The sequence below is a fragment of the Mangifera indica genome, chromosome 7 (assembly GCF_011075055.1).
Source record: "Mangifera indica cultivar Alphonso chromosome 7, CATAS_Mindica_2.1, whole genome shotgun sequence".
NCBI lineage: Eukaryota > Viridiplantae > Streptophyta > Magnoliopsida > Sapindales > Anacardiaceae > Mangifera > Mangifera indica.
Window position 1 is genome coordinate 3588597 of NC_058143.1, and position 57825 is coordinate 3646421.

General features: G+C 30.3%; 2 protein-coding genes across 6 annotated transcripts; one reads left to right on the forward strand and one right to left on the reverse strand.

Moving 5' to 3' along the window:
* Positions 1 to 23047: 23047 nt before the first annotated feature.
* Positions 23048 to 24896, forward strand: LOC123219995 (NAC domain-containing protein 83-like). Its single transcript, XM_044641979.1, has 3 exons — positions 23048 to 23272; positions 23789 to 24045; positions 24397 to 24896. The coding sequence occupies exons 1-3, from the start codon at positions 23122 to 23124 to the stop codon at positions 24763 to 24765; spliced, it is 777 nt and encodes a 258-aa protein (XP_044497914.1). The 5' UTR covers positions 23048 to 23121; the 3' UTR covers positions 24766 to 24896.
* Positions 24897 to 30832: 5936 nt separating this feature from the next.
* Positions 30833 to 37015, reverse strand: LOC123221919. Of its 5 annotated transcripts, XR_006503323.1 has the most exons (7): positions 36802 to 37015; positions 36042 to 36224; positions 34618 to 35143; positions 33444 to 33594; positions 32178 to 32345; positions 31602 to 31769; positions 30833 to 31354 (listed from the first exon to the last, which is right to left on the reverse strand). XR_006503323.1 is itself a non-coding variant. In XM_044644898.1 (6 exons), the coding sequence occupies exons 2-6, from the start codon at positions 36177 to 36179 to the stop codon at positions 31757 to 31759; spliced, it is 996 nt and encodes a 331-aa protein (XP_044500833.1). In that variant the 5' UTR covers positions 36180 to 36224; positions 36860 to 37015; the 3' UTR covers positions 30833 to 31756. The 5 variants fall into 5 exon arrangements, 4 of the variants coding, with proteins under 4 accessions (XP_044500833.1, XP_044500835.1, XP_044500832.1 ...); XM_044644898.1 differs by having other exon boundaries at positions 30833 to 31769; positions 36860 to 37015; XM_044644900.1 differs by having other exon boundaries at positions 30833 to 31769; positions 32235 to 32345.
* Positions 37016 to 57825: the final 20810 nt, after the last annotated feature.

Below are 57825 nucleotides of genomic sequence, written 5' to 3' on the forward strand. Positions count from 1 at the left end.
TAGATTGGTATGAGATTCAACAGTGCTTGGCATGAGATTCAGCAATGCTACAGCAATGTGCTTTGAAGTGGAATTTTCAGTTGATGTGGGATTCAGTAGTGCTTGATAGACTCAGACTTTTTTTCTCTTTTCCTTTTTCTTCTTTTTTTCTTTTCTCCTTTTTTTTTCTTTCTTTTTTCTTTTTTTTTTTCACAATCAATCAATGGCAATAATATCAAGGATTATTCAAGTTATTTGAGATTTCAAGGAGAAACTACCTTTGCATACTTTATGATTAGTGAAGTCTCAAATTCTGCTAGTCACCATCAGCTCAATATGCCAGGATACCATAGTAACAATGATGAAAGAATATATTTGAGATTTCAAGGAGAAACTACCTTTGCATATCTTCTGATTAGTGAAGTCTCAAATTCTACCAGCCAATTCTCATACCTTCTGACTAGTAGAATTCCAAATTCGGCCAATCACTTCCTCATACTACTAGATCATCATGCAGTAGACCTTTCCTTTTTTTTTTTTTTCTCAACAAAACCACTTCTAAGAGTCAAATTTATCAACAACATGTGCAAACAAAAATGCAGGAAACCAATTTATCAACAAGTCATGCACAAACAGAATACTAATATTAGAACAGCACAGGTCAACAGTTATACACAATTCAGACACTGATATTAGGACAACACAACTCAACAAGTTATACACTATTCCTAGAATTTCCCATAGACCTCATATTGCACACATTTAAAGCATTACGAATATTCTCAAATTTAATAGCTGACAATGCTTTGGTGAAAATGTCTGCCTTTTGGTGTTCAATAGGTACATACTGAACCACAACATTTTTGGTAGTGACTTGGTCTCTTATATAGTGTGTATCAATTTCAATGTGTTTCGTGCGTGCATGAAAAACAGGATTTGCAACAAGTGCATTTGCACTTTGATTATCATACCAGATTACTGGTGGTTTGAGAAATTCTAAATGCAATTCACCAAACAAAGACTTTAACCAAGCAATTTTAGTGGTTGTGTATGTTAGTGCACGATACTCGACTTCTGTGGAGGATAAGGCAACCATCTTCTGTTTTTTTGAACTCCACTGAACTAAGTTTTTTCCTAGAAAAACACAATAACCAGTGGTAGACCTTTTATCATGTAGATTGCTAGCCCAATCAGAGTCAAAATAGCACTTTAACTATAGATTAGACACATTATGAAATAAGAGACCATAATCAAGTGTTCCTTTGATATACCTCAGTACTCGTTTACAAGCTTTCCATTGTAATTTAGTAGGAGTTTGCAGAATCTGACTGAGTTTGTTAACAACATATGTAATATCAGGTCTAGTGAAAGTTAAATACTGTAGTGCTCCTATTAGACTCCTGTACAATGATGGATGTTCAAACTTTTCACTATCTTTGAGATACAATTTGGTTTTAGTTGTAAAAGGAGTGATGCAAGGTTTTGATTCAAGTATGTTTGTTTTTGATAAAAGATCTCTTGCATACTTAGTTTGACTTAAATGCAGTCTAGTGTGATTTCGAAAAACTTCAAAACCCAAGAAAAAATGTAAAGAACCCAAATCTTTTAATGCAAATGCTTGATTTAATTGAGTAATGACTTGTGTGATCATAAAGCTATCATTTCCAGTTAACAAGATGTCATCCATATACATAAGTACATACATAATCACATGACCAGATTTATAGATAAACAAACTTGTATCAGAGATGGAAGAAACAAATCCCCATGCTATCAATGCATTTCTCAATTTCTCAAACCAAGCTCTTGGAGCTTGTTTTAGTCTATATAAGGCTTTATTTAACTTGCACACCAGCTTACCATTCTTAGCACACTCAGAAAAACCTTTTGGTTGACTCATAAAGATAGTCTCAGTAAAATCACCATTTAAGAAGGCATTATTCATATCAATTTGTTTAATTTCGCAATTGTAGCTAACAATAACACTCAAAATTATTCTAAGTGGTAGATTTTACAACAGGACTAAAAGTTTCAAAATAGTCAATCCCAGGTGTTTGCTGGAAACCCTTAGCAACCAACCTAGCTTTATACCTTTGAACAGACCCATTTGGATTGTGTTTCACTTTAAAAACCCATTTACACCCAACTACATGCATATCATCAGATATAAGAATTAAAGTCCAGTTGTTGTTAACAACTAAGGCATTATACTCATCTTGCATTGCTTGCTTCAAGTCTGAATCAAGTAAGGCTTTTGTAACTGTTTGGGGTTCAGTTTTGACAACAGATGAAGTGAGAGACATATGAGCAGGATATCTTGTAACATTAGAGGTAATGCACTGTTTTGGTTTTGGAAGTTTTCTTGTTTTTGTTCTGGTCAACATAGGATGTGTGTTGATAATAGTAGTTTCAAGTTGTTGACTTTGATTGAAGACATTAATGCCTAGTGGATTGGATTGAGTATCACTTGAGAATGGAGACTGAGGTTAGGTAGAATTAGATTGGCTTGGTTGTGACTTGGAAACAGTAGGCTCAGGTTGACCTTGAAGGGATATTGGTGCATCAGGAGATAGAATATAGTTCTCAGAGATTTGTTGAACATTATCAGGTGCATGAGCAGATAATTCAACATTAGACATACTGGAATTTGACCTGTTTATCTCTGGAGAACAATTTACTAGAGAATTAAGACCGCATGACTTACCTATTTGTGGAAGAGGGAATTTATATGTTGTAGTACCCTTATCTTCAGATTGAAGATAGATCATTTTAGAAGAGGGATGAGTTTGTTTAAACAATGGATCATACAGAAAAGGAAAAACATTTTCATTAAATGTTACACTTTGAGTGATGTAAATTTTTCCTGAAGAGGATAACCATTTATATCCTTTGTGAGATAGGCTATAACCAACAAATACACATTTTTCTATGTGAAAGGCAAATTTATGTGACTGATAAGGTCTTATATATAGAAAGGCAACACACCCAAACACTTTGAGAGCAAGATAGTTAGGATTCTTGTGAAACACCAGTTGAAAGGGTGACTGAGAATCAAGAACAAGAGAAAAAAGTCTATTACTAAGGTACACAGCTGTTTGAAAGGCTAGCCACCAGTATTTAAGTGGCATACCACTATGAGCCAGTAAAGTGAGACCAATTTCAACTATTTTCCTATGCTTTCTTTCAGCTCTTCCATTTTGCTGATGAGTGTGGGGACAAGGATGTCTAAAAACGATTCCTAGACTAACTAGATAAGGGGCTAAAGACCTATATTCTCCTCCCTAATCAGACTAAACACATATGATTCTACTGTTGAATTGTCTTTCAACTAATTTATGAAATGTCATGAATGTGGTCTTAGTTTCAGATTTAAACTTCAACGGAAAAATCCATGTGAACTTACTATAGTCATCAATAAAATGGATGTAGTATCTATATCCCTCAGATGACATGGTTAGGGAAGGTCCCCAAAGGTCAGTATGAATGAGTTCAAGAGGTTTAGAAGCTCTAGACTGAGACACAGGAAACTGGACTGCCTTAGTTTACCAAACTGACATGCATTGTAGAAGTAACTATTGCTAAGAAAATTCTCAGAGAGACACACAAGTTTGAGGATAGTAGTGACAATTTTTGAATTAGGATGACCTAATCTAGAGTGCCAGAGAGCTTGAGTTAATTTAGACTTGGAAGTCTTACTAGCAACTTGACAGTTTGTATCCTTAGTTGTCTGATTCTTAAGAGAATTGACATTAGAAGCATCAGTATCATGAATAAAATTGCAATAAACACTATTAACATTATTAGAGTAGCCATCAGTATCATGAACAAAATTGCAATGAACACTATCAACATTATTAGACAGAAATTATTTATTTTTGACAATGGTACTGTCATTATTATTACTGAAGTCATTATCCTTATGAATTACAAAGCAGAAAGATTTGTTGATATATTTATTCTGTTTGGATTGCAGACAGGGATATATGAACTCCTTTGAGCCAATATCAATGTTTGTCTTGCCTTTAGTTTGGGAACCAGATGACTTGAGCAAAGAGAGCATATAGAGGCCATCTCTAAGGGTTCCCTGCAATAAGATAGCATTACTTAGTATATCTTTAATCACACATTTGTCAGCTGAGAATTCAACAAGAACATTATTGTCTTTGGTGATTTTGGATATGCTGAGGAGATTCCTAGTGATATGAGGGACACAAAGTACATTTTTCAAGTGCACAACTTTGTTGTGAATAAAGCTAGGTAAGACTAACTGACCAGTATGGGAAATATGAAGATTCTCACCATTTCGCACTTGAAGTTAATCAGTGCCTTGATAAGTAGAGGCTGTTACAAGTTGAGAAGGATCAGTAGTTACATGATCAGTAACTCCTGAATCCATAAACCAAGTACCATCTTGAAGAGCAGTTGGACTGGCTATAGGTGTATTGGGAATCCCTAGAATAGTATTGGAAGGTGCTCTGATAGTGTTGTGAAAAGTGACACTAGGTTGAAGATAGTTTTGTGTAAGATATGCTTGATGTACGTTAAGATATGTTTGTGTAGTGCCAGGATTGTGAAACTGAGATGTGTGTGGAATTGACATTAGCTGAGATTACTCTGAATGGTGATAAGTATTATGATATAAGGACACAAGTTGAGAGTAATGAGGTTGAGTTAGTGGAACAGGACCAAGATATAATTGAGGCATGATATTTTGAGTGTTGTAGTTGGGATTATATCTATGATAACATTGAATTACAAAATGCCCAGGTTTATTGCACAGTTGATAGATAACACGACCTCTTCCTCTACCCCTAGCAAGAACATTGTAGGGCTGAAAAAGGGAAGTGTTCTAACTAGGTTGCCTAAAATTAGGAGGACCAGTAAAATGTGTCTAATTGTAGTAGATTGGTGAAGTTTTGTTATAGGTGTGTTGACCATAATTTCGAGGCCAGATGAGACACAGTTTTCAGTGTATGAATGTTTGTTAACTTCAGTAGGGATGAGAGACAGTTTATGACTGTTTATGGTAGGTGCAGGTAATTGTTCTGAAGGTTTTGTTAGATTGACAGTATGAGCCCCATGAAAGTCAAGAGACACATTAGATGTGAGGGATTGCTGAGCTTTAGCAAGTTTGAGTTCATGTTTTTGTAATAGGTATTGGGCATCTTGAAGGGTAGGTTTGTCATATTTAGACTCAATTCTAGAGTTGAGAGTAACTACGGCTGAGTCATAGTCAGAGTCTAACCCATCTAAAATGTGACTTAAAACCTCATCATCTGTAATATTATGTCCTCCAGACATAAGGACCTCAGCATATTTCTTCATCTTCTCAAAGTACTCAGTAATGCTCATATTGTTCTTTTTTGTGTTTTGCATTAGATTTTTAACATGCAAGAGTTGAGATTTAGACTCAGATAAGAATTCATTTTCTAGAGTAACCCATAGATCATGAGCATGCTGACATTTGGATATGACCCTAAACATGCATGCAGAGATAGAAGACAGAAGCCAACTCATTAACTGTTTATCAATTTTTTGCTAAAGTGAGTACTTAGGGTTTGGTTTCTTGATTATTAGTTGATCTTCAGTTTGAATTTGTATGTATGGAGGAGGACATGTTGAGAAACTTAAAAGGTGACTGTTTAGACCATGGGCACCAACAGTGAACAAGACTTGTGACCTCCAAAAATTGAAATTGGATTTATCTAGTTTGGGATTAATGGATTATAAATGAGAAGAGCAACTAGCAGTTCCTACACTAGTGGAGATTCCCTCTGTAATAGAACTGGCTGGGTTTTCCATATGAGCAGAGTTATGAATGCTTAACAAGATGAACACCAAAAAACCAGGATTACAGCTACAATGCACCAATAAATAACAAAACTTAGATTATTCAATAAACACTGCAAGTACCAACAGCATGAACAAAGATTGCAATTTTTGTAGTATTATAATCATTATTATAACCTGCATCAAAATTACAGAACTTTGTTATACAAGAGGGAACGAGGTTTTAAATAAACCTCCTCTTTCACGCCAGTAGCACTGTACCCTCGGGTTGCCAGTTTTAGTAACTAGGAAGCAGATTACACATTGATTACAATATCAAAGAAAGATTACAACATCATAACAAAAATCTAGTTTTTCTTTTGAGTAAAGCAAATTTAATAATGAACTCAGTTAACAAATGATAATGAACTAACGATCTATGAAGATATCAACATTGAGATAACATGCAAACATTTTATAGGAATCAGATCTGAAAAATAAAGGAGCAACAAATATTGTAGTTTACTAGAGTCAGACAGATCTACCGGGATACTAATCCTGAGAGAAAAAAACATGCAATCATATTATCAATGAATCAGATTTGACACTTTGCATCCTAAGAAAAAATATTCCAGTAGATTAGAGTCAAACAGATCTATAGGGATATCAAACTGAGGTAATCATGTAAACATGTTATGATGAACCAGATCTGATACGTTGTAAAAAAATTGCAGTATATTGAACTCACAACAATCTACTGAGATAACACACTGAGGAAATATGTAATCATGTTATCAATGAATTAGATCTGACATTTTTATATCCAAACAGGAAAAAAAAAAAAACACAAAAAAACACAAAAAATCCAATGCATAGAAAAATTGCGGTATATTGAACTCACAATAATCTACAGAGATAACGACTCTAAGAAACATGCAATCATGTTGTCAATGAATTAGATCTGACATTTCTTATAGCCAAGAAAAAGAAAAAAAATAAACAACGCACAAAAAATCCAGTGCCTTAGAATCACACTGATCTACAACTATATCAGAACTGAAGTAACATGCAAACATATTGTAATATCCCTGGTCCAAGAACCCGGCCCACTGTCAAGATATTGTCCACTTTGGACACACAGTCCATCATGGGTTTACTTCTGAGCTTTGCAACCCAAAACACGTCTTAATAGTTAAGAAGCTCACAGGCTATTTAACCACTCAAATTCTCCCATTACTAACCAATGTGGGATCTATAGACAGACCCAACATCTCTCCCATGCTTTGTCGATGTGGGATTCACCTAAAGGTATCACATACACCCCCCCTTATAGGACTCAGCGTCCTCGTTGAGGTTTGCCCTACCATCGTTTAAGAGGACACACAGAGTTGCTCTGATACCATTTGTAATATCCCTGATCCAATAACTCAGCCCACTATCAAGATATTGTCCACTTTGGACACATAGTCCATCATGGGTTTGCTTCTGGGCTTTGTAACTCAAAACGCGTCTTAACAGTTAAAGAGCTCACAGGCTATTTAACCACTCAAATTCTCCCATCACTAACCAATGTGGGATCTATAGACAGACCTAGCATCTCTCCCGTGCTTTGTCGATATGGGATTCGCCTAAGGGTATCACACATATTATAATGAACCAGGTCTAAAATCTTGCATACTAAACATATAAAGAAACATGCATATGTATTAGAACCATACTGATCTTAAAAAAAAACGACATCAACAAACACAAATATATAAAGAAGGGAGAATCATTGTTACAGCGATTTTGTTGATATCTCAATCTTATTTTTCTTTCTCCACAGGTCCAGCTCTGATGACATGAGTCTTTGGCTCTGATATCATGATAGGATATATGAAACGATGATAGATTTATGTAACAGAAAGCTAACCTTAGTTTTACAATGAAAAAAAAAACGAAAGAAGATGAAAGGGAGAGAGAGCGAGGAACTCTCTGGAATATGAAGGAGAGAGAGAGTAAATTTTATTAAGATGCTTCAAACCAATTACACGTGACCACCACTTTATATACGTGTGGTTGGTATGACCAATTCCGGCCTTAGTTAATGTCAAGTGGCATTGAAGCCTACTACATTTCTTGACTTACATTTCAGTCCCTCAAGGTTTAATTACCTTGTAATTACACATTTATATACTAACATCCCCCCTTATATACTAACATAGGGGTGGCCCTTGGAATGGTTTGAAATTCAGTGGCACCCCAAAGTTAGGCCTAGTTTAGTCTTCATTTTTAGCTTTGTATCCAACAGAAATGAGTAATATTACACTGATAAAATCATAGTTAATTTAGAGATGTCTAAGATTTTTTATAAACCTAGTTGAATATCAATGTGATAAAATCGTGTGGAGTCAATCAGCTCAAAGTTGGATGTTATATACAACTATGTCGATAGATAGATGTGATAATTATGGACTTTGAGGTTCATATGGTGATGTATTCTCAGTGAATCACTGATTTGCCAATGTTTGAACGGGTTCATGCCTAAATCACCAAGAAACATGGATTAGTTACGGTATTATGTTTAGAATGAGCCATTAAACTTGTCAACAATAGGTTGTTTTATCAAATTTAAGGGGTTGAAATTGTCAGATGCTAACCATTCTTGGGTTAATGCAAATATGAATATAAAGGAATGTATGGTTAAATGCTTACATAACTATTGTTGTATGATATACATAAATTCATATGTCGAGGTAGGGGTGAAATTAGGATTTTCATACAATGTGGACTTCAATCAACTCAAAGTTGGACATTGTATACAACTGTTGAAAAGATTAATATGACCATTATGGGCTTTGTGATTTATACAATTTTTGTATTTTTAGTGAATTCACCAATTTGCCAATGTTCAAAAGGGTCAATGCCTAAATTACTAATGTGGACTTGTCATTTATAACTTTAAGCAATATGATTTCCCTATCATGTGCTAGTCACGTGCTAATCATGTGCTAGTCGCGTGCTAGTTATTTAATTTCATTTTTATTCACATTTACTGTGAACAATAATATGGTTACCATTAAGTTGAATGTTTAGAAGGCCTTAATATTCACACTTGTCTTTAGTATGTTTACATTCAAAATTGTCCAAGGCTTGTTTCCTCCTTAAAAAGAGGTTTCCCAACACTCTTTTATGCCTTGAAATAATAGCATGTGACAATCTTAATGGACTGTTAAAGATCATGCAGTGTTTAAAATCTCAGCAACGAATAAAGACAACAAATTGTCCCAATTACATCATCTCCTAGAGAAGGTTTTTCTAATAATCTTACAAAACTTTCTATTTCAAATTTAAGAATTTATAAACCACTATTTGAGTGGTTTCACATCAATGGAATTGATGAAGAAATTGAGTGTTTTCTAGGAATGATTTTACCAAGTTTTCTAGGAATGATTTTACTAAGTTCTCTAAGCAAGGTCAACATTTTAAGATTTTCAAATTTGAAATACTTATCTTTTATAGGCTTTCAGAACCTTATGTCTCTAGAGGAACTTTCAATCTATTTTTTTTCTTTTTAGTGAGGATCAAGTAAATAGAATCAACCTAGAATTAGATCAAGACATTATAGTTGAGGCAGTTTTGCCATTTTAGGGTTAATTTTAAAAAAATAATCATCATCATTGGGTTGACATGGAGCTGGTTGTCCTTCTCTAGTTTTATGTAAGCATATTAACCTTTGTTTTATATCAATTTGATACATTATATTTAAAACTCATAATTGCTTTGCATTTAACATTAAATATTATTTTAGGAGCGGTTCATAGTTTATTTTTACTCTGATTTAAGAATGATTCATAATTTGTTCTTCTCTTTTATGCCTCTTACTGCTTTACACTTTCAACATTATACCTCATTCTGAATTTTAAAATCCTAAAATTTGTTAATCTTTATATAAAATAGAATATTACATTATTTTTTAGTTGAATTCGAGTTTCAACTCATAAATCATAATGTGACATTTTTGGATTTAAACCAATCTTGGGTTGTGTCTCGTTTGACCTTGGCCTAGATTAAATCTAGACCTATTATGTGAATATTCAAAACTCATACATGTATTACATTTAACATTAAATATTATTTTGGGAATGATTCATAGTTTATTTTTACTTTGATTTAGGAATTATTCATAATTTATTCCTCTTTTTTTGCCATTGGCTGCTTTACACTTTCGACATTACACCGCATTCTGGATTTTAAAATCCTAAAATTTGTTAATCTTTATATAAAAATAAAATATTACATTATTTTTTAGCATTCAAGTTTCAACTCATTAATCATAAGTTGACACTTCTAGATTTAAACTGATCTTAAATTGTGTCTCATTTGGCCTTGGGTCATTTGTTTGAATCAATAGCAAATGACCCAAATGACCTATTACATGAATCAATAGCAAAATTGTAAATCATTTGTTTGAGCTACATGTTCTTCATTTACATTGTTGTGATTTTGTCTTTCATTTTCTACAAAATTGGGTCAATATTCTAGTGTTTTCCATTTCTATAGAAATTATTTTTTTTGTTATCTATACTTTTAAATATCTTAAACACATTTATTATTTATCTTATATGATTGATGTAACATTCTGATCTAATAATTTGATCTAATATTAAGATATTGTCTACTTTAGATACATAATTTATCATGATTTTATTTTTGAGACCCAAAATACTTTTTGACAACTTAGGAGCTTATATATTAGTTAATTAATCTTATATACCTTAGTATTATCGCTAAGTGATGAGGAATACATATACATATTCAATATTTCTCTCAAATTTTATCCATGTGGAATTTGTTTAGAGGTTTTACATTTGCCCTTTATCCAATATCTCTCTAATTTAATACTTTAGTCTACAGACTAATTCAAAACTTCCTAACTTATGCAATGACTTAGATATAGATGGTTGATATATTGTGATGTCATTGGAATTGCAACTCAAATGTTTAATACGTTTTTTTACTGCATCGTAAAAATGGATTCCCTCTAAGGGCAGAACTAGTCCCTAAAGGGTAGGTTTGGGTCTACCCTTCGAACTTAAAAGCTTTGAAAAATACAGGCCAAACCCACACTTATTATAGCACGTTTCCTTAAGTATGCTTTGCTAGCTCACTTCAACTTAATTTCTTTCACCCTTTAGATACATTTGAGCGAAATCTCTAACTTTGAAATATTATTATTTTTTGGTCACTTCCATTTGTATTCAAGAATTTTATGAATCTTATTGTGAATTCTATCTTTTTGGTATAGCTTATTTGATGAGTTGCTTGATCAAAATGTTTTTTTTTTAATCAATAAATAATCACTTTTAATATTTAATCTTGTGTGTTTAAATTCTCTCTTGTTTCATTGATTGGGATTTTAGGATTTTTAAACTAATTACTGAGATTTTTCTTATCAATACTATGAGAATCTTAGTATGTTTGCATTGATCATTTTTATCAAATAGATATGTAGTTTGACTATTCTTTGTCTATATTTGAGCTATATTATAAATATGTGCGATGGAATTTCTTAATTTATAAATGTCATTAGATATGCTTATCTTTTAATTTGTTTTTATCCAACATCAGTATCTTATGAAGATAAATTTTGATAGTAAGTTTTCTTGAAATTAGTCTCTTTGTCCCTGTATACAATTCTTTTGGTTGATCTATCAATTATTAATAAAACTATATACATAAATAATGATATATTACTATATAATTGATTGTTATTTTATCTTTAATTTAAAACAACTTAATCATATGATAACATATCATTATTTGTGTATAAAATTATTTATAGTATTTATGCACAGAACACTATCTATCAATTATTCAATGCCTGTTATTTTTTCCTTTGAGTAGCTATAATCCTGCTACATATTAGTTTAGAATTTCATATATTGAGTTGATGATAGGCCAATCGCAATTCCTAGTAATGTTATTATAAAATAACATTTAATTCTATGATGTTAGATAATAATTTATATATAAATTAATACTCACATTTAATATATATAGTTTTGCTCTACTTTTGTGAAAAGTATTATATGCACAATAATATATATAATTTTGTGTACTACTAATAACATGTCATAATGTGATTAAATAATTTTAAATTAGAGACACTTTAATTATATAATAATATATAATTATTTATACACATAATTTTATTGATTTTTATTAATTATATAATCATGATCCACATGAAGCAAAATCTTCCTGAATAATATGTAATATATATAATATATAAATAAATATATATATATATATATATATATATAGCAATAAAACTATATGTATACATTATATTTTTGATATACAATTTAAATATACAGATGATATATCATCATGTAATTAAAAGATATTAAATTAAAAATAAACGTAAATCACATAATAACATATAATTTGTATATCAAAATTATATACTAAAAATATATATATACATAGAATTGTTCTTATATTATATGTAAGATTTGTCACATTATTTAAGATACTAAAACTGGTATATAAAATTTATTTAAATAACTATTGATTTTTGTGAGGCTTGCTTTCAAAATTATACTATTAATTTTCAGCTAATGTATACTTTCGGCTTGAAGGGCATTGAGTTAAAGCATGAGGCCTACAAACCCATTAGGCCTCATAAACAAACCCATTAGCCCTGTTAGTGTCCATGACCCAAATCATGCTGATTTTTTTTTTTTTAAATAATCATTTTAAATACACAAGTAAATATATATTGATATGCATTATTATATAATTGAGTATTATTTTATTCTTAATTTAAAATAATCCAATTACATAATAATATACATTATGTGTGTACTTATTTGCGCACTCAAAGTGGGTACCAAGAGTTTTATTGATTTTTTCACTATGTAGCTTTTGTTTATTGTATATCTAAATATCATTAATACCTTGAACACTAACAATAGATACAAATACGGATATAAATATTGATATGTTATCATAAATTATATGATTTTGAATTAAAAATAAAATAATATTTAATCATATGATAACACATAAATGTTTGTACTCATAATTAATGTATATATTGTTATTCATGCCGTAAATATTAAAAAAATCCTCTAAATACAATTGGTTAAATTGTATTAAATAGGCATTGTAATTCTAAAAATTAATGTAAAAATGTATAACATTTAATTTTGAATTATTTTTTTAATACTATATCAATAATTTCAAATTTTAGAAATATAACTCAATTTTTTTTACCAATTTATTTCAGTTTTTTTTTTTTTCAGAGATTTTGAGGGGCATTTCGAGCACCAAAGAGCAAAGCACCGGCAAATAAGATTAGTCCCTCCATTATTACTACTATAGATTATCTTAATTTACTCGTTGTTAAAATAAAAAAATAATTTGTGATTGACTATGAATAGAAGCAAAATCAATCATAGACTCAGCAATTATTGCAAATTATAAAATCATTGGTCTATCAATGCTACAAAGAATCTAATAAGAGCACCTTCATTAATGAAAGTGAAAATAGATCAATTTGATCCTCGTATGTTATTTTCATAGCTCTCTACTTTGGACAAACTGAAGGAATCGCGCTACTATTGAGTTAAAAAATAAGCAATATGAATTATTTATATGCATATAACTTACTTACGATTTATGATTAAATATATTTAAATGAAATAATAAGAAAAACAGATAAAAAATACTTATTATGATTAAATATATTTCTTATGCATTATTACTTTTATGGGACGTTTGATTTGGGTAATGTTTTATTACCAAAATAAAAAGATTACCTTGAAGATAAATTATTTAGAAGATTACCGAGTATAAATGATTATTATATTTAATAAAATTTAGTAGGTATAAATAATTATTGTGTTTGATTAAAGGTAATAAAAGATTAATAGTAAATTATTTACTTAATTGCCATTGAATATAATTATTTAAAAATATTTTTATATTATTTGTCATATTAATTAAAGATAAATTTATTTTTGTCTCAAAAAATTAATAAATAATAATATAATTATAATAAAATCAAAATTACCTTGATAATATTTAAATATCTAAAGTGAAGATGGTAATCAAATTATCACCTATATTATCTGCCATGTCAGCATTAATAATAGAAAATTATTGTAATATTTTATTACTGACAAGCTAAATAAGAGAATAAAAGATAGATTACCGAGGTACTCTTAAAAAACTAGAACCAAATAGCTCTTTAAAGTAACACATTGTCTTGTGATATTCAATTATAGTACAATTTGCCACCTTTCATTCTATTAAATTATTAGTGTCACGTTTACTATATTTTTTTAAATAAAATTATATGTATATAATTTTTAGTATATAAATAAATATATAGATAATATATTATTATATGATTAAACAATTTTAAATTAAAGATAAAATAATACTTAATTATATGATAATATATCATATGTATATCTATTGATAAACTCAAAAGTATGTATGTATAACATTGCTTTTCTTTTTTTTATAGAAGTGAATTCAAACCGAACCAATCCAAATTTATAATGTCGAGTTTAATCTCAAACTTGTTTGATTTGATAAATAGTATTATCGAAAAATTATTAATGAGATGAATAATATTATTGATAAAGTAAGGAACTGCACTTGAGTTAGACTTTTACACTAAAACTTTAACTCAAAATTGATTTGTTCAAACCAAACATAAATTCTATCAAACCGGCTCAACTTGGATCTCCTTCTAATTTTCTATCTATGTTCATTTTTCTCTTCCCTTGACATGTACAGAGAAATGTGTGTGTAATTCAGATTAATTCACAGTAATCCCTGAAGGAAGAAACAATTGTATATAGTTAAAACTCTAATCATTTTGTCCCTTTGACTTTGAGCACCACTTTGAGCTGTGTCCTGGATTAACAAACATTTTCTTTTCATATTAAAGTGAGTATTTTTCTTTCCGTTTCTTTTTTTTTAATTCAAACAACGTGCTTTGAAAATTTTTTGACTACTAAAGATGTTCCTTTGGGGCCTAGTCTTATGACTTAATTGAGGGTATAAATTTGTCTTTTTCCCTATACTAACTTACAAACTTATTCGGAGAAATATCATTAACATTACATATTATTACAAACTTATGTTGGTTTGCAAATGCAGATAAACATTATCACCTATCTAGGGTTGGCAATGATTCGAGTTGGTTCAAGCTTGGATTAAACAATCTATATTCAATTAGGAGTAACTCTAACTTGAGATTGATTTAAGTAAACTCTACACAATTGAGTAGTTGAAAATTTAGTCATTGACCGATTTATTTTATTTGACAATTTCATCTTGAACAATCATTCTTTTTCTTTGCAACTTCTTCAATGAACTCATTGCCCATTGAGTGAGTCAAACTCGATATTAAGTTGACAAATATTTAAACTTAACTTAACTCGAATCCATCCTTACATCTATCAAATGAATGTTTTCAGTAATTGGCAAACGCTCTTCTGTTGTAAGACTCCTCCCCAATCAACAAATTGGTGAGTATTTGTTCATTATGTCAAGTCTCAAACTAACAATTTGATAAGTCGGGCATAGGTTTTCACACATTATGAGGATTACTTAAATCGATGATGGCAAGTTGGTGAGTTAGGTTTAGGATTTCATTCATTTTCTGAACCGTCAATATTGTTTTATGGTAATCAAAAACCCTATTTGAGTTGGACCACCTTTTTGGAGCTTAATCAACCACACCAAATATGTAAAACTCTAAGTTCAGTAATTAATCTTACAACCAGTACACTAGGCCAACGAAAAGTATAATTTTAATGTGTTGTTAAGAGAGACTTGAACCCAAACTCTCATATTTGACATCATATATTTTTGTCACTCAAACTACTTTTTAGTGATTGATGACGATCAATTTTAACAATGGGGAAATTGAGCCTATGATTTCATGTGTTTCATTGGCTCCCCAAACTGTCTTGATTAACTAATGTTTCGAGCCTTCATAACACGTGACATGCACAATGATAATCATGGTTAAGAAACAACCTTATTTGCTAATTAACTTAACATGCTTATGAAGTAAGAAGCATGCATGCTGCTGAAAGAGATGAACATTAAGCTGGTAAGGGTCCCTCGGGCTTGAGCCTTCATAATTATGTGAGACAATGATCATGGTTAAGATAAAGCCTTGACCTACAAGGTTAAACTGTTGGTGAAGCTTCAATATTAATATTTAATTATTTTCTAACAAATAATGTTGTTTCAAAGCTTATTGGATCCCCAAGTGATCATTTAAGTTAATAAAAAAGAAAACTCGGGAGTTTTGAAGATTTCATCAATCAATTTTCGAGCTTGATAATATATAAATGATTACAATACAAAACATTTATATCGGGTTGTGATAGTGTGACTTAATTTTTTAGTTTTTTTTTTTGGGGTCAAACTCAAATTTCTTGTGTTCAAATTGTTCATCACTAATTCAACTGTTTATCATAGATGGATTAATAAAGATAAATGATTTGCAATAATGTCTGAATATTAAGAATTTAAGTGACAATTAAGTTACATATGGGTAGTTTTGAACACCTAAATGATATAATATCATAAGATTGAGTAATTTTAAAATAAAGATAAAATAACACCTAATTAATTGATAACTCATTATCTGGGTAAGTTACTTAAAAATGAATGTACATAGTATTGTTTATAATGTAGTGTTGAAGGATTATTTGATCAAAACATTTGGGTAAAAGCATAGTTCCTTATAACCTTTGATTTTTTAAGAAATTGTTCTTTTATCCCTAAATTAGATATTTGTTGGAGTGACTAATCTAATTGTGGTAAAAGAGAAGTTAAAGAGTTGAATTGATAAAGATGAATAATTCACAAGGAAATGTCCGAAAATTAAGAATTTTTAAGTGACATTTTCGAAGGCCCATAAGATAACATTGAAGAATTATTTGATCAATCAAAACATTAGGGATAAATTTTAAACAAAAGTAGAGTTGTTATTATTTTTAATATGGGATATCAAATATCTTACGAAACCACATTTGATAAAAATAAGCTCTAATTAATATTGTAAAAATAGTTTTTGAATACAATCCTCAATATCAAGGTAAGGGCATGGTTTTAAATTCCATAACCTTTCATTTGAAATTTTTTTTGAAAATTACGTCAAACAAATCTTTAAATATTAAAAATATTAAAATTAATATTTTTAAATTTATTTTGTGATCTTTGTTTAAATGATACCTTACTATTGTTACGGCTATACCAGTTTCACATGTCAATGGGCTAAGCTGAATTACGGCCTTGTGGGACCTTGGCCCACCAAAATCCTTTATTGAGAAACATAAATATAATATTTTACATGTAATTTGAACCCTAAAAATTCATTAAATATTGGGTTAACTATTCTTTGATTCTCCCTTATCTGCTGTCTAAATCTTCGCAATTTCGTAATTCTGCATCTGCACACGATCAGGGTCTTCCTTCATCATTATAATCTTTTATTTTACTATTATTTGAATCTAAAAGATACGAAAAATTCTTATAAATTCAATAAAAAATCCCTCTTACAGCCCATTCATCTTCTCTTTTGCACAAAAAAAATGATCCCATTATCAATCTTAGACGTTATAATTGAACCAATCTTTTCAAAATTAAATCATTTTTTCAGTGTTCTGTGTTCATCTCTCTCTCTTTTCTTCTTTATGTTTTACTTTTTAGTATTAGTTGGATTTAAAAGATTCTAATTATCTTTCTGTTGACTGAGGAAAGCTACAAAAGCTGTGTCAGGGGAGCTGGGAAAGTACAAAGGTGTACCTGGGAATTGTTTCAATTTGTAGAACTGATGATTGTGCCAACTGTGTTCATCTTCAAAATCTCTCATCGAAGTTTTAGAAAGGGAAACCTCCATCTCCTTTTAGTTTTATTGTTAATTAAAAGAAAATATACCACCATCATGACTGAACCCAGATGAGACTTTGCACGTGTGTTGAGATCTTGTAAATTTACTTTATTTGATTCTTTATCTAGTTCATTGATTGGTTTTAGGATTAGGGTTTCTAAAAAGAACAGAAAATTTAGTGTTGTAATGGAACCCTAATTAATTTATCAATTTCGGGTTTTCTATGTTTTCCCGGAAATGGAGACTCTGCAATATCATGTCTATGGAGATCAATTTGATCAAAATATGTAAATGGGAGTGATGAATAAGAAAAAAGTTGATGTTTTAATGTTATAAAAAGGACATTTAGGGTTTGTAATGGAACCCTAATTAATTTATCAATTTCGGGTTTTCTATGTTTTCCCAGAAATGGAGACTCTGCAATATCATGTCTATGGAGATCAATTTGGTCAAAATATGTAAATGGGAGTGATGAATAAGAAAAAAGTTGATGTTTTAATGTTATAAAAAGGACATTTAGGGTTTGTAATGGAACCCTAATTCATTTATTTTGGGATTTCTATATATTTTTCTAGAAATAGACTCTGTGAGATCAAATATGAAGCTTAACTTATGTAAACTGGATGTGATGGGTAAGGAAAATAACTGATAGTATTCTGGGCTTCGAATACTTAACTATTTAATTACTTAACCTTATTTAGTAATCTATGCCTCTCACTTCGAAAGAGATTTGAAATATAAGAACATTTGTAAAATATAAGAACATTTAGGGTTTGTAACGGAACGCTAATTTAGTTAGACTGTATGCGAAATTGTTTATTAATGGTACGTTTATATATATATACATATTTATTAGAAATGGAGATTGAAGACTCTCTACAAGATGTAATATGACGCTGAAGATTTAGTTTAAGAATTAATATTAATAGTTAGAGTAATATTATATGTATCCAATTTTGAGTACTTAATCAATATCAAAATGGTGTATTATTATATGAGTAAATGTTATTTTATCTTTAATTCAATATCACATAATTACTTTATTTTAAGCCTCAAATTAGGTGTTTAAAACTTTGGCACACATGCTTTTGTTGCAACTGTTATATGTTTTGTATTCAACACATGAACTATTGGTAAAACTAGGCAGCTAGCTTGCAATGATAATGTTTCTTTCTTTTGAGTTATAGGTTTAGTCTTTTGGGTTTGGGTAAGATTTATGCATCCAAACATCGTTAACTTTTTCGCTTTCAATACTTAAAAAAATGGATCACCACATGAAACAATCATATATGTAGGCTTGAGTGAAAGATAAAAGCCATGTAATTACTTAAAAATTAAAAAAAAAAAAATACGACACACGAATTAAGTTGTATTATAATTCTTAATAATTAAAAAAATATATACTCCTTTCAGTTGATTATAATTATATCGCTTTGGATCTTTTTGCAGAAGTCTAAACCATTAACAACTGTGTAAGTTTCATAAACGGGCTGATTTATGTAATCCATTGATGAACCAATGGTATGTTTTGCTCATTATAACATAATTATGATAGGGCCCTATTTTTGCCACATTATTTTTCTATATTACACAAGAAATTTGGGAAAATTTCCTATTCAGATTGCTCAAAAACATGATTTTCCAAGTTGAAGAATTGAATTCATTAGCCAATTCTTAAACTATGGTTGAGAATATTTTTTTTTATACGATTTAAATATATAGGTAATATATCATCATGTGATTAAATATCACTTTATTTTTAATTTAAAATTATCGAATTATATGATGATATATCATGTATATATATAAATTATATATTAAAAATATATTCTTATAATTTTATTGAAACAAAATTATGGGGCCAAAGGACTATTTTTCACCCAAAATTTAATACAAAGATAAATACATATTTATGGGATTTTAAAAATTTAAATATTTATTCATAGATCAGTTATTATTAAAATTTTTTATTAAAATTAAGAGTAAAATTATTATTATATTAATAATATTAAAAAATATATATATTTTTTTTTAAATTTTAAAAATTTATATTTTATCCAATCTCGTCTTTGAAAAGTTTTTTTCGCCACCAAATTCGTATGGTTTTCTTCCTTCTTTAGCGATGGCGGTGCCAAATGAAGCGTGTACGTTTGCTCAAATTGTGCCAGATGGACGATATCATTATTGTGCCACACATTCCAATAATTTTAGTGGTTGAACAATTGTTCGGTAACCATGCACGACAGTTATAGGCATTAATTTGTACTTGGGTAATATGGAGGATGAGGTCGGTTATCCATTAAAAATAAAAACAATGTATATAACTTGCTTTCAAAGATTTAAAAATAAGGCACGTGCTTAATATATAATTTTCATATTAAAATTATAAAAAATTTATAATAGTCTAAAACGTAATCTAAATAGAATTAGTTTCAAATTAAATCAAATAATTTTTATTTAAGTGAAACTCAAACCACTTTTAATTTTAATACAATGAATTTGAGTATTCGATTCGGTTTGTTTCGTTTCATATTTATCTCTATAATTAAACTAAAAACCATTTAACATAGAATTCTTAAGATAATAAAGGATTTGTCCTGTGTCAAAACTATAATTTATGCAGTAAAAAACAATGGCTTTACAATTATTACATGTAACGGTTTCAATTAAATTTTCTATAAGATAAACCTCAATTATTTATAATTAACTATATTATATTTTGCTTTTGGACATGAGTATTGAACTGTCTACTGTATCAAACATAAACTATTTTAAGGTATTACAGCAACTTAATATATATAGATATATTTTTTAATTCAGAGATGGCTATAGCCAATTTCTCACCGTGAGGCAGTGTTTGGATGGATTCATTCCAAATTGAGTTTAAGGTCAGATAAGCTCATATTGAATCTATAAAATCTACTATTAATTTAAATTCAAACTTATTGAAATTGATATACAATATCATTAAAAAATTATTGATGAGATGAATATCTATGAGTGAGATGAACAATATTATCTAATAAACAAATTAAATCGATTTGATTAGACTAAGATAGCTCGAGGGGTTAACTTCTCTCATTATCCAAATCACTGATATTAATTTTCTCCAAGGATGTCTTGAAGTTTGTGAGAATTAATCAAAACTAACAATCAATCACTGACTTTCAATAGCTAATTTTTGATTTAACAATATATTAAGATTAAACTTTTGATTTATACGTTTGTATCAAATAATTTTCTTTGTACCTAAAAAGTTAAATAGAGTATATAATTTTCAAAAAGTATAAGTGCAACACGGCAAAACTGACTTTTTATACTGCTTTTTAATCTTACTGATAATGTTTTAATCATTTAAAAATTGAATCAACATTGTTTCTAAGAATAAATAAGAAAGTATCAAACAATTCAAAAGTATGTTATATTTTTTCTTCTAACATACAGGAATGCATGCATGTATAATAATGTTCAAAATTTTAGCTTGAAAAAGCCACCTTAAATTCTTTGAATACGATCAAAATCCTGCAAGTCTTTGAAAGTAATTATATTCCTATTAAATTCTTTGAATACGATCAAAATTTTTTCTCTCTTTTTATATATTTTTCTTTTGAACTTTCAAAAAGTGTTGCTACAATATGTAACTATACATTTATACGGATATATTAACATTAAATTTGTATTGTAACCAAAATCTCCGTCAACTGATAAGACATATGAGCCTTGTATGCACTTGAAAAAGTGAAGACTAATTGAGGAGAAAATTAAAAGAAAGGTTAAAAGGAAAAAAAAAATTCCCTTTGTAAATCTTATTAAGAATATACATAGATCATGTATGTATTGACTGACATGTGTATATAATTTTTTCAATGTTTAACAATCAATGTAATATGTTGAAGAATTTGCTCAAATATATATTTACTATATAGTGCAAATATTGTCTGTTTTGGGATTCAAGTGTGTGCTATTCATACTAGTTAAATCGTATATTAAAAATCTAATTTTTTGTATTATGTATCGTGTATCATATCGCATCGCATTATATGATGATATATTGTTCAAATACCTATTTTGAGTACTCAAAATTGAATACATATAATATTACTATGAAATTAATATGTAATTCATTAATCCTTAGACTCCCTCGCTTTACAAGCTGGTTTTAAGGGTGAGTTACACTTGATGTGTTTATTATATCAAAACAAGTTCTATACAAGCTGAGGCCTTGAACCCGACTGGATGACCTGGAGAGGGCTACTCCCATGCCATATGTTAGGTCGAAAACAAACAATTATAATTTGAATTTTCTTGATTTAGGATTTTGCATTATTTTCCTTTTCCTTTTTTTGATTTTCTCATATTAATTAGAATTTATATTTGAAAGTTTAGTTGTTTTAGATTTTTTTCTTAAATTAGGAAGGTATATTTTAGTTTTTCTTTTTAATTTTAAAATTGATTATGCTAATAGAATTAGGATTTTCTTATTTCTTATTCTAATAGTACTAGGATTAGTTTAGTATAATTGTTTTGTTAGCAATAATAAAATTTTCAACCTCTCATGGGATTTCATTTTTGTGAATTCGACATAAGTAAGAATGTTGTGTTAGTTTTTATTTCATCCTCTTCATGTTTTTGCTTTGTCATGAGTGATAATTAAATCAAAGCTAGGTAATGAATATTCTTGAGCAGAATTGGAAGAAGTAACGTTATACACCACTAATTTTAAATATTTAATTGGATATTCAAATAATGTATCATCATCTAATTAAATGTTATTTTATTTAATTAAATATTTAAAATTATCAAATCATATGATAATACATCATCTAAGTGTTCAAATAAATATTTAAAATTGAATACATATAAATTTAGTAAATCGGAAGTCCGAATGATATGCAAAAGAAAATATTATCCCTTTTGACAGTTTTGCAAGTGAGAACACTTAACTCACAGAACCTACTACATATCTTGTATATTGCAAATTGTGTGGGTCATAACAGAGACAATAATTCTCTCATGTCATGATTAGGGTTTGCTATTTTAGTGTTATTTATGTCTAAAAGATATAATAATTCTCTTATACCTTCAATATACAATCAGTCCTACAAATCCCTATTACCTTTGATTTCCTTTTTCATAAAAAATAATTCATTATCTATCTTAATTACAATTGAACTACTCGTCTTTCTCGAACATCATTAAAAATGAGAACATTCAAATTATCATGTGCCTCTACCTCGTCTTTATCTTGTTATTTTACTATTATTTGGATCTAAAATATTCTTATTAGATCTTACTTAGATTTTGCTTTTCTTTGGAAACACCAAAGTTTTGTCTTTCAAGTGTCAAATTTCAATTAATTATTTGTATATCTTGCTGCTGACTGTGAATTGGATGCTCCTATAAATCAAAGTAGTTAAAGGGCTGAGCTAACATACAAATTAAGAGCATTGAAAGTAGTAGTGATGATTATACCAACTGGGTTCAGATTCAATCCCACCGACGAGGAGCTCATCGAAATATTACAAAGGAAAGTTTGTGGGAAAGAAACGCCACTCCATCACTATTTCATTGTTGAAAGAAACGTTTATGAGCATAAACCTGAAGATCTTGAATGTAAGTTTCTTCGTTAAACTCTCTCTAACTCTCTTTCTCTCTCTTTGGCTCTTAATTATTCATCTTTATCTTCATAAGTGCTTCTTCTTGCTTCATAAATTCACATAGGATTGAGGATTTTCTACTTGGCATCTTGAAGTTGTGTATTCATATAGGAAATGGAACCAACATTGCCAAACTTTATCAAACTGAAAGATTAGACTGTAAATTTGAAGAGCTGAAGCACATAATTCTCTCTCTCTTTCTGTTTTTAACAATATACCTTTATGGTAAATCCTTCATATGACTCTTCTTTCTAAGGTTCTTCAAAAATTCATATAGGGTTTTTACAAATTCTAAGGGCCATGCATGGGCTAATATGGGAAATGGAACCAACTGAACTCTATGAAATTGAAAGATTAGACTGCAATTTTTAAAAGCTCGATCACTTAATTGTTTTCTTTATCCTGAAATGTCATTGATTTTGATATTATTGTGGATATGGATGATGTTGTTATTGAAATGTATGATGAATAGGGGATCATACGGTGGCTGTACATAACAACGAGAGATATTACTATTGTATGAAGGAGAATGATTCTCGAGAAGTATCAGGTCGAGGCTGGTGGAAAGCTACAAGCCATGTCAAGAAGATTTATGCTAATAACAGACGTGTTGTAGGTTACAAAAGGCCTCTTACATTTCACATGTTTAAAGATCATGAAAGAAAGCGTAACACAGCCATCAAAACTAACTGGATTATGTATGAGTATAGCCTTGAATCCTGCACAACGGTTTGCCCTTGCTCTTGCTCTTGTTCCTTTTTCTAAGATGGGCTGTTAATAGTTATTCGAGGAATATTATGCACATCCATTTGAACACATAAATAAGTACATATTTATGTGTATCATCACATGAATGAATATTATTTTATCTTTAATTCAAAATTATTCAATGATATATTTAGATATGTATTAATTTGTACTCTAAGTAGATATATATAGTTTTAATATAGTTATTTTATATTATATTATTTATTGGGGTTTTCTTAGTAGTCAAGATTAAGTATAATGTTATTTTTTTGTCTTGCAGTATTGGGTGATTAAAATCCATTATTTTTCATTTTTGTTTTTGATATTTTTTAGGAATGGAGACTTTGCAAGATCAAATATAAGGGGAAACAAAGTGGGCAAGTGATAGAAGAAGATCATCTTGAGAATATCAGAAAAAACTACAGATTGAGTGATGAATCTGAAGCTAGCTGTTCAATTATGGACATTGTTGAAGAAGAACAAGAGAAACCAAAGTTGGTTCACCAAATAGAGAAATTATATGAGCCTGATTTTAGCCAAATCATGCAAATGGAAGTGCTCTATGCTTCATATGATCCAATCCTAACACACATTTCAAGCAGTTCCCATGATTATTACTGTGGTGAAGATGTTCATCATCAGCTGGAGCTTCCATATTCATCATCAGAAGAAGAGTTATTCCCTAGCCTTTGGTCTTGGTAATTAATTAAAACTATTATTATTATTATTATGATTCTCTAAATGGAATAATTAAATTAAGTGAGTGTGCCAATGTGAAAAATTGTTCTTAGAATTGATGATCAAGAGCACATGGAAAAGTGGAATTTGTGGAAATTGAGGAGCTTTCAGTGTTGGATTCCTGTAGAGAATTTGAATATAATGTTGCTGTAAAAGTAGTGTCGTTGTTACTAATTAAGTCGTTTGTTTATATTCAATTCTAAAAGTAGTCTACAGGGATCTTTTTTGCGAAAGATTTTCATGCAAAATGCTCAACATGCAAGTGCACTTTTCAAAGTTTGATTTAATTATTGTTAAGTTGCTATGGAAAAATGTCACCACGTGAACCCAATGATAGACTTATTTTTTATTATATTGTTAATACATATTAATGTATGGCTCTTAATGAATAAATCCTAGTCTTCATTAAAAAAAAAAAAGTGAAAGTCTCTATAACGGGAAAACAATTTATGCAATTACTAATTAGTAGAATATAAGATAATTAATAGATAATTAAAATATTAAGGGAATATAAGATAATATATTAGGGTATTTAAGTTAGATGAGTTTAAGTCATTTTAATAATTAGAGTTCAAATATATTAAAGACTATAATTAATATTGTTGAAGGACTTAAATTTTTAATATGGTATCAAAGTTGCAAATGTTTACCAATAGTTAATGATAGATTCAACTCATTTGAGCATGATGATCTTAAGCATAGAAGAGTTAGACCTTTAGGTTAAAACTCAAGTGGAGTAACTTGTTCACTCATATTGAAAAAAACTTGAATTGATTAACTTAAGATCGAGTAATGAGATCATATAAAATGAAATCTTGACTTACTCAATATAATGATTATAAGTTTGGTTAAGTTAGATTAAGTTCTTCAGTTATTAAAAAAATAAAAGTGAATCTATAGGTTAGCTTAAAAGGGTTCTACCTTATTTCAGGTTCAAAAGTTAAAACCAAGTTTAGATGAGGAATCCTATACATCATAAGTGTCAAATGGTAGCCTAGTTGCACATGAGAGGAATGTTAGAATATGAAAGTTTTATATTGGAAAGAAAAGTAAAAATAAATATATTGTGCCAAATGGTACGACATATAATATATTGTGTATCCAAGTTACATTGGTTTAAATTATTTTAATAATTGGAATCTAAATTATTTTAAAATTCATAATTAATAATTCTAAATATAATGCACTCTTCCTATTGTTTCCATCATTGAGAGATCATATATTAAATTTACATATTGTCATGAGATTGTTGATCAGTTTGTGAAGACCTTAAATTATTATTTATATAATAATTTCACCATAAAGGAAATTCTTTAATCTTAATTAAGAATGAAATTATTAATAATTAGTCCAAAAAACTTATTCTCACCTAAAGTATAGTGAAATCCTAAACTCTTATCCTCAAACTTTAAAAAACCTAAACACTCACTTATGAATTAAAATCTATTAATTTTTTTAATTAAAATTAAAAGTAAAATTGTAATTTAATAATAATATTTAAAAAATAAAAATTTATATAATTTTGTTCTCTTAATTTGAAAAACTAATAATTTTTCCTTAAAATTAAGTTTTTAAAAGTGACAATTTTCCCCTACCTAGGGTTTCAAATTTCACTGATGAATTTCAGGTAAATGATGGTCGATGTCTCTCCCTCCAAGTGTCATCTCTCCCTTCAACGCTTTCCCTCCGATTGATGATGTCTGGATTTGATAAAATCTAGATAAAAAATCCAAACTTTTTGTCTGGATCTTTATCATCCAGACAAGGAGTTGTCCTTGTCTGGATGGTTGTTGTTGTCCAGACGAAGTCAACTTCGTCTGTCTGGATGGTTGTTGTTGTCCAAATGAAGTCGATTTCGTCTAGACAACGAAGAGTTTTAACTCTTTATTTGGATTTTTTCTGGAGGGAGAGACATTAGCCATTGTTCGCTGACAAAATTTGAAACCTTAGGTAGGGGGAAAATGTTACTTTTCAGAACTTATTTTTGGGGGAAAAATTGTTAGTTTTCTAATTAAGAGGGTAATGATATAAAATTTTATTTTTTAAAATTTTATTGTTAAATAACGATTTTACCCTTAATTCTAACTGAAAATTTTAACATATTTTAGCTCATATGCAAGTGTTTATGTTTTCAAAAATTGGAGGGTGAGAGTTTGAGATTTCACTATAACTTGGGTGGGAAAAAGTCCTGTGGCTTAATAATTATTATAATTACAATGTAATAGGATTTGCAGGAACTCATACCTATGAGTTTTGAGTTTAAGTACCCAATTGAGTATTTAAATATATATGTTAGTTAATTTTGAATTAAATATAAAATAACACTTAATTACATAGTGAGATATTATTTGAATATTTAATTAAATATTCAAAATTGAATTTACGGAGATTTACTCTAAATTATTATATGTGGGTTATGATATTATCAATTTGATGATTTTTCCTTTTTCTGTAATCATGTTCATCTAACACACTACCAAAGAGAATTGTTCTCTTATATATATTATATCTTAATTAAAATTACCTTATAAATAATTCTCACTATGTAAGAGGGTAAGACTCTTTAATTTTAGGTATATCCATAGGAATAGGCAATCTCAATAGCATGAAATTAAGTGACAAAATGGAGCTGCAAAGCACCCCAGGAGAATTTTGCTAAATATTTTAAAGAGTGAATTACATTTTTTTCAAATTAAATGATGATAAAATTACTATTTTACCCCTATGATGTTAGTTTTTTGAAAAATAGAATTAGATTTTGAGTGAAAAAAATATTATTTATGTCAATTAAGAGTTAAAAAGGTGTTTTTAGGCCAAAACTTGTGTGGGAAAATGTCAAAATCCATTTTATATTTTATTTATTCTCAAATTTAGAATCATCGTCATATTGTTTCAATACTTCTAACATTTTTTCATGCATTGCATAATTATAATGAACTTGTTTATTTGTCGAAAAAAGAGAAACATTCCTTCGTATTATCAATTCATAATAAAATTCTTCTATTCACATTCATGTGAAAGAAAAGAAAAGAAAAGAAAATTCTTTGTATTAAAGGTCAAAGAAAAGAAAATTAAACGTGAAAGAAAATTATTGAATATTCAAATAGTAAAAAAGAAAAAATAATAGTCAAAGAAAAGTATGCTTTTATGGAATCTATTCACATTCTAACAACCAAGTTATGATTCATTTGCATAATTTTTCCACAATTTTCTTTGTTCAAGATGTTGAAATTAGTTTCCTTTCGGTTTATGAACATAAATAGCATGGTTCTCATTATTTAATCTTGCCAAAGCACTTCTTCAAGGAGCACTTCAAGCGCTCTTTAGACTCTAAAAAATCACTTTTGATAATTTATTTAATGGTTATTAATATCACATAATACACGATACGTATCTTATGATATCATACAATATATATAGAAAATAATATATATATTTTAAGGTATATTAAATTAGTATGATATAATATACGTATCGTATAATATTATATGTATTATACAGTATAATTGATATTGTTGATACAAATCAATACACATTTTTAGAATATGAAAATTGTTAAATATTTTGAGAATATTTGTGATATTTTCTAAGATAATAACATGTTAATTAGAAATTTTTATTATTTTATTTGAAAAAAACTTATCATAAAATATAATAAGATATATAATATATGATATAAAAAATTAGATTTTTAATATATAATATAATACGCGATTCCATCACTATGATTTGTTTCAGTCAAACACGAAAAGATAGCTTGACTAAACAATATTTCTGATATATTCTTTTCAATTTCTAAGAATGAAGTTGTTAATGGAGATTAATTTTGAACTAATGGGCGACTCTTCTAAACAATGTTAATTAGAATATATATACATATGCTTTTGAGGTATAATTAATTGACTTAATTAAGGGAAATTTAAACTAATTTTTTAAAAGTATGGTAGTCAAAGAAAGAGTTATAACGGAAAGCTCTTTTTTGACTGTTTCAAAAAGTAAATATTTTAATTTTCTCGAGAATAAAAAGCCACATTTATAGTTTTCTCTAGCGTTAGTGGGAATAATAATGCTAAAAAAGCAACCAAATTAAATTAAGCTAGCTATAATTTTTGTTTGAGAAGTTGCATATTCAATAATATTTGTCTTGCATTGACTTGGTTGATTGGTAAGAATCTACCTTAACTTTACCAAACTTTGGATATTAACGAGTAATTTAAGAAAATGATGTTTTTAAATTAGATCACACATTGATCTAATTAAAGGCCTAGCCTAAACATGTTAAAAAGGTTAGATCGACTTACGACACAGTTTAATTATTTCAATTTTGATATAGTTTACAAAAATATAAATCATGATAGGAGTTTTAAGATCTGTCACAACTTATGAAAAACCATTAAATATTAAAAAATATTAAAATTTTTTTTTTATATCCACACAGAGGTATATAATGACAAGTTGTCTCAGGAAGACATGTTTTAAAAGATTTTGTTATGTTTATAGACTAGCACAACCCGTAGGATCTACCAATTGACGAGTCATGATGTGACATGACTTATAGGCATAACAGTCCGCATCGGATTTGATGTATCATGACCTATTATCGTGTTTGGTTGATCATAATCTTGATTGATTTGATTGTCAATCGGACCAATGACATTATCAACATGTTAGCAACATAATTAAGTTTTTCCCTATTTATTTATCATTTAAACATTTATTAAAATTGTAGAACTTTCTAAAGTTACACTCAGAAATTTGGCTGACTTTCATCAACTTATCACAAAAATTTGATTTGAAAGTCTAAAAATATGTTCGGTTGGAGTCATTTATAAGTTAAAAGAGCTTAAGAAAGTTTTAACCACTTTTGACAAAGTTAAAAGAGCTTAAAGGTACGTACAGGATTTACAATAATATTAATTCTATAAAATATTATTGAATAGATTGTTGTGAAGCCGACGATCTAAAAACCTGTAAGTTGGGCCATGAAATGTTACATCAGTACGAAACAAATCTTGATATAATGATACTCTGTTTCTTGGTTTCTTTGTTTAATGAAACCAAATCTTTTTGTGATTGTCAAGTCTACCATTTTTCAAAAAGCATTACAATAGACACTAGCAGAGTTGATAATTTCAGTTTGATTTTAGAAATCCGACCTTTTCTAACTCTAATAGGGAAAAAATTATCCGATAAAAAATAGAGAAAGAGAAAGAGACAAGGATAAAAATGAAAAAAATCTCCGTAATTAAAAACAAAAATACATATGTCCCCTCTTTACCCCATCTCAATCCTCGTCCCCGTCCCCATCCTCGTTCTCATTCCTTTATATTAATATATTTACTTAAAATACTAACATATCTTTATAATTTTAAAATATTTATTTTTTTCAAATTTATTTAGATTTTTATTATGCATATTAAAGTGGTTAATATATTATATTTGTGACATTTAAAATAGTGAGTTAGTTTTAATTTTACTTAATTTTGTTATTTAATATATTTATATTATATTTAAAAGGTATAAGGAGAAATTCTTTTTTTTTGCAGGTACGGAAAGACAGTTTTTTCTCAGAGGGATGAGACGAAGAATCATTTTCATCCTCATATTGGGAAAAAGCTAAGACAAAGATTGATATCCCCTACAGATACGAGGATTAAAATCCCCTCTCCGCCCCTCCCCGTTGCAATCCCTAGGCACTAGGTAAGTATCCGATTGAATACTCAAATGATATTATATGATTAAATGTATTATTATACATCATTTGAATATTTTATAATAATTATATATAAAAATATTAAAGTAAAATAATATTTTAATATTATTTTTTTATATCTAACTAAATACAATAATTATTTATACTTATCAATTTTTATAAAACATAGAAATAATTTACACCTAATAAACTTTTTAATAATTTATTTTTGGTAATAAAAGATTTCCAAAACCAAATGCACCCTTTCGTACATGTTGATGATACACTATTGGTGATGCTAGGCTGATTCAAACGTGGATTACAGATGACAATGAGCAGTTCTCTCTCAAAACACTTGAAACGTCTGAGCTATATTTTGGGCATAGAAGTTGTTTGAGAGAATGCAGGCCTATGTCTCGGTCAAACTAAGTACAACAGAGATCTACTTAAAGAAGGCAAATCTTTCTAAAGCTAATAGCTGCCCAAGCTCTTTCCTAATAACACCCTGTAGGAAGATAGTTGAAACATTACAATATCTAAGTCTCACCCGACTAGACATAGCTTCTACTATCAATAAGCTAAATCAATACATGCAATCTGCTGCCACATTACAATGGCAAGCATGCAAAAGATTGTTCAGGTTTCTGAAAGGAACCTGATACATAAGTTGTATTTTCAAGTAAAAATTCCATTAATCCTTAAAGGATATACTTATGCTGACTGGGCAAGCAAATTGGAGGACAAAAGGTTTACAGATGAAATCAGTCTTTACCTTGGTGGGAAATTTGATACATTAGTCTTCAAAGAAACGTGTTGTAGCTAGATCTTCGGCGCAGTCAGAATATAGAGCGTTGGCTCAGGCTGCAACAGATGAAATCTGGATTTTACATCTTTTTAGAGAATTAAAACTTATGATAGAAACACCAGTACAATGGTGTGATAATGTTAGTGTAATTGCTTTAGCTTCAAATCCAGTGCAACATGCCAAAACTGATCATTTTCACAGTTTCAAAATGTTATTTTCGTTTAAATATCGCTCAATGCATTTTCATTTTTTGTAAATCAATCTATTTAAATATTTTCAAGAAGAAACACAAAACTAATTCACCAGATAATCAATCCCTGCAACTTCTATTCTTGTTTTTCAAGTGTGGTTTAGTATCAAAATTTGGGCTGCTTCCAACAAATGGATCAATGATCGTAAGAGATCCTTAGCTGCTAACATTTATGCTTTTCGATCCCGAGTTTTGATCTTGCAAATTGTTAGCAAGCATCCCTGGGGAAGACAACAACATTTTCAGTTTATCAGATCTTGTATCATCTCTAAATCAAGAAAGCCAAACTCACTTTTGAATGATATCACAATATGCTAATCAGTGGATTGAAAATTCGGAAACTCAAAACTATATGAGACCGAATCTTAAGCAGTACTCTTCATGCACACACTAAAGCATATTCGCAGTTTGTAATTTTTTGAACAATAAAATTACGTATATTAACAAATAATTACTAATTTGTATACTAACAATGATGCATCATTATATGATTGAGTGATTTTATATTAAAAATAAAATAACATTAATCACATGGTGACATTTCATTGTTAGTGCATAAATTAGTATTCATTGTTAACAAATATAGTTTAACTCTATTTTGAAAGACCAACTTGAAGAGGATTACTCACTTCATTTTATATTTTAGAACACAGGGATGGTGAAGATCTGAAAAGAGATTCACACACCTAGAAAACCAATCTGACATAATCCCAGCGTAAGGAAGCAGATGAAAGTATTTGACAACTGGGGTAACGATCCGTTGTTGCAAATTCCTTGTTACCAAAGGGCCCTGCAGACTATCAAATTGCAGGGACAAAATATTTCACTAAGAAATTTACTTAAAAAAAGCAGTGATAATTAAAAGGAAAAAAGGGAAGAAATAGCAAAGACTTTGTGTTAAGTAATTATATGACCAAAAAACTTAACATAACAACAGTCCATCTACATATCTACTAGGTCAACTTGTCTTTGACATTATTGTAAGCAACTACTTGACGCAAAGGCATAAGCTAAAAGATGATGGTCTGACAATAATACAGAAGCTTCAGTAATTTTAACCGAAAAAGGAAAAAGAAAGTAAATTAATAGTCCATAACATAACTCATTAGAAAACCGTGAAGGCGAAACAAAGAAACCACCAATCTAAGACAAAACAGCAGTCCAAATAACTAAGAAATTTAAGAAAAAAAAATATATAATTTCCTGCAACTTTTTCACCAAATAAGTCATTTATATAACAATTATACTTACCGAAAAAAAAAAAAAGCACAATTAACCATACAAAAATGCAAATAATCATTTCAAACCCAATTTAAATTAAATAATCTACAAATCAAGACAACCAAATAAGGAAAAAAAACAAACAAAGAATATATCTAAAATCATCATGCCATTCAACAATTCAAACAAATCAAAACAAACGAAAAAATCAATAACCTAAACATTTTTAATATTCAATAATGAAGGTTTTCTCCTATTATTAAAATATAGTAATAGCATTTCAGAATTATATCAATAACCTGATGGGGTTCATTTACTTCAAGGAAGCCTCAAGGGTTTACCGTAATAAACTCAATATAGCATCACTCTTGTCTCCTTTTACTTTACTCTTTTACCCCTGCTCTGTTTGAACTAACAAAAAGTGTTTCTCTAACTAACAATATGGGTGCAAAAAAATTCATAAAACTTGGGCATATTGTTTTAAGGAAAACTTGGGGGATTAATTAACCATAAAAATTGACATGTTTAACAATAAGCAAGTGATCAAACAGAAAACTTAAAAAAGAACCAGAAGTTTTTTTTGGTTAAGAATCACGGAAAATTTCCAACATGCAACCAAAGCAAAACTAGAATCTTGCTATATGACTGTTAGAAAATGTCAGACTAGACTAAACCTGTGAATAACATCTTTAATAGGATTTTTGAATTTGTCATCCTTTTTAGGTTGAGTGGATTGCATCATATAGAATCGAGCAGCTGTCTTTTCTTTACTCAGAGTGTATACAACATTACTCCCCAAAATTGTAAGATCACTTTCATTAAATCCTGTTCCATACACAAAAATCATATACAAAGATTACCAAGTCTTTCGAAATTTTAACAAATTGAAGGTGAAAAAAATAATATAGATTACTAAGAGACTATACTATAACTAGGAAGTGCTCATCATATGATAGATGGGGCAAGATATTGCGAGCATCTAGTGGTAACGAAGCCATTAAGATCATAATATTAAAAAAATGATCACTTGGTTGAATGCAAGCACACAAGAAATAAATGAAAAAATAGACATACTTTCATGTAAGATGTAGAACGGACCTATCACCGTGTAAAGCCAACCTCAAATGTTTCATTTCAGACGGTCACAAGTCATACAATATATGATTTTAGGTAACAAAAGAAATTTATGAATAAAAAATGTTAATATGTATACATCCAAGTCAGTAATTCAGTTCAGCACATTAGCATAGTTTATGCTAGAGACTTGCAACATGGATCAGATTATTAAATATTGTTTCAGCCATGCCAAATAGCCATTCTTTGCACCTTTGCTTGAAACAGCTACTACATATTCAATTTTCTATTTCATTGTAAATTGGAAAACTACTGGCTACAAGACTATTGTTGGCTTGACAGGATTACAATAATGTCTTAGGAGGTTACAAGATTAAGGCTTTTGCCAGACAAAGTTTAATCTTTAGCTCCTCTGTATGGCTAAACCATTTTAGGATATGTTTTTCTTCACCCTAGGAAATTGGGATAGAATTCTAGTCTAATTTTCTTTGGATTAGTTTCTTCTCTTTATTCTTAGTAATCAGTTCTACACAGCACAGTGCCAGGTTCATAGATTTGTCAACTATAATATCCAGAAATTTTCTTTTATTAGTAAAATAAAAAATGTTCAGTCCCCTCAAAAAAATAATGAAATTTGTTCAACATTTCTTGTAAGAAAAAAGGTTAACTTCCCAGGCATATGAACAAATATAAAAGAAATTAGGAGATCATATGGTCCCAAACCTTAATCAAAATATAAATTTAACTAGATTATCCATTGGGAAGATGGCATACCTGTTGCTTCCTTGACAGCTGAAAATGCAAGTTGCTGAAAGGAAAGTTCATCGGCACCCAAATCACCTCTCACAGGTCCTTTAGTTAATTTTATCTTCTTTGCTTTACGTTTTCCCTCTATCACAGTTTCTGAAACGCAATTAGAGTTATTAAAATCCTTTTCAATCATCGACCAAACCCCTTGAGTGATGAAATGAAATTGCAGAAAACATTTCTCCTTCTTTGTGTCAATTAGAAAAACCACTACTTTTGAAATTGGCCATCCTTCTGTAATTGGAACATCTTTTGATGCATCTAAAGTCTTGGCTATATCACACGCATCCATAACTGCCTTCTCTGTCAATGAAATCTGTTTGTCCAGGTCATCTAATTCAGAATCATCAGATCTTAGCAAGAGCTTCAAATGTGTTAGTAGAGCTGGCCGCAGAATTACAACTAACTTACAAAATGACTCAAAACCCTCAAATCTTAGATGCGGTTGTTGTTTTCTATGGTAGTAGTTGTAAAGTAACACCACAGCATGAACCTAAACAATATGAATTCACCCAAAAATAAAAAATTTAAAGAGTAAAATAAGGATCTGATAAAATATAGAGGTATAACTACAACAATCAAGTACAACTAAAGGAATATTTTCATTTTCACCAGAAAATATTATTTCAACTTATTTTACAATGTAACATGTTAACACTACATAGAAATGTAATCAAAAGAGTTGTTGATAAAGATACACGCAATCCTGTTTGTAGTTATACAGATCTCACAAGCATGTAAACGTAAAATCATAGATACAGCTAATACCATAACAGTTTCATCATACCATGTTTCTACTTTGCTCAGAGTTCCCCCAATTTGGTCTGGCTACCTCACATAAATCTTTTGAAATCCATTTATGGATTTCATAACCAAGCTGGCCAGGGTCAGGTTAACATATACCACCTTAAGCAACTTTTGATTACAGATTTCTAGGAGAAAATTTTCTTAAAGGAATATATATATATCTGCCCACTTTTTCTTTCTTTTGACATAATCAAAAGGAAGAACATGCCGCAGAATTCTCAACAAGTTAACTGATATAATAAATTTCTTTCCCATGAAAAAGCACACATAAATAAGTAATGTTTTGTGTGGAAACCAACAGAAAGGTTTTGGAGCTCTCACACCATAACAACACTTGACATACATACCAGTAAAGCCTTCTATCAAAGTTTCTATCATGCAGGTATCATATCCCTTGCCCCAAGATGACCAAACAAGATGCAGATCACATGAATTACACAAAAATGCAAATTCCACACATACACACACAACACACACAAAACAAATAAGCACATAAAACACAAAAGGTCAAGAAGAAAGTCACAGTGAAGAATTTAGAAAGGGAGAACATCAAATACACGTTCAAGAAAGTCAGAAAAGAAAACCTGTTTAGCAACTGATTTTTTTTGAGATTGTGATGAAGTATCACGCAATGAAGAATTTTCTGGTAGCAGTGGATCTACCAAGTACTCCAAAAATGCAAGAATGGCATCTTCAGTTGGACATACATCCGATACAACCATCGCTTCAATTCTTTTTGAGCACAACTTGTCCCCAAATTATTATATCTATAGAAAGAAAACACTAAGATTAAGGTTAAGACTTAATAGGTTCATTAAATAAACCTAAAACTACCAACTTGCTTGTATAAAATAGTCCAACATGAAAATTACACTAACAGCGTTATTTACATGGAGCCCAAAGTTGCAAATACCTTCCCAAATTACAACATAAATTCCTACCAGATACCATTATATAGCACCCAAAAAGAAAAAAATACTCAGCCTAGATTGAAAACCCACCAAGCTTAAATAATGATAGTTTTTGGTCTCCACGTTCTTCCTTTAAAAATCGTTATAACATCAAATATGAAATCACAAACTCCTATAAGCTACCAAGTTGAGGCCAAAACCCCATATCCATTCTCAAACCAATCCTTATTCGAAATAACGGAAACTCAAAATTGTATGATTAAATCAACACAACACTCAAGAACAAACTACAAAACTGACAGAGATCTTAATTTCCAAGCATTTACAATAATAACAATAACGTTATTTCGAAATAAACCCAGAAACCCTAGGCAAAAGAAAGCAAAAATGCCTAAAAACAAGAAGAAAATTAGTTGTAAATAAGAAGTTTCACCAGGGTTTTACAAAAATGCTGCGAAGGAATTTGAAAGAGAGTGACTCTGAACGTTTACCAGTTGACTGCTTTTCTTCAATGCTCTCTTGAGCTCAGTGTGAAAGCAAGAAGGAATATGATGCGATGCGATGCAGCGTAACTTGCGTGTTTTTGGCTTGCTAAAGGCTCTAGTATTTTGGAGCAGAGCTCGGTTCGATGCAACCTGAAACGAGCAGCCGATGGTTGGAATATGAATCCCAGCTGGACTTATAGTTTGGCCAAAGCACTATTTCCCACCCAAGGTATGCTGTATTCCCGGTTTCCTCCTTTTAATTTTGATAATACTAAAAACCCACCCATAACTAGTTAAAATTAACGGAACCCTAATATCTTAAAATTTTATCTCTTTTTGCCCCCCTAAACTTTAAAAACTAAAAGTTTTTCCCAACCTAGGTTGTAAAAAATGGTAGTTTCACCCTAGGGTTTCGTTTTGAAATCTCCAACGTCATCTCCGGCTCTATTGCTGACATCCTCTCCCTTCGACGATCTCTCTCTTCTCATTTGGACGCTTGATCAGCGTCGGAGAAGCAGTGGAAAGATGCTTCAGGAGGGAGAGGTCGTAGACAATGAAGCTGAAGATTTCAAAACGAAACCCTAGGGTGAAACTGCTATTTTTTAAAACTTAGGTTGAGGGAAACTTTTAGTTTTTAAAGTTTAGAAGGGTAAAAAGAGATTATATTTTAGTTTATTTTTAATATTATGAAGAAAATAACGATCTTACTCTTACTATAGTTAATTTTAACTGTTCATTGGTGAGTATTTAATATTATCAAAGTTAAAGGGGGAAAACTTGGGAATGTAACATACCTTGGGTGGGAAATAGTCTTTTGGCCTCATAGTTTTAAAATTTTATAAGAGACCAAATGGGTTGCTAAAATTTTTCCATATAAGATTTTTGATGAGTTACAAAAATTTCACATACAAGATATTCATTTTAATAATTTATTTCACCTATTATAAAGGGATACTAATTAAAATACATGTCAATTTTTCTGTGTAAACTTTTTTAGACAAACTTATAATGATTTTACCTTTTTAAACAAATTTAACTAATTATGTCACCTTTTCGACTAATTACACAAGATTTGGTGTAGTTTTTTTTTATAATCTTTGAGTATACTTGTTTAATAAGTCAATGATTCAAAAATTAGAAAACTTATCCGAAAATTGATTAATTTTTGTTCTAATATAGATCAAAATGAAAAGATAAATATAATTGTGAAGAATGATGCGAGTGTAAGTGGGTGTGTATAGGTGCGTACAGATACAAACAAATACATGGGAGTACATGCAAATATGTAGGAATATATAGAAGTGAGTGAGGGTGTGTGAGTGCATGCAAATGTATGCGGGTGTGCATGGATTAGTGCAGATGTGCGCAGGTGTGTGTGGATACGTGCGGGTGCATGTGGGTGTGAAGAATATATTGAAATTAAGTATCATTTTGTTTAAAAGCAAGTAACTTATATAATATATTAGTCTTATTTATTTCTTCAAAAGATCAGCTTGCTAAGAGTTTCACTAAACCTTTCGCAACATAATCTTTTATTTATCAACCAGACAAGCTTTGATTGTCTACCAAATCCCTAGCTTGTGAGGGGTTTGTAATATACTAGACAACTTCCCTATATCAGAAGATATCTACTCTGCATATAATAATTCTCCTAATTGCAACATAATTAATTTGTAAATATTCTGAAATATTTTACTTCCTTTAATTACTTTAGAATAGTTGGCTATAAGTTGTATATCTGTAAAAATATGTACTCTCTCTCTACAATGAAATATTTGTGTAATTACACAAGTAATTATATTGTTAACATAAGTAATTTGATCTTATGTTGTATACTTCATACTCAAGTTTCAATATTGAATAATAATACTATATATGTATATTTTTTATACATAATTTAGATATATAGATGATGTGTCATCATATGATTAAGTATTATTTTGTGTTTAATTTAAAATCATTCAATCATATGATAATATATTATCTATGTACTCAAATTGTATACTAAAAATATGTATAAATATTTTTTGATCATGGAAAATTAATCACAAGAAAATGCAAATTTGACACAAGCCTAAGAAAAATAATTCAAGTTTAAATTAAAGTGACATTACAACCCTTGAATATATACAACAATGAGTTGGAAAAACAATTTATCTTTGACTAAATAACATTTCACTCCAAAGGTTTTGGATTAAAAGTATTTTTTCACTCATAGTTGGTATAAATAATATTATTTTATTAAAAAATAAAAGCTAATGACATAATAGAAAATAGTAATTTTACTATATATTAATTTTAAAAAATAAAAAAATAATTTTATATCAAACATGATAGTTTTAAATATGACAATTAACCCTTAAAAAAGGTTAAAAACTTTCACATTAATCTTTGAAACTCTTATATAGCCCCAATAGTTGTAATATGACATTTACACATATAATTTGATTCATTTTGTTTAATTTTTGGGGGGTGTACTACCATTTTTGAAATTATTGGGAGTAAACTAGTATTTCAAAAAATTTCAAAATGCCCCAATCTTTTTCCAAATTTTCAATAACCCCTAAAAAATTTCAAGAAGACCCCAAATATTTTCAAAAATTATATTTACCCCTTGATATGTGATTATACAACAAAGACACTTATATCTATAAGAAGAGAGGAAGAAGGGGTGATGGCTACTATAACCATCCACACATTTTTTGATTAGGAATTGCTCAAGTACCATCAGTAGAACAATTCACCCAAACCTTGTGCTGATACCACTGATTAGGACCTTGTTCTAATACCATCGGTTTGGAAAAGCCACCCTTTTAGGATCCAACATATTTGTTAGCTTCCCTTCATCCCTTTAAACTATTGTGACCATCCACATGCTCCTGACCAGGTCTTAACATTGATTGGACAACTAACCTATTTTAGGACCTAATAGTTGGATAATTCACCCCTTTTAAAATCCCTTTAAGGTGCTAACGAACGTCATTGTTGGCATCCCTTCATCCTTTTGGACTATTATAACCATTCACACATTTCTAGTTAGGTCTGATAACTATTGGTCGGACAACTTACCCACCTTGCTTTGATACCATAGGTCCTTTTAGGATCCAACATCCTTGTTGGCATCCCTTTGGATTAGTGTGATTTGTGAGGTTAGGACCAAACTTAGATACCATTGGTTGGACAATTCACCTATGCTTATTCTGATGGAATAAATTTTATTTGCCTAGAATTGTGTTGTGTTTGCAATCTTTAGTTATTAACTTTGTTGTGTTTTCACCTTTGTTTTTGCTATTTGGACTTACAGTAATTCTCTTTAGACTTTTCTTGAATAAAATATTTTTGAAGAGACCTTTTCTAAATTGCAATGCTATACAATTTGTTTCCTTTCAGAATTGTTTTTAAAGAAGGTTCGATTTACCCTATTTCTTTTAAAGGTATTTCTTTTTATCCGACTTGTTGGTACAAATGTAAAATAGAAAGGGCAAAAACATAATTTGCTATTTATAACATGTGTATTGTAATGTGTTTAACTTTGTATATGTAAACTAAATTACCCTGTAATGAGTTAATTCAAGTAGAAAGAAAGTACAAGCTTTTCATATTAGATTTTCTCTCTTTCCTTTTTCGTTCTTTACTAATTCTTGATCTCCAAATCTTGTTCTGGTTTATTCAATTATTATTCATAGTTTTAGAGTCATCAGACAACCATCAACAATGGATAATACTTAAATACCTGGCATTGATTCTTCATTTGCTTCTGAAAGAGGTGTTGATTCATGAACATTTGTAAACCCTAATTCTCATAAAGCTTCTTTTACATTAATGAAGGTCTTATCCAATCTTCAAGTCATCTCACCAAAGTTGTCAAGTAGCAATAACTCATTTTGGAAGTCATAAATGCTATCAAATGTCGCAAATCATGATCTTGGAGACCATCTCACCGGGATATTGCCTTAACTGGTTCCCTTCACTCATGTGTGATATGAAAAACCTAGCACTTCTACTGTTATGGTAAAGATTACTAGCCTTGAGTTTTCAATTTGGAAAATGACTGACAAAATGTTGATTTGTTAGCTTTTTGTATCAATTTCAAAAGAAAATTTTCTTATTGTCTCTATATGGAATTGTTTGGAAAAAGAGTTTCTTAGTGCCTCAAAAACCTATATATTTCACTTCAAAACCTTTTACAAACCACCAAGAAGGAAAACCTCACCATTGAAAGCTAAGTGTTAAAAATGAAAGGGGTTTATAAAGACTCTAGAATTAAGAGGTCATTATGTTAGTGATATAGAATTAATCAATCACATTCTTGATGGTCTTGGCCTTGAATATGATGCAGTAATAGCAAGTTTAACTGCCAAGATTGAATCAAGTTCTGAAACCCTTAATTTGCAAGATGCCCTGTATGTTCTTCAGAAGCATGACTTAAGACTAGGAAAAATTCACATTTCTTTTAGTTTTACTGTTATCATGGATTTTCATAATGGATTTGCTAACACAACATGTCTTGTTAAGCCTCAGGCCTAAGTAAAATCATTTGATAATCATCTTGAAAATAATTTAGGTCAGTCTGTTGTGAGTTCGACTTATGGACAATACTACTATTAGTCCAAATCACCAAGGGTTCATGAACAACTAAGGGTTTCTTATCAGTTTAGACCATAACTATTTCTGAACTATTCTACTTATCAGGCTGGTCATCCATATGGCTATAATCACTTCAATAGTGGAGGATAAGGTAGAGGTAGATTTTTTGGAAAAGGAAGAATAATGTGCCAAGTGTGTAATAGGATTGGACATTCAGCTGTGTAGTGTTACTATCAGTTTAACACAAACTACAACAATTCTGCTATTATCCTACAATTCTTCACTAGTTGTGCTCCAAACCCTAGCTAACCAACCAATAACCTATCTTTTCCTTATCCAAATCCAAGATACTCATATAATTTCTAACATAATTTCTCTAGACTAACATATTTTACATAACCAATAACTGACTTATGGACAATACTACCATGAGTCCACAACCATTTTTGAACCATTCTACTTATCAGGTTGGCCATCTATATGGTTACAATTAGGGATGGCAATGGGGAGGGGCGGGGAGGGGATATCAATCCCCGTCCCCGTCCCCGTAGGGGATATCAATCCCTGTCCCCGCCCCGTCCCCGTTGCGGGGATAAAAATAAATCCCCGTCCCCTCCCCGCGAAGGAAAATCCCCTCCCCATCCCTGTCCCGTCCCCGCGGGGAAAAATCCCCTCCCCATCCCCGCCCCGTCCCTGCGGGGAAAAATCCCCTCCCCATACCCATAAATATAAATTTTAATTCTTTTATATATTTCAATAAATGAAATAAATCATATTTTCCCAAAATATCACTTGCTACAAGAGCTACAAAATATTCTTTGTTATTTTAGTTCAAATATAAAGTTTTCATAAAATCTAACAATATGCAATAATCAATCTCTTCATTAGTAGCTCTTCATGTATATGATTTAGGGTAATTTTATAATAACATTAAATTTAACACTTTTCATTCACTTCAATTGATTTTATCAAGTTTATAATTTATTATTTTTTGTGTGTAAAATCTGGTGGATTGACTAACTAAGTTTTGAAGTTGAAGTAAAATTAATTTGGTGTATTTGCATTTTATGATAAATTGATTTTAATATATTAGATTAATAATTTAAAATTAGTAAAAGCTAATAATTGATAATTCAAAAATTAGTAAAATTAAAGTTATAGTTTTAATAAATCATAATGTAAAAATTTCTAAAATTTAATAGTTTAGAAATTATTATATTAATATATTAGGTTTAGGGGGGGGTGGGGTGGGGTGGGGTGGGGTGGGGTGGGGGGGATGGGGCGGGGCGGGGAGGGGAGGGGAGGGGAGGGGCGGGGCGGGGGGGCGGGGAGGGGAGGGGAGGGGGGGGCGGGGCGGGGCGGGGCGGGGCTGGGCGGGGCGGGGCGGGGAGTGGAGGGGAGGGGAGGGGCGGGGCAGGGCGGGGACACATGTATCCCCGTCCCCGACCCGTCCCCGATTACGGGGATTTTTTTCATCCCCATCCCCGCCCCTTTCCCCGTTTTTATCGGGGAATCCCCTCCCCGTTAGGGTCGGGGCCCCTAAAATAGGGTCCAAATTGCCATCCCTAGTTACAATCACTTCAATAGTAGAGGAAAGGATAAAGGTGGATTTTTTGGAAGAGGAAGAATATTGTGCCAAACGTGTAATAAGATTGGACATTCAGTTGTGTAGTGTTACTATAGGTCCAACACAAATTACAACAATTCTGTTATTATCCCATAACTCTTCATTGGCTTTGCTCTAGACCCTAGCCAACCAACCAATAACCTATCACTTCCTCGTTCAAATCCAAGCTACTGATAATTTCTCACACAGTTTTTATAGACCAATATATTCTAGAACAACTTCACCCTTTTCTCAGCAATTACAACATATTGTTTCACCACCACCCTATCCAACTTTACCTATATCTCCTTATAGTCAACTAGTACCTCAAATCAGACTCCTTTACCTACCAATAACCCTTAAGCCTTTAATACTTAGAGCACTATATAGTCATCTCAAGCTTACATTGCACAACCATCTCAACCTCCTCAAATAGGTACTTCAGCCATTGTTTAAGACTACTCTTGATACATAGACTCAAGTGCTACTGACCATATAAGTCCTAACATTACCTAACATTACCATATAAGGGAAATGATCAGTTTCAGGTTGGAATGGTAAGTCTCTAAGCATTACTCATGTAAGTCATGTTTTAGTCCTAAGTGAATTTCATTCTAAAGCCATTTATCTTAAAAATGTGTTATGTGTTCCTCATATCACAAAGAATTTGTTGAACATTTCTAAAATTACTAAAGATAACCAAGTTGTAGTTGAGTTTCATGTTGACAAGTGCATTATTAAGGACAAACACACTCAAGTTGTGCTGCTACAAGGACATCTTAAGGATGGGCTTTACCAGCTCAGTATTCCCACTTCTACAACCTCTCAATTTCATTCAAAAGTTAATCCAACTTCTTCTATTCAAACCTGCTTAAGTGTAGATGGTCATCAATCTACTGTGCATCAAATATATAGTCACAATTCTCTTAATAATTCTGTTTTTGTTTGTGTTAATAATATTGACTTAGACTCTTCAAAGTTAAGTAATGTGCTAGTTTCTAACTTGTTTCATTTTGTTAATAAAAAATCATATATCTAATGGTTTTGTAGTTTTTAAAAATGATATCGATTTATGGCATATTAGGTTAGTTTATCCAAATAGCAGAATTTTGACTCATGTTTTGAAATCCCTGAATGGTACTTTTAACTCCAACTGTGCAGTCTCATTTTGTCATGCATGTTGATTATGAAAATTGAGTCAAGTTTCTTTTCCTCAATCTACATCTAAAACAAGTAAACCTCTAGAGTTAATCCATTTTGACTTATGGGGCCCATCACCAGTTCTTACACTTGAGGGATACAAATATTACACGTATTTTATAGATGATTTCAGTAGATTTACATGATTTTTTTCCTCAATAACTCTAAAACCAAGATAGTTTTTGAAATATTTTTTAAGTTGGTTGAAAGACAATTTGAAACTAACATTAAGTGTTTTCAATATGATTGTGGGGGAGAATATAAAAGTCTAGTTCCTATCCTTAATAGCTTAGGAATTATGTTTAGACATCCATGCTTTTATACATATTAGCAAAATGGAAAATCAGAGAGGAAACACAGACATATAATAGAAACATGTCTCACTTTATTGGCATAGGTAAGTCTTCCGCTTAAGTTTTGGTGGCATGCCTTTCAAGCTTAGGCTTTCCTAATAAATAAGCTAACTTCCTCTATTCTTAACTTTGACACACCTTTTCATAAATTATTTAACAAACACCTTGATTATTCTAGATTAAAGGTGTTTGGATGCATTATGTACCCATATCTTAAACCTCACCAAACATAAAAATTCTTTCATCATTCTATAAAATGTTTTTTTCTTGGTTATAGCTTGTTCACAAAGGTTATAAATGTCTTGCTTCTAATGGCAGGTTATACATTGTTCCAACTTTAAAATTTTTAGAAACTAATTTTCCTTTTATCAATGAACCTACTTTTCTTAAAACTTATTCATTCTTAGAAAAAGAACCTTATAATAGCTTGTAAATATGTCTACTACTAATTCAAGAAGTTGGCAAATTCCTATACATTCATCTCAGTTAACTTCTACTGACTTTTTTAATAATCCCACCAGCCCCTCTTCATCATGTCCAAGTGGAGTACCCTTAATGTTTAGTCTAGATAGTTCACATAGTCAACATGAATTATCATGTGCATCTAACTCGACTCATATTTTTTCTTCTACATTTAGCCCTTTGAGTTCACCCAGTACCATGCATATTGTAGCATCACTAGCATAACTTTTTATTAATCTAACACAACAACCTGAGTCCATCACTTTACCTATGCCTTTACCATTTAATACTTCTAATCAATATTCAATGTTGACTAGAACTAAAACTAGAACCTTTAAACCTCTCAATTATGCCTACCTTAACTCATTTAAACCTTCAATCTTCTCCTTAACAAAAACAACCAATCATGAGTCCACTATTCATATAGAGCTAGCCATTGTTCCTAAAGCTTTATCAAATTCTGAATGGAAGGCTACTATGAAGGCTAAATATGATGCATTAATATCAAACAATACAAGGTCCTTGGTTCCATACACATCTAACATGCACTTAGTAGGTTGTTTTAAGGTGAAATATAACTCTAATGGCACTATACAGAGGTATAAAGCCATGTTGGTAGCTAAAGGGTTCCAACAAACTATTGGTGTTGATTATTTTGAGACATTTAGTCTTATTGTTAAGACTACCATCATTAGAATTATTTTAAGTTTGGTTGTACATTATGGTTTGGATGTTCAACAAATCGACATAAATAATGCCTTCTTGAATGGTGAATTAAAGGAGCAAGTATACATGGCTCAACTGGGGGCTTCACTATTGCAAGACATAAGTTGCTTTGTAAGCTAAATAAGGCTTTGTATGGTAGGTCCCTCAAGCCTAGTTTGAAAAGCTGAAGTCAACCTTAGTTTCTTTGGGTTTTGTTAGTGCAGTCATAGATGGCAACTTGATTTTATACAATAAGGATGGTAAAAACATATATGTACTAGTGTATATGATGATATACTGCTTATTGGGAATGATATAGCTCTTGTGAATGATCCAGTTTAACAATTGAATAGTAAATTTCTCTAAAAGTTCTAGGATCCTTACATTATTTCTTAGGCTTTGAGGTTACAAGAACCAGTTATGATCTACACCTAAATCAGAGCAAATATGCTTCGAATTTACTAGTGAAAGCTATAATGATTAAAGCAAAGCCTTATGCAACTCCATTTACAATTGGAGCCACATTCCATCTAGATGACAACCTTGTATTTGAGAATCCTTCTCTCTACAAAAGTCTTGTGGGAGCCTTGTAGTATTTAATTGTGTCTAAGCTTGACATTGCATTTTCAGTGAACAAACTCAATTATTTTTTTACAGAAACCAACAAGTAATCATTGGTAGACTTGCAAGAGGGTGCTTAGATACATAAGGGTTTTCTGAATTTTGGCTTACACTTTTAACCTGGCAAGTTATTACAATTGAATTGTTTTTTTGGATGTGACTGGGCTAGTAGCTTGCATGATGAGATGTCAACAATTAGATACTGCCTTTTCTTTGGTCCAAACCTTATTCAATAGAGTTCTTGAAAATAAAAGGTGGTTGCCTTGTCCTCTATTGAAGCATAATACAGAACCCTTTCTTAGAAAGTAATAGAGAAAACCTAAGTGAGGAGTTTTTTTGGTGAATTAGGCTTAACATTCTTACTCTTCTAGTGATTTGGTGTGATAACTAAAGTGCAACTCTTTAACATCAAATATAATGTATTTTTCTCGAACCAGACACATAGAGACTGATGCACATTGCATTAGAGATCAAGTTGCTGACAAACAACTCACAATTAAGTATATACCAACTGAATTCTAGAAGGCAGATGTGTTGACAAAGCCTTTAGTTATTGGACAATTCACTAATTTGAGAGAAGCTCTCACCCTGTGTAGTTTTGAGGAGTTTTTATCACTCTTGACCAAGAATAAGTCTTAAGACAACTGATGAGGTATTCACAGAAAATGAAGTTTCATAAAATTAGAGTTTTAGAAAATTGGAGTTCTGGTACTAGTACTTGATGACAACATTTACTGTGACGTGATTATTTCTTTCTCTCTATTTTTTTTTTTACTTGATGAGTTGTGACTTGGTATGGAAATCTTAGATGTTAAGTGAATAGTACTGAAGGATGGGCAGTAGCTGTTGGTATTAGTCCAACATGTATGCAATAGTTTTTTCTGTTGGTGATTATGGCATCTGTGATGAGTTTCAGGTTGCAGTAGTCTTTTGTTATTGATTCTAGCATGTGTAATGTGTCTCTTGATAGTTTGGTAAATTTCTTGGTTAGTGATTAAAATAATTGATGAAAATTTTTTGATGTTTGTGTTGGTAAAAGTGAATTGGCAGTTTTGATTTTTCTTTGAATTGGATGATGGTAATAGTGCAGTGTTGCTTCTTGATAGTTTTGTAAATTTCTTGGTTAGTGATTAAAGTAATTGATGAGAATTGTTTGATTTGTTGTTGGTTAAGGTGAATTGGCAGTTTTGGTTTTTCTTTGAATTGGATGACGATAGTAGTGCAATGTTGATTCTTTGACTCTTTTGAATGGGATAGTATTCCTTTGAATTGGATGGTAGTAGTGTAGTAGCAGTATAAGTTTGGTTCTTTTGTGGTGTGTAATTTTATGGCCTTACTTCCTTTGAATTGGATGTCAGTAGTGAAATTTTAGCTTTTCCTGGTTTGCTGTGTTAGTTTCTTCTTTTTGGTAATTGCTTCATATAGTAAATGAAGAAATTGTTATGAATATTGATGGTCTGTAACTTCCATGCCTTAATGGTTTGTAACTCCCATGCCATAACTCATCCACAAAAGCTTCAGTTTTTCATCCTTTATGATAGGATGTATTTACGCTATCTTCAAGGTCCTTAGGTGAGTGATTTTTAGAAAAACATACATACACCACATTCTGTAAAAATCAAATCACCTAGAAGATAACACACAAGCATGTTCTAGTGGTATATTCTGCAACAAGTCATCTTGCAATGACGGGAGGTCAGTTTTTATATTTTGCAATTATAAATATTTTGGTTTCTATCTTGTGTGTTTGTGATTGTGCATAGATAGAAACACATATTTATGTCTTTCATTTGGTATTAGAGCCTTCTATAGCCTTTGCCTTGCTTTATTGTTGAATTGCCATAGATTTTATGTTTAATCTGAATTTGTTGTAGAGAGAGAAAATTAATTTTTGGGATTTTGGCTTTAAATATTCATTTGGTTGGATTCTACATGAAAAACTAAGAATTTTGATATATAGAACATCAAAATCGGAGTTTGTGGAGTATTTTATGATTATTTTTCGATTTGGGTTTGAATTCGGATCGATCAATCTGAATCAAGACCCAGCTAGAGGTCAGGGATGACTTCTAGCCGACATGTCATTTGAATCTTCATTTGAGGATGACATGTCATTTGGTTGTGCTGAATGAATTTACAATTTTGTTTTGTATGACATGTAGTCTGCATTTGGGAATTGTAGGAGATATGTCGTTTACTATTTTCTCTCTTTATATTTTTTTAAAAAGGAGTAATTCACAATTTGACCCTTAGATCCATGGAATCACTGACAATCGCCTAAGCATTTTACGTTTCACTGGCTCTTAATGCAACATATTTTCTTTTATACTAATCTTTTGCAAAATGCTAATTAAAATTTTTTGCGAAACTCGAAGCTGTGCCATTTCAATTGTTATCTGAACCTATAAACTAGCAAGCCATTTTAAACTTTTTGACTTATACTGGTGACCTTTATTTATTATATTATTTGACTTAGTTGAGTTTTGCAAAGATTTTACATTGATAGAATTCAAAATTTTTTCAGTTTTATCATGTAATTTGTGTTTGGTTTTCTAGTAGGCAATGGGTTATGCCTTGGACTAGCAAATATTTTAGTTTTATAAAATATGTTTCTCAATATATTTATTATGACATACAATTGCTACTTATATTTCTTTTAAAATTAGCTTTAAATCCAATTTATATTGTTAATTATTCGTGTGGATTAATTTTTATGCATAAATTAGATGTCAAGTGATTAGTTTGATTTTGATTAGTAAAAGAGTATTGAGTATCTTAGGATCACATATAGTTATATGACATCTATTATAATTCATCATTGTAAATATGATAAATCTTATCCCACAAGAATTTTTATTATATTTACATGATTAATTAAAATGAAATAACAAATTATTTTTCTTAATCTACCCACAGGAATTAAGAGAAGACTTACAATTTGGTAGTTTCATCATACGGTTTTAAATATATGTATATAAACCTATTTAAATTAAAGATTTAGCCCACAGACAGTTTTTATGTTATGTGGTTTATATATTTGTAGAATGTTTATACATTCATAGAGCATGATATAAATTTTTGTATACCTCAAATTTTATGACTTAAGTATATATGTTTATATTTTATTTGTAGCTAATCAACCTGTGAATTTCTTTGATAATATATGTGATGTTCTTATTTCGAGTGGTAATAACTATAAGATTTGGAAAGAAAGAGTTTTACTTCAATTAGGGTGCATGAACATTGATTATGCCATTAGGATGAATAAACCGCCTACACCTACAGAAACTAGCACTCAGGCTGATATTGCCCTGTATGAACGATGAGAGCGATCTAATTGTTTAAGTATAATGTTCATTAGGACACGTATATCTGCTAGTATTCGTGATTCAATCTCTGAGTGTAACAATGTCAGACAATTACTGAAGGCTATTGATGAACAGTTTGAGTCTTCAGATAAAACTCTTGCCATCACTTTTATGACAAAGTTATCATCGATGAAACTTACCAATGTTAAAGGTGTGCATGAGCATATCATGCAAATGAGGCATATAGAGGCTCAGCTTAAGGCTTTTGAGATTGAGATGTCTAAATCTTTCCTTGTGCACTTCATTTTGAATTTGCTTCCATAATAATACGGACCTTTCAAAATCTCTTATAACACAAATAAAGAAAAATGGTTAATCACTTTTATGACAAAGTTATCATCGATGAAACTTACTAGTGTTAGAGGTGTGCATGAGCACATCATGCAAATGAGGCATATAGAGGCCCAACTTAAGGCTTTTGAGATTGAGATGTCTAAATCTTTCCTTGTAGACTTCATTTTGAATTTGCTTCCATAATAATATGGACCTTTCAAAATCTTTTATAACACAAATAAAGAAAAATGGTCAATCAATGAACTTCTGACCATGTGTGTATAAGAGGAAGGAAGGTTATTGATGGAAATGGGTGAAAGTGCACATATGGTCACTCAAGGAAAGAAGAAGAAAAACTAAGCTAAGTATAAGGGAAAAAATAAAATATCTATTCAACCTAAATTCAAGAAAGAGTCAGAATGTTTTTTCTGTAAAAAGAAAGGATATATGAAGAAAGATTGCTTCAAATTTAAAGCTTGGCTTGAAAAGAAAGGTAATCTAATCTCACTTGTATGTTGTGAATCTAATATGGTTGACGTATATCATAACACTTCGTGGATTGATTCCGGTTTTACAATCCATGTTTCAAATACCTTACAGGGTTTTTTAAGCCAAAGGAAATTGATGGCCAGTGAACATTGCATATATTCAAGAAACAAGATGCGTTCACATATGGAAGTAGTCGAAACATTCAGATTAACTTTAGATAGTGGTTTTGTATTAGATTTGGAACGAACATTTTATATTCCAAGTTTCTCCAGAAACTTGATTTTAGTTTTAAGACTTGTACCCTTTGGATTTTCCTTTTCATTTTATGAAACATCATTTAGGTTGTTTTATAAATCTTCAATTATGGGAAATGGTACATTGTCTGATGGTTTGTTTCAAATTCACTTACAAAACAATGTTTCATTTAATTTGATGCATGTTCAAAATGATATTGGTATTAAAAGAAGTGTTATGAATGAAAATTCCTCTATGTTGTGGCATAGGAGATTAGATCATATCTCTATAGAAAGAATTAAAGGTTAGTGAATGATGAGGTACTAGATACTCTAGATTTTGCTGACTTTAATACTTGTTTGGATTGTATAAAAGGAAAACAAACTAACAAGTCAAAGAAGAGTGCCAAGAGGAGTTCAGACATATTAGCAATCATACATACAGATATTTGTTGTCCAGACATGAATGCTTATAGTAAAAAATACTTTATCTCATTTATTGATGATTATTCATGATACATGTATCTCTACTTGCTTCATAACAAGAATGAAACATTAGATGCCTTTAAAGTTTTTAAGGTAGAAATAGAGAAACAATATGGAAAACAAATTAAAATCGTGAGATCAGATAGAAATGAAGAATATTACGGTAGATACACTCAGGATGGACAAGCACTTGGTCCATTTGCAAGGTTTCTTGATAAGAATGAGATTGTTGCCTAATACACTATACCTGGTTCTCTAGACCAAAATGGTGTAGCATAAAGAAAAAATTGAACTTTATTGGACATGCTATGGACTATGCTTAACAGCTCCAAACTTCCTAAATCATTACAAGTTGAAGCTCTTAAAACGACAATGTATATATTAAACCAAGTTCTAACCAAGATTGTTTCTAAAACATTATTTGAGTTATTTAAAGGGTTGGAAATCGAGTTTGCGACATATACACATTTAGGATGCTCGTTTGAAGTAAGAGTTTATAATTCACATGAGAAAAAATTGGACCCAAGAACTATTAGTGGATATTTCATTGGATATGCCGAAAAGTCTAAGGGTTGCAGATTTTACCCTCTATTACATAACACTCGAATTGTGGAATCTTGAAATACAAAATTTCTTGAGAATGACTTGATTAGTGGGAGCGATTAATCCCAAGAGTTATTTTCTAAGAAAGATCATTCAGATGCTCAACCACTCATTTTAAGTAATAAATTGATTATTATTCATAACACCCCTCAAGTTCAAATGGATGTTAAACAACCAATTAATAGAGTTCCATAAATTGTTGATAATAGTCTAGTAGATCAAACTGTTCAACAATTTCTAAGTACTATTGAACCACCAAGTGTACACTTTACTCTACAGGAGGATAATGTTACTGCATTAAGAAGATCAACTAGAATAAGGAAATAAGTTATTTCTAGTGATTATATAGTGTATTTACAAGAAGTTGACCATAATTTAGGAGTTGAAGATGATTTTATCACGTTTTCACAAGTAATGGATTATAGTAAATCCATTTTGTGGTACAATGCTATGAAAGATGAGATGAAATCTATGAAGAGTAATGGAGTCTGGGATCTTATCGAGTTACCTAATGGGTAAAAGCCATTGGGTGTAAATGAGTCTTTAAAACAAAGAATGACTCATTAGGTAACACTAAGAGATATAAAACAAGACTTGTTGCTAAGGGTTTTACTCAAAAGGAAGGAATTGATTACACGAAGACTTTTTCTCTTGTATCTAAGAAAAATTCTTTCCGAATAATTATGGCATTGGTGGCTAATTTTGATTTAAAATTATATAAGATAAATGAGACAACGACATTCCTCAATGGGGATCTAGAAGAAGAAGTTTATATGAAACAACTTGAAGGATTCTCCTCTAGTGATGGTGAGCATTTGATGTGTAAGCTTAAGAAATCTATATATGGATTGAAACAAACCTCTTGTTAATGGTATTCGAAATTCCATGAGTTTATCTCTTCATTTGGGTTTGTAGAGAACATCATGAATCAATATATATACCAAAAGTTTAGTGGGAGTAAGATTTGTTTCATTGTTCTATATGTGGATGATATTCTACTTACAACCAATGATAAGGGGTTGCTTTTTGAGGTGAAACAATTCCTCTCTAAAAATTTTGATATGAAAGATATGGGTAAGGCATCTTATGTCATTGGCGTTAAGATTCATAGGAATAAACCCTCAAGGTATTTTAAGTCTATCTTAAGAAACCTATATCAACAATATTTTAGAGAGATTTCAGATGAAAGATTGTTTACTAAGTATAACACCCATTGTAAAGGGTGATCAGTTCAATTTGAACCAATGCCCTAAAAATGAACTTGAAAAGGAACAAGTGTAGAACATTCCTTATGTTTCAATTGTTGGAAACCTAATGTATGCTCAGGTCTGCACAAGGCCTGACATTGTATATGTTGTTGGAATGTTAGGAAAATATCAGAGTAACCTAAGTATGGACCACTGGAGAGCTGCAAAGAAAGTGATACAGTACTTTCAAGGGACCAAAAAGTACATGCTTATATATAAACGGATTGATAATTTAGAGGTGGTTGGTACTCTAATTCGGATTTTTCCAACTATGTTGATTCAAGAAAATCAACATTTGGATATATTTTTATGTTTGCCGATGAAGCCATATCTTGGAGGAATGCCAAACAATCATTAATTGCCACGTCTACCATGGAAGTTGAGTTTATTTCTTGTTTTGAGGCTACATCACATGGTGTATTGTTAAAAAGTTTCATATCTAGACTTAGGATTATGGATTCTATTTCTAAGTCAATAAAGATTTATTGTGATAATTCAACTATTGTTTTCTTGGCTAAAAATAATAAAAGTAGTAGTCAAAGTAAACACATCGACATTAAATATTTACCCATTAAGGAACGTGTAAAAAAGAATAAAGCAGTTATTGAACATGTCAGCACTAAATTGATCATTGTTGATCCTTTAACAAAAAACATGCCATCAAAAAGTTTTAAGGATCATATAGAGTGAATGAGAGTTGGTCTTATGTTGTAATTATGATAGGAGTCGGTTTCATTGTATGATTGATGTAAATACATTTTACGAATAATTAAATTTTATTTAGTATTCAATTGATATGTTTTTTCATTTTCATGTGCACAATTTTGTTGAGAATATCAAACAATTTTGGACTTAAAATAAATATAAGGTTTATTCATTAAGTAATAAAGAAGTAGAAACATCGTGATACATGGACGATAACATTCGTTCTTAGAGGACTTATTGCCATTATTTGTATATTTTATTTTTTTACTTTAGTATATGGATGCATGAGTTACAAATCAAGTGGGAGAATATCAGTTTCTTCTTCTTGGTAACTGCTTCATGCAGTAAATGAAGAAACTGTTATGAATATTGATGGTTTGTAACTTCTATGCGTTAATTATTTGTAACTCCCATGTCATAACTCATCCACAAAAGCTTCAGTTTTTCATCCTTTATGGTAGGATGTATTTAAGCTATCTTCAATATCTCTAGGTGAGTGATTTTTTGAAAAACATACATACACCATATTTTGTAAAAATCAAATCACCTAGAAGACAACACACACACGTTTCAGTAGTATATTCTGCAACAAATCATTCAGCAGTGACGGGAGGTCAGTTTTAATATTCAACAATTATAAATATTTTGGTTTCTATCTTATATATTTGTGATTGTGCATAGACAAAAACACATATTTATGTCTTTCATGCTGAAGTTAGTTGCTGGTGATTATAAATAACTCCTAGTAGCTGCATAAATTCTACAGTTGCAGAAGTTGATTTTAGCCGTTATAGTTGATTAAAGTATTATACTTCTGCAGCTGAAGTTGTTCTGATGTCAAGTACTATTGTGTTATTATTGATGCCATTAGTAATCAAATTTCAGAGTGTAAATGCAGCTTGAGTTGGCTTAAGGGGGGATGTTGATACAAATGTAAAATAGAAAGGGTAAAAGCGTAATCTACTATTAATAACACGTGTATTGTAATGTGTTTTACTTTGTATGTGTAAACTAAACTAAACCCCTGTAATGAGTAAATTCAAGTAAAAAAAAAAAAGTACAAGCTTTTCACAGTAGATTTTCTCCCTTTCCTTTTTTGTTCTTTACTGATTCTTAATCTCCAAATCTTGATTTGCTTGATTCAATTACTGTTCATGGCTAATGGGTCTTGTGTTCTCCGATTTTACTAGTAGGTGATGGTGCAGATGAGCTATGTTCATACCTTTTGCTGGTTTCAGCTTAAATGATAAACACAGACACTGATTGCAGTCTCGGTGAATACAATTTTTTGTGCCTTATTGAATATTCATATATTTCGAACTTCCTTGAAGTCTCCCAGAAGGTTAACATGATTGTGACTTGAGGTATTTTAATTATTTTGTGAAAAGAGCATAAGAGCTTTAAAGTTTAAACATGTCAAAGAGAGAGCACTCTGCCTTTCAACAAATGATCTACCGAGTAAAATAAGCCGCACATAAGTTGATATTGATGTAGGACATTGTTACACGGCAACATAGTGATTCCATAGAGTTGTGGATATGAACCAAACCGAGTTTGAATATGCTTTGACTTGAGTTTGGTTGGAATTAAAATTGGTCCGACTTGAGCTTGTCAAGCCAAAATTAAGGGTGATTTGAATTTAACTTGAATAAAAAATTGTTTGGCTCAAATTTAATATTTGAATTCATGGTTCAAATTTGTAGCTTGAGTTTGCAATTTATTTACAAAATGATATCGTTTTACCAAATAATAAAGGAAATGACTTTTTTTGTCAATGAGCCATAAACTTAAACCACAAATCTGAATCGCAAATTCAAGCCATAAATTTGAGCCAAACTGAGCCAACCTCCCTTTAGCTTGAGTTTTGCTTGGTTTGAAAAATAAGTTGACTCTTTTGGCTCAAATTCAACTCGGATTTGAACTAAACAAATTCAAACAAAGCCACGCTAGCTTTTAAGACTGAGTTGGCTCGGTTCAGGTTCAACCCTAGTTCCCTACATTAGAATTTGGATCATTCAAGCATTTTGTCTTTTTTCCTTCCTCTTTGACACTACTAAACGAGCAACTCAAGAGGGAACTAAAATTTCTTCAAACTCAACTCATTCGAGCCGAACATTGATCCAAACTCGAATTCATTCTTAATTGTTTTCCTTTCCAAATTATTTGGTATGTTCAAAATTATATAATTTATATATACTTTTACAATTAAAAAAGAAAAACAAAGTATTTACTCTTTTAACTTCTCAAAAAATATTAAGGGAGTTCAATCTTAAAATGTGAACCATAATAAACATATGATTAATATACTACATGTACAAACTTATAAATACTAATCACAAACGTGACATTATGTGATTAAGTGATTTAATTATTTGTTTTATCTTTAATTCAATAGAGTAATACTTTGTACACTAACTATGAGTGCAAACATAAGTATTACTAATAACGCGTCATTATACGATTGTGTTTAAAATCATTCGATCATATAAAGACACTTTATACTGTTTAGTACTTGATGGTACTCATTTGTTAACACATGAAGTATTACCATTTGAGACATTTTAGACTAATAAACACAACACTTAAAAATATTGAACTATCGTTTATTCTATTGAAATGGACTAAACTCTCAAATTTTCTGATTGAAAGAATCGAACTTTCAAATTTTTCTATAGAAGAGACTATACTTTCAATATCTTCTATTAAAGGTATCAAACAAACATAATTAAGATTATTTATTTTGTTTTAGAAGTAAAATTATTATTTTGATACCTTCAATAATTCATATTAAATGTTTTGTCATTTCAATAAAAAAAATTTAAAAATTTAATTCCATAAATAGAAAAAACAAAATTTAATGGCTCTAATAGTAAAAAAAATAGTTCAACCCTTTTCGGTGTTTTAAACCCTAAAACAAATAAAAAAAAAAAATCTCCATCCATGCATTCCTCGACAAACCAATAAGTTTACATGAAATTAAACGTGAAAGTTAAAGCATAATAACTTTCACACATTCATGAAAAAACACCGCTACAAAGAAACTAATATTAGCAAAAGAAAAATTAAGGGTGAATAAATATTTAATCTTTATAAATACTGTTTTTATGGTTTTAGTGATCAATTATCATTAAAATAAATAAATTTATAATTTTAATAAAATAAAATTGATTATTAAAAATATATTTTTCATTGTTAAAAGGTTTTGATGAGACAAATTTTGTCATCATTCATCATTATAACTTTTCTCATTCAAAACCGGAGTTTAACTGCGTAAACAAAAAGTCAAATTTAAAAAAAAAATTCAACATTGGACCTGAACTCAAAACTTTATATATTAATTTTGAGTATATATGCAATCAAACTAAGTTATTTTTATATTAAAATAATTTAGATTATATATTTATTTATTAATTATATAAAATTATTTGATAAATAGTTAACCGGTTCGACCACCTATCAAACGGTTTGACCTTTTTTTTTTCCTGTGTTAGTGATATTTTAGAGTAATATTTTATGTTTTAATGGATGAATACAAATCCGTGCTAGTAAGATCATGTCAGTTGTTAGTATTCATTAATACCCATCTGTTAACTTTCGATGGTTCCAGTGGGAATGCAAATCTTGCGCCTCTAGCCTCAGTAACACCTAATTTTTTCGGTAACAACTACTTCACGAATCTAATTTAGAAGAAGGGTCTTGTGCGTAAGATCAAGTACTCTTTAGTAGAGGATCCTCTAATAGCAGTGTTGATGAATATAGTAAGAACCCTAGAAAATTCAAATCTGATTATGCAGCTGCCATGATAAAGATGGGAGACATCAACCCTCTCATTGGGCAAATACAAAAGCTATGTTATAATGTTAATTAAGTTGCTTTCATATTTATTTCAAATTTCAATTGTAAGTTGTGAATGTCATGATTCAATTGATGTGAAAATTCAACCCGTGATTTCTTGCCATATATTATTATGTATAGTGCCATTTTATAATAAATACATAAGATCTTACAATATGAATGAAACATTATATGTATCT

Coding starts and splice junctions, on each gene's coding strand:
- LOC123219995 (XM_044641979.1), top strand. CDS start 23,122: ATGATTATACCAACTGGGTTCAGATTCAATCCCACCGACGAGGAGCTC. Junction 23,273..23,788: donor TAAACCTGAAGATCTTGAAT/GTAAGTTTCTTC, acceptor TATGATGAATAG/GGGATCATACGGTGGCTGTA. Junction 24,046..24,396: donor GCCTTGAATCCTGCACAACG/GTTTGCCCTTGC, acceptor GATATTTTTTAG/GAATGGAGACTTTGCAAGAT.
- LOC123221919 (XM_044644898.1), bottom strand. CDS start 36,179: ATGGTTGTATCGGATGTATGTCCAACTGAAGATGCCATTCTTGCATTT. Junction 33,595..34,617: donor AGCTGTCAAGGAAGCAACAG/GTATGCCATCTT, acceptor TGTATGGAACAG/GATTTAATGAAAGTGATCTT. Junction 32,346..33,443: donor ATTAAAGATGTTATTCACAG/GTTTAGTCTAGT, acceptor GCAATTTGATAG/TCTGCAGGGCCCTTTGGTAA.